This window comes from Scyliorhinus torazame, chromosome 9, assembly GCF_047496885.1.
Source record: "Scyliorhinus torazame isolate Kashiwa2021f chromosome 9, sScyTor2.1, whole genome shotgun sequence".
Lineage (NCBI taxonomy): Eukaryota > Metazoa > Chordata > Chondrichthyes > Carcharhiniformes > Scyliorhinidae > Scyliorhinus > Scyliorhinus torazame.
The window spans coordinates 208,125,752-208,197,840 of NC_092715.1; the positions used below are offsets into that span (position 1 = coordinate 208,125,752).

Consider the following 72,089-nt stretch of genomic DNA (forward strand, 5'->3'; position numbering starts at 1 on the left):
GGAACGTTGGAAAAGCTCAACAGGCCTAGCAGCACCTGTGGAGAGAGAAACTGAGTTCATGTTGAATGCGTGTCTTCTTCGGAACTCAGTTCTGAGATTCGACTTGAAACGTGCTCCTCCCTCCGCAGGTGCCTCCAGACCTGCTGAGTTTTTCCAGCAATGTCTTTTTATTAATGTTGTGGTTACGAGTTTGGGTTCACAGGTTTTGACACTGCCTGCTGCTATTGTGAAATTGTGGCTAGTGCCCAGTAGCTATCCTCTCAGGCAGAGGCACACGGCCCAGTTGATTGTCCTCTGTGACCGTAACGTAAATTAATGAATGGAATGGAGAGGGGTTGACATGAAAGGCGATGATGGTCTCCATCCCTTGTCCTCTTTGAGGTGGTGCTGTCTGATGCAGTGCATTCACCAGCAGTCACAAGGAATATTTGGGAATCCCTTGTGTCCAGTGTTTCCAGCGAGCTTTTTGAGAGGATACAGGGGGGAGGAGCTGAGGGGGAAGCTGGACAGGTTCAGATTTAATCAATCAATCCATTGCAGAACACTTAATGTGTCGTAGGGAAACTGCTGAATAATTGAAACTTGGTAGCATTTCCATTTTAATTGCATGTATCCAGGTTTTCCCCATATCCCTCGCCTAATAAAAGTAAGGGTGGGATTCTCCGATCCTGGGGCTAAGTGTTGATGCCGTCGTAAACGCCGGAGCGTTTTACAACAGCGTCATCTGGCCCCTAAGATCAGCGATCCTGCGCCGCACAGGGGGCTGGCACGGCACTGGAACGCTTCACACCGCTCCAGCTGCCAAAACGGGCGCCGCACAGGGGGCTGGCACGGCACTGGAACGCTTCACACCGCTCCAGCTGCCAATACGGGCGCCGCACAGGGGGCTGGCACGGCACTGGAACGCTTCACACCGCTCCAGCTGCCAATACGGGCGCCGCACAGGGGGCTGGCACGGCACTGGAACACTTCACACCGCTCCAGCTGCCAATACGGGCGCCGCACAGGGGGCTGGCACGGCACTGGAACGCTTCACACCGCTCCAGCTGCCAATACGGGTGCCGCACAGGGGGCTGGCACGGCACTGGAACGCTTCACACCGCTCCAGCTGCCAATACGGGCACCGCACAGGGGGCTGGCACGGCACTGGAACGCTTCACACCGCTCCAGCTGCCAATACGGGTACCGCACAGGGGGCTGGCACGGCACTGGAACGCTTCACACCGCTCCAGCTGCCAATACGGGCACCGCACAGGGGGCTGGCACGGCACTAGAACGCTTCACACAGCTCCAGCTGCCAATACGGGCACCGCACAGGGGGCTGGCATGGCACTGGAACGCTTCACACCGCTCCAGCTGCCAATACGGGCGCCGCACAGGGGGCACGGCACTGGAACGCTTCACACCGCTCCAGCTGCCAATACGGGCACCGCACAGGGGGCACGGCACTGGAACGCTTCACACGGCTCCAGCTGCCAATACGGGCACCGCACAGGGGGCTGGCACAGCACTGGAACATTTCACACCGCTCCAGCTGCCAATACGGGCGCCGCACAGGGGGCTGGCACGGCACTGGAACGCTTCACACCGCTCCAGCTGCCAATACGGGCACCACACAGGGGGCTGGCACGGCACTGGAACGCTTCACACCGCTCCAGCTGCCAATACGGGCACCGCACAGGGGGCTGGCACGGCACTGGAACGCTTCACACCGCTCCAGCTGCCAATACGGGCACCGCACAGGGGGCTGGCACGGCACTGGAACGCTTCACACCGCTCCAGATGCCAATACGGGCACCGCACAGGGGGCTGGCACGGCACTGGAACGCTTCACACCGCTCCAGCTGCCAATACGGTTGCCGCACAGGGGGCTGGCACGGCACTGGAACACTTCATACCGCTCCAGCTGCCAATACGGGCGCCGCACAGGGGGCTGGCACGGCACTGGAATGCTTCACACCGCTCCAGCTGCCAATACGGGCACCGGACAGGGGGCTGGCACGGCACTGGAATGCTTCACACCGCTCCAGCTGCCAATACGGGCGCCGCACAGGGGGCTGGCACGGCACTAGAATGCTTCACACCGCTCCAGCTGCCAATACGGGCACCGCACAGGGGGCACGGCACTGGAACGCTTCACACCGCTCCAGCTGCCAATACGGGCACCGCACAGGGAGCACGGCACTGGAACGCTTCACACCGCTCCAGCTGCCAATACGGGTGCCGCACAGGGGGCTGGCACGGCACTGGAACGCTTCACACCGCTCCAGCTGCCAATACGGTTGCCGCACAGGGGGCTGGCACGGCACTGGAACGCTTCACACCGCTCCAGCTGCCAATACGGGCACCGCACAGGGGGCACGGCACTGGAACGCTTCACACCGCTCCAGCTGCCAATACGGGCACCGCAGAGGGGGCTGGCACTGGAACGCTTCACACCGCTCCAGCTGCCAATACGGGTGCCGCACAGGGGGCTGGCACGGCACTGGAACGCTTCACACCGCTCCAGCTGCCAATACGGGCACCGCACAGGGGGCTGGCACGGCACTGGAACGCTTCACACCGCTCCAGCTGCCAATACGGGCGCCGCACAGGGGGCTGGCACGGCACTGGAACGCTTCACACCGCTCCAGCTGCCAATACGGGCGCCGCACAGGGGGCTGGCACGGCACTGGAACGCTTCACACCGCTCCAGCTGCCAATAAGGGCGCCGCACAGGGGGCACGGCACTGGAACGCTTCACACCGCTCCAGCTGCCAATACGGGCACCGCAGAGGGGGCTGGCACTGGAACGCTTCACACCGCTCCAGCTGCCAATACGGGCACCGCACAGGGGGCTGGCACGGCACTGGAACGCTTCACACCGCTCCAGCTGCCAATATGGGCGCCGCACAGGGGGCACGGCACTGGAACGCTTCACACCGCTCCAGCTGCCAATACGGGCACCGCAGAGGGGGCTGGCACTGGAACGCTTCACACCGCTCCAGCTGCCAATACGGGCGCCGCACAGGGGGCTGGCACGGCACTGGAACGCTTCACACCGCTCCAGCTGCCAATACGGGCGCCGCACAGGGGGCTGGCACGGCACTGGAACGCTTCACACCGCTCCAGCTGCCAATACGGGCGCCGCACAGGGGGCTGGCACGGCACTGGAACGCTTCACACCGCTCCAGCTGCCAATACGGGCGCCGCACAGGGGGCTGGCACGGCACTGGAACGCTTCACACTGCTCCAGCTGCCAATACGGGCACCGCACAGGGGGCTGGCACGGCACTGGAACGCTTCACACCGCTCCAGCTGCCAATACGGGCGCCGCACAGGGGGCTGGCACGGCACTGGAACGCTTCACACCGCTCCAGCTGCCAATACGGGCACCGCACAGGGGGCTGGCACGGCACTGGAACGCTTCACACCGCTCCAGCTGCCAATACGGGCGCCGCACAGGGGGCTGGCACGGCACTGGAACGCTTCACACCGCTCCAGCTGCCAATACGGGCGCCGCACAGGGGGCTGGCACGGCACTGGAACGCTTCACACTGCTCCAGCTGCCAATACGGGTGCCGCACAGGGGGCTGGCACGGCACTGGAACACTTCACACCGCTCCAGCTGCCAATACGGGCGCCGCACAGGGGGCTGGCACTGGAACGCTTCACACCGCTCCAGCTGCCAATACGGGCGCGCCACGGCCGGCGCGAGTTCACGAATGTGCGTGGGTTCCCGTCTCCGTGCCGACCCCGACGCAACATGGAGCGGCGTCGCGGGATTCACAAAGATTGGGTAGCATGGTGGTTAGCACAGTTGCTTCACAGCTCCAAGGTGCCAGGTTCGATTCCCGGCTTGGGTCACTGTCTGTGCGGAGTCTGCACGTTCTCCCCGTGTGTGCGTGGGTTTCCTCCGGGTGCTCCGGTTTCCTCCCACAGTCCAAAGATGTGCAGGTTAGCTGAGTTGGCGATGATAAATTGCCCCTTAGGGTGGAGTTGCAGGAATAGGGTGGGGGATTGGGCCTAGGCAGAGTGGTCTTTCAAAAGGTCGGTGCAGACTCAATGGGCCGAACGGCTTCCTTCTGCACTGTAGGGATTCTATGATTCTATATCCTTGGTGTGAAAAGTTGAACCCAAAGGTTGACAGATGTAACCTTCCAATCCAAACTCTAAAATAACCTCCCATTAAATTGCCAGAGCTGGGAGTTGAGTTTATTTTTCCAATGTGTTGTTCCCACACACAATGGTGATCTTCCCTCCGTGTTTTGTCTTCCAGCTACTGAATACACATTTTCTGATGAAGCCACTGAGGTGAGTTGTGACCAGTTTACTTTCTCGTGCATATGTATTTTCTTTTCCACTTTTGCTTCAGAGCTTTGTGTGACTACAAGTGACTGTGTTCTCTGTTTCAGCCCATTTGTGATCAGCTAAGAGAGCTGTTCCAAACATGCCCGAAGAGCTATATCCCCGTCTGTGGAACTGATGGGATCACCTATGATAATGAATGCCATCTCTGCAATGCAGTTCAGTAAGTTTCACCTTATGGACAAGAGATATCTGCAGCTTGGAAATGTAGAATGCTGCTTTATCTAAAAGATGGGAACTTATTTTTCAGGATGACTGAAGCATCATCCTTGCTGCCATCTTAGCTTGTGCAGATTTAGTGACCACAGAGGAATCCACAACGAGAGGCGAAAAGAAACTTGTTTTTTATTGCTAAGCAACTATTTACACCATACACATCAGGTCCCAGCCGCTGATCGGCGGGTAGGGGCTGGGGGCAATGTGGGCGGGCAGTCCGGGGAGCGCGAGCGGTTGATGCGGGGCACTATATTGCCGGTCCAGGTCCGCGGGCTGAGTCTGCCATGGAGCACACGCGGTTGCTGCAGGTCACCGCCGTGCGCATGCGCGGCCTCTGACCCGGAAGTGCTGGGGGCCGTATCGGCAGCTAGAGCTGCGAGCTCTATGACGACTGCCTGCCAGCCCCCAGTAAAATGGTGAACCTGTGGCCGTTTGATGCCAGTTTTCCTGGCGTAAAAGACCACAGTTTTCACGACGGCATGGGGACGTAGTCCCCAAAACAGAGAATCCAGTCCCATTACTCCGCTAATGGGCCCCCGTCCCTCAATGGGGAAGCTTGTATTCAACGAGACTTACGGGGAGGATAATTGGACCATCCCTGTAGGTCTCTGCAGGTTAGAACAGTAGAGTAGTTCAACTAGGTAATGAAAATAGCGATCAGTAACTTTACTTATCACATGTAATGAGCTACACAGGATGACAGGGCCGTAAGTACAAAAGATAGACATTACCACAATCCTTTGGGGAGAAGGGGACTATGTATTCAGGATTCCTAATCCTTTGTTCTGTTTTTGCTACTCCTGGAGTATGACGTGGAGGGATTTGAACACAAAAGTACTGCCCTTCCCCATTAGAACAGTTTTTTGTATACACCTAGCTCCACCTTGCATTTCAATGACCAGTGTATAATTTACGCTGGCCAATCTGTGCACTGTGATCAATTTCTACCCTCATATGGACACCATTTTAGTTTGTTTCTTCCAGATTGTTCAACAGTTTCAGCCACTACGGTGTCTTCAAGCTGCAGTGAAACAATTTAATATTACACACCCTGCAATTGAATGTTTTCCCAACTCTGGGAAATCCTCTCCCCTCACCAGAAGGCAGTTGTGCCTTTAACCACCTGGGTCCCACACCCTGAAAGTTCCTCCCTACCTCCTTCTCTTCCCTTAAAACCGGAGACAGTGACCATGGGCGGGATTCTCCTACCCCCCGCCGGGTCGGAGAATTGCCGGGGACCGGCGTGAATCGCGCCCCCGCTGGCCGCCGAATTCTCCGGCACCGGATATTCGGCGAGGGCGGGAATCGCGCCGCGCCAGTCGGCGGGGTCCCCCCCCCGGTGATTCGCCGACCCTCGATGGGCCGACGTCCCGCTGCTTCTATGCCGGCCCCGCCGGCGTGGATTCAACCAGGTCCCTTACCGGCGGGATCTGGTGGCGCGGGCGGGCTCCGGGGTCCTGTTCTCGCCCCGGGAGGTGCCCCCACAGTGGCCTGGCCCGCGATCGGGGCCCACCGATCCGCGGGCGGGCCTGTGCCGTGGGGGCACTTTTTTCCTACGTGCGGCCGTCAGCTTCCGCCATGGCCGACGTGTCGGTGACCCCCCCCCCTGTGCATGCGCAGTTTGACATCAGCAGCCACTGACACTCCCGCACATGCGCGGACTCCCGGCCGACGGAGTCCCTTTGGCCCCGGCTGGCGTAGCGCCAAAGGCCTTCCACACCAGCTAGTGGGGCGCCAACCACTCCGGGGCGGGCCTAGCCCCGAAAGGTGCCGAGGTTTCCGCACCTTTGTGGCAGCCCGACGACGGAGTGGTTCACGCGACTCCGTCCTGCCGGGACCCCCCGCCCCACCGTGTTGGGGAGAATCCCACCCCATATTTCAAAGTTTACTTCATTGCACCAACGAGCTTTGAGGCACCTTGAGATGGGGAAAGACAATTTTTTTTCTCCTTTAAAACCTACCTCTTTCACTTAACCTTCAGTAAGATTGCAATGACTTGGTAATGCTTTCATTTTTTCCAAACACGCTATGAATTATATCTCAGATAAGGTGTCGTACCTACAATGGGGCTTTCTGCAATTTTTGAGGAGAGGTCCAGGAATGTTTGAGGTGTTAATACTAATGGTTGGGTGAAAGCTGAACAAGTGGTTGGAACTGGAAGGACACACGGTTCTTGAAGGGCTATAGGGCTGAAGAAGCTGGCAGAGATAAGGAAGTGCGAGGCTTTGGAAGAATGGGAACATGAGGATGAGAATTTTAAAATGGCGGCATTGCTGGGCCAGGGGCCAATGTATGTAGGCCAATGAGCAGAAGAGTGATGGGCGAACAGAATTCTGTGCGATTTAGGATACTTGTAACTATTGTCATGCAAGAGTACCTTTAAGAACTGGATGTTTAAACAATGTACCTTTAAGAAAACAGTGATGTCATAGAGTGGGTGGAGCTCAGCTTAGGTCAGCCATTTTGCAGTTTTGGTTTTGCAGTTTGAAAAGAGCTGTGTGTGTGTCTGTGTTTTGCAGTGAGCTGGACCTCTGCAATGAAAGACTATCTCTGGATCATTTGGGTGGTTTAAACTTATAATAGTGAAGCCTTTAACCTGATGTGATTTTGTTTAAAGGTGTTAAGTCTCTTGGAAGTTTGAAGGAACATTTTAAGGAATTATTTACTGTTGCAATATTTTCTGAGTTATCTCTGAAGTAAGGGGTGTTAAGAGATCCAATATTTATTTAAGATGTTCAGTTGAGTTCATGGAATAAACAGTGTTTTGTGTTTAAATACCCATGTGTCCATAATTGTAATCTCACACCAAAGGGAAAAAGCCGTGTGCTAGGAAAAGCAACAAATCCATTAAAGGGAGAGGTTGGTTGAACTCCATGATACATTTGGGGTTCTAAAAAGCCTCGCCCACAACACTATCTACTTCCATATCATTAGTGTCAGACTCGAGCATTATACATTACCAACAATAATCCTGTTTAAGATTTTGATCTCATCCTAACCTTTGCTTTCTATATGTTTCAGAAAAGGTAAACCTGATATCATGATTCAGAAGTTTGGACCGTGTGGAAATCTACGCCGAGATGACTGATGAGGCACCGATGAACCATATTGAAAGTCATTACTGTCACTGTAATTAGTCACTTGTAATTAAGAGCTGGAGACGATCAAACCATTTGACTGTTGGGATTACTATCTTTAGGATTGTTAAATCCATTAAAAGCTTTTTTGTATGTAAACATAGACACCATGAATTATTTACCTTAGTGACATAAACTTCAGCCATTTCATCAACAAGCATTTCTAGCACTTCAACTTTGAAGCTCAATTAGATGTTTTATTCAAAGGCAAATAAATTGACAGTGAGTTGAATCTGGGTGCGTTAGCATTGTTGGTCAAAGAGATAGATTATAAAGAGCATTTTAAAGGAAACAAGCGAGTTGGAGAAGCAGAGAGATTTAAGGAGGATGCTACAGAGTTGGTGTTCAGACGGTTGAAGACATTGCCAAAAATAGTGAAATCAGAAAATGAGCGATGCACAAGAGGCGAGAGCAGGAGGAATGTAGAGTTCCTGGACGGCTGAAGGACTAGAGGAGATTACAAAAGTGGGGAGAAGTGAAGTCACGGAAGGATTTGAACACAAGAATGAGAATTTAAATTCCAAGGTGTTGGTAGACCAGGTGGCAATGTAAATTAACAAGCACAGATGAAATGGGTGAGTGGAGTTGCTGCAAGTTAGTATATGGGCAGCAGGGCTTTTGAATGAACTCAAGTTTAAGGACGTGAGAAGGGAGAATTGCCAGGGGAGTTCTGGGATAGTCAAGTCTGGATGAGGGTCTCGGCAGTTGATGGGCTGATGCAGGGCAGAAATGGGCTATATTTTGGAGGTGGAAATAGACAGACTTATTGATGGAGAGGACAGGAGATGAGAAATTCAAGCTCCATCACAAACTATTTGTATAATTAAAAGTCCTGAAACCAGAACACAGTGTCATGCCTCATCTTTCATAGAATCGATAATGACTAGAAAATCAAAAGCATGCTGGGATAGCCGGAGCACATGGAAGTCCCACGAGGTTGGAAAGAAGCTAAAACTGGAATGATCTCTCAATCAAAAGAAATGGATGCAGAGCTACAGATATTAGATGGGGTGATTAAAAGCCTGTCCATACAGATGGGTATTAGAGGGGAAGGGGGAGGTGAGGTGAGGGTGTGTGGAGAGGGTATTTCAAATCATGGGACCTGGATGACTGAAGGCACAGCTGACAAAGATGGAGTGAAAGGAAGGAGGATGCAAAGTCAGAGAATTCAGGAATTGTAAGATCTAAAGGAGATGCCAGGATGAGGCTGATGCGTGAGTGGATTTGATGTGGGTTGTGGCAGCACAGGTTTAGATGAGTTGAAGTTTATGAGGGATGGAGGAGGGGAGATATGTGCAAACTGTGCAAATCTTCTCCCCATACGTTAGTTCAATTCAGTATCCTACAATAACTGGCACCTATACAGCACCTTTAACTTAGAAAAACATCCCATGATATTTTGAAGGACTATTATGAAGCAATGTTTGGCACAACGCCACATAATAGGTCACACATTAGGACAGGTCACGAAAGATTTGGTCATGGAGGTAGATGTGATGATTGGGCAGCACTCTGAATAATCCGAGTGTGCTGAGAATTACACTAACATCTAATTTAAGATCATCAGATGGGCTTGCAATGTAATTCACTTATGCTTGCTACAAGGTACATATATTCATATGCAGGAACATGACCTCCGCAGGGACAAGAACACGTCCAGACATTGCGCCTTTTTTGAATAAACAAAAGCATGTGGGGGGGGGGGGGGGGTGAAGAAATAGCTCCCTGGTGCACATACCATGACAATACGTCCAGCAATCAGAGCCAACTTGACAACCAGTCAGCACACCTTTTCTCATGTGGCATAAATTGTTCTCTTTGAAATAAGAGCATAAGAAATTGGAGCAGCAGTACACCTCAGGGCCCATCGAGCCTGCTCCACCATTCACTATGATCATGGCGGATCTTGGGCTTCAACTCCACTTTCTCACCCTTTCCCCAGATCCCACATTCCCTCATGACCAACAATCAGTCTCTCCCAGCCTGAAATGAATTCAATAACAGAGCAGTACAACCCTTTAGGGTGGAGAATTCTGAAGGTTTTCAACCCTTTAAGTATAGGGGGCTGGATTCTTTGGCCTCCCCCGCCGCGTGTTCCTCGACGGCGCGCCATTCGCTGGCGGTGGGATTCTCTCCTCCTGCCACTTGTCAGTTGGATTTCCCATGGAAGCCGCCACACGCTGCCGGGAAACCCACGGGCGGGGGTGCGCTGCTGGCAGGAACAGAGCATCCCGACGACTGGAGAAGTCAGCCAAGAAATTTCTCCTCAACTCAGTCCTAAATATTTGGCCTCTTATCCTGACACTGCGCCCCGTGTTTTAAATTCCCGACCAATGGGAACAATCCTTTAATATCCACCCTATTAAGCCCCTTCAGAATTTTGTAGGTTTCAATGCGATCACCTGTCATTGCTCCAAAACCCAGAGGATATAAGCCCAACTTACTCAGCCTCTCATCATAGGACAACCCCTTCATGCCAGGCACCTATTTGGTGAAATTTGCTGCACCGCCTCCAATGCAAATGTATCCTTTCTTAACTGTGTTGACCAAAGCTGTACAACAGTAATCCGGATGCGGCCTCACCAAAACCCTTTACAATTCGGCCAAAACTTCTTTGTTCTAGTACTCCAATCTCCTTGCAATAAAGGCCAACATACCAGGTGGAATTCAACAAAATAATTACAAGTGTTATTTTGGGCTTGGTGGCATGTTTCCCGCCAGTTTTATGGGTGAGATCCACGTTGGTATTCCCCCACATTTCTTGGGGCCTTGGGGAGTTTGTCTCCGGTCTAGGGCACACTTAGAAATTTGTTCAGCAGTGGGGAGCTGAACTCGCCGGCAAGACCAGCTCCTCAGAGATCGGGGCGCCATTTTGAAAGGTTGCGCCGATCTCTAAGTGAGCTTCAGGGCACCCCACACCTCTCACCCACAGACAATATCACCCCAGGCACACATGGCCATTACGAGTGAGGATACCTTGCTGTGGGGTCACTGAGGGCCTCCCCTTTTCAGGCATCCCCACCCATCCTTTCAGGACCCCCTCCTTCAACCTCCCCAACCTTTATGAGGCCCCTTCATACCCACCCTTAACAGCACCACATCCTTCATATCCCCCTTACCCCCCCTCCTTCAATGGACATGGCCCCCCTCAGATCTGACCTTTGGCAGCGCCACACAGGCCCCTGGCAGTGCCAGGGTGGCAGTGTCAAGGTGCCAGACTGGTGGTGCCAGGAGTGCCAGGGCACCATACTGCCCTGTCCCCAACCACCCAAGGGTCGCCAGAGGGCTGGGAGATCCCTCCAGGTGCAGTTATGCCTGGTCCATGTTTGTGTGGATCAGTACTGTCGTGTTGGGAGTTCCGATACACAAACGAACCAACACGGTTGTAGATGGTACAACTCTGTTTTATTATTCTGTACAATAATAACTATTAACTTCTGGCTGTGGTTCGTACTTCACCAGCTAGCCTGTGGACCCAGCCCTTTCACTATCTTAGTGAGGCACTCAGCACATGGTGTATGTCTGAGTGGCACGCTGTGAGCTCTGTGCTCTGAGCTATCTCCTGGTGGAATAAGCGGGAACTGTGGTGTTCCCTGTTTTATAGTGCATGTGCTCTCACTGGTGATTGGCTGCGATGTTGTGTGTGTGTTGGTTGGTCCAACTACCTGTCCATCAGTGTGTGTGTGTGATTGCACCATGATATGTTAATGTGGATATCATGACAAGTACTAAACAGCATCTTGGCAAGGCCTGTCGGGCAAGGCCGTTAGGGCCCTAGCACCAGGGGAATCCAGTGCATGCAGTGAGGGTGAGATCCAGATTGCGATATTTCACGAGGTTCGGTTGAATCTCACGAGATGTTGCGAGTGTTGCTCATCTTGCAAGAGGCTTCTCACGAGATTCAACAGCCTCACAAGGCCGGGCACAAGGAGGCCATTAAATCCCACCCACCATTTGTCTTCTTATTTTAATCAGACCATGCTTTTCTAAGTGCCTTGTGAAGTCTTCCTTCATAATAATTTCCAGTATTCCCCCAACAATTGATGTTAGGCTAACTGCGCTGTAGTTTACTGCTTTCTCTCTCCCTCCTTTATTGAAAACCAATGTAACATTTGACAACTGTCAATCGAGTGGTGCCATTCCTGAATCGAAGGAATTTTGGAAAATAATTGTTTGCACATCCACCACCTCTGCAGCAATCTCTTTGATAATCCAGGGTGTGGGCCATCAGGTCGTGGGATTTGTTGGATTTTAGTTCCTTAAGTGTCTCCAATACTTTATCTCTGCCAATACTAATTTCCATCATTTCTTCACTCATTTTAACCTTTAGGTTATCATTTGTTTCTTCTAGTACGGAAATTTGCCATTCTTGCATCTGGTCTGATGAGTGCAAGATGAAAAGCTTTCACAGCATGTCTCTTTCTTCAGCAATACTCAAGTTACTACCAAACGACTGATTTGGAATTGTGAAATCTAGAAGTAACTGTGGTAGTACCAGGTATTGCGGTACCTAAGAGGCTGATGACCATTGGTTAGACCCAGGAGTCTACCATTGGCTGTTGTACGTAGCTCCTTCTACAGGCGGAGTATAAGAAACGGTGCCGTCCCAGCAGCCTTCAGTTTCTGTATTGAAGCTGCTCGGGAAAGAGTTCTAGTATGTTAAAGCCTTCAGTTATGAAATCACTTTGTCTTGAGTGTAATTGATTGCACATCAATTTAATCTACTACAACTTAAGCTGGAAGGATGGATCTCCGAATCAAACCGGAGTGCCTTCAGCTCAGCCCCCACGCGGAGAACTCTGCTGCAATTTTTAAACACTGGCTGGCGTGCTTTAAAGGCTACCTCGAGACGACCGGAGGCAACCCCTCAGAAGGACAGAAAATGCATCTCCTGTGCTCAAGGGTCAGCCCTGGGATCTACCCCCTTACCGAGGAGGCGGAGAACTATGCAGCCGCGATCGAACTGCTAGAAGGACATTATATCCGCCCTGTAAACCAGGTCTACGCTCTTCACCTGCTTGCGACTAGACAGCAAAACCCCGGGGAAACGTTGGAAGATTTCTACCGGGCGCTACTGGTGCTGGGCCGAAACTGTGGCTGCCCGCAAGTTTCGGGGAGCGAGCACACGGAACTTTTAATCAGGGATGCTTTCGTAGCAGGTATGAGCTCTCCAGATATCCGCCAAAGACTCCTAGAAAGGGACACTCTGGGACTTAGAGAGGCACGGGCCCTGGCAGGGTCCATGGATGTTGGCTACAAAAACACTCAGTCCTTTGCGCCCGACCGCGCGGCGGCCCCCTGGGCTGTGTGGCACCCCGCAGTCCCACAGACTTTCCCCCTGACCCCGCAGGCCTGCACTACGAGACGGCCCGCTAACGCCGCCGGGCCCCGCTGTTTCTTCTCCGGGCAGGCGAATCATCCCTGCCCGCGCTGCCCGGCCTGCACCGCCGCCTACAAAGGGTGCGGCAGGAAGGGCCACTTTGTGGGGGTCTGCCGGGCCCGCGCCGTGGCCGCGGTCTCCAGCGACTATGGACCGCCGCGGCAACCCCCCTGGATGGGTGGGCGCCGCCATTTTGTCCATCAACGCCGCCATCTTGTTCATCCCCGGTCACCATGTGCGACCCATGGGTGACGCCATCTTGGATGGGGCCCCAGGCCTCCAGCACGGCCGACTACACGCTGTCCGATCAGAACTTGCAATTGCTTCATCTGGCCTCGGTGACACTGGACCAAAGTCAACCCCGGACACTCGCAACAGCTACAACGACGGTCTTCATCAACGGCCACGAGACGTCTTGCCTGATTGACTCTGGGAGCACGGAAAGCTTTGTTCACCCCGACACGGTAAGGCGCTGTTCACTTGTCACCCACCCTGTAAATCAAAGGATCTCCCTGGCCTCCGGGTCACACTCGGTGGAGATAAAGGGGTTCTGCCTAGCGAACCTCACTGTCCAAAGCAGGAAATTCGACAATTTCCGCCTGTATGTCCTGCCGCACCTCTGCGCGGCTACCCTCCTGGGGCTGGATTTCCAATGCTATTTGCAAAGCCTGACCTTTAAATTCAGCGGCCCTATACCTCCCCATACTGTCTGCGGCCTCGCGACCCTTAAGGTCGACCCGCCTTCCCTGTTTGCGAACCTCACCCCGGATTGCAAACCCGTCGCCACCAGGAGCAGGCGGTACAGTGCCCAGGACCGGACCTTCATTAGGTCAGAGGTCCAAAGGCTGCTGGGGGAAGGGGTCATCGAAGTGAGCAACAGTCCCTGGAGAGCTCAAGTAGTGGTGGTAAAGACCGGGGAGAAGCATAGGATAGTCATTGACTACAGCCAGACCATCAACAGGTTTACGCAGCTGGACGCGTACCCTCTCCCCCGTATAGCCGACCTGGTAAACAGGATCGCACAATACAAGGTCTTCTCCACGGTGGATCTCAAGTCCGCCTACCACCAGCTACCCTTCCGCACTAGTGACCACAAGTACACTGCCTTCGAAGCAGATGGGCGGCTCTATCAATTTTTTAGAGTTCCCTTTGGTGTCACTAATAGGGTCTCGGTCTTCCAGCGAGAGATGGACCGAATGGTTGACTGGTACGGCTTACGCGCAACGTTCCCGTATATGGATAACGTCACCATCTGCGGCCATGACCAGCAGGACCACGACACCAACCTCCGCAAATTTCTCCAGACCGTGAAAATCCTTAATCTGACATACAATAAGGATAAATGCTTGTTTAGCACCGACTGTCTAGCCATTCTAGGCTACGTAGTGCGAAGTGGAGTTATAGGCCCCGACCCTGAGCGCATGCGCCCCCTTATGAAGTTCCCCCTTCCTCACTGCCCCAAGGCCCTGAAGCACTGCCTCGGGTTCTTCAGCTATTATGCACAGTGGGTCCCCAACTACGCAGACAAAGCCAGTCCACAACCTTCCCCCTGTCGGCGGAGGCCCGCCAGGCCTTCAGCCGGATCAAAGCAGATATTGCAAAGGCCACGATGTGCGCCATCGACGAGTCCCTCCCCTTCCAGGTCGAGAGCGATGCGTCCGACGTCGCTCTGGCGGCCACCCTCAACCAAGAAAGCAGGCCCGTGGCTTTCTTCTCCCGTACCCTCCATGCTTCTGAAATTCGCCATTCCTCGGTCGGAAAAGAGGCACAAGCCATAGTAGAAGCTGCGCGACACTGGAGGCATTACCTGGCTGGCAGGAGATTCACTTTCCTCACGGACCAACGGTCGGTTGCCTTCATGTTCGATAATGCACAGCGGTGCAAGATTAAAATCGACAAGATCTTGCGGTGGAGGATAGAACTCTCCACCTCCAACTACGAGATCTTGTACCGTCTGGGGAAGCTAAACGAGCCTCCTGATGCCCTGTCTCGCGGCACTTGTGCCACTGCACAAGTGGACCGCCTCCGATCCCTCCACGAGGACCTCTGCCACCCGGGGGTCACTCGCTTTTTATTTTATCAAGACCCGCAACCTGCCCTAGTCCATCGAGGAGGTCAGGTCAGTCAACAAGAACTGCCAAATCTGCGCAGAGTGTAAACCGCACTTCTACCGACCAGAGAGGGCGCACCTGATAAAGGCTTCCCATCCCTTTGAACGCCTCAGCATGGATTTCAAAGGCCCCCTCCCCTCCACCGACCGCAACATGTATTTCCTGAACGTGATTGGCGAGTACTCCCGGTTCCCATTCGCCATCCCCTGCCCAGACATGACCACAACCACCGTCATCAAGGCCCTCCAGGGAGACTTCCGGGTGCGGCGATGACCAGCTGAGTCGCACGTTTCGGCAGCTCCCGGTGTAACGGACTTTTGGGCTCTTAATAAGAGCCCCAACGGCAATTTTAACGGCTAAAAGTACTGTGCGGTGAACCAGAAGGGAATCCCCCCTGGGTACGGATGGAAAAAGGAGAGGAAGGTGGCCGGATTGCGGTGGATCCTTTAGAGCAGCGGCAAGGAAGGCAAGCAAAAACCAAGATGGTGTCGGAAGGTGGCAGTTTAATATGGGGCCCTGAACAACACGAGTTTTTGAAACGCTGCGTGGAAGAACTCAAAAAGGAAATGAAGAAGGAGCTGTTGGCCCCGATATTACAGGCGATCGAAGGGCTAAAGGAGGAGCAAAAGACCCAGGAGCGGGAGCTTCGGGTCATGAAGGCAAAGGCTGCCGAGAATGAGGACGACATACAGGGCCTGGTGGTGAAGACGGAGATGCACGAGGCACACCATAAACGATGTGTGGAAAGGCTGGAGGCTCTGGAGAACAATGCGAGGAGGAACAACCTAAGGATTCTTGGCCTTCCTGAAGGTGCGGAGGGAGCGGACGTCGGGGCATATGTGAGCACGATGCTGCACTCGTTAATGGGAGCGGAGGCCCCGGCGGGTCCGCTGGAGGTGGAGGGAGCATACCGAGTGATGGCGCGAGGACCGAGAGCAGGAGAAATTCCTAGAGCCATAGTGGTGAGATTCCTCCGTTTTAAGGACAGAGAGATGGTCCTTAGATGGGCAAAGAAAACTCGGAGCAGTAAGTGGGAGAATGCGGTGATCCGCGTATACCAAGACTGGAGTGCGGAGGTGGCGAGAAGGAGGGCGAGCTTTAATCGGGCCAAGGCGGTGCTTCACAAAAAGAAGATAAAATTCGGAATGCTGCAACCGGCAAGACTGTGGGTCACATATCAAGGGAGGCACCACTACTTTGAGACGGCGGATGAGGCGTGGACTTTTATCGTGGAAGAAAAATTGGAATGAGCGGGTTATTAAAAAAAGAACGTTTGAAACAAAGTGGTGGGGCGAGTATGGGGGGCGAAGAAGGGGGGAAAGAGGAGTTTTATGTTATTAATCCTGCGATGTGGTAACTTTTCTCTCTTCCACAGGAGGTGGTGGGGGGAGGAAAGGAGGTGGAAGAGATGGGGCGTTGGCCATTGGGGGCGGGGCCAAGGGGGAAGCGCGGGCTCGGTTCCCGCGCTATGATAATCATGGCGGGAATAGGGAAGCAGGAAGGAGGGGGCATCGCACGGTGCGAGCCGAGGTCACGGGGGGAAGCCGAGGTCGGCCAGAGTTTGCTGACTTCTGGGAGCAACATGGGGGGTGTAACTACGCTAGTGGGAGATCTAGCGGGGGGGTGGGAGGGGGGAATTATTGGGCTGCTGCTGCTGGGGAGAGGGGGGAGCTGGTATGGGGTGGGATGGGCGGGGGGGGGGCACCGCCTGGGGGGGACACAGCTGCGTGGGAACCGGGTGAGGAGCTGGAAAAAGGGGATGGCTAATCGACAAGGGGGGGGGGTAAAAAGCCCCCCAACCCAGCTGATCACGTGGAACGTGAGAGGGCTGAACGGGCCGATAAAGAGGGCACGGGTACTCGCACACCTTAAGAAACTTAAGGCAGACGTGGTTATGTTACAGGAAACGCACTTGAAACTGATAGACCAGGTGAGACTACGCAAAGGTTGGGTGGGGCAGGTGTTCCATTCGGGGCTAGATGCGAAAAACAGGGGGGTGGCTATATTAGTGGGGAAGCGGGTAATGTTTGAGGCAAAGACTATAGTGGCGGATAGCGGGGGCAGATACGTGATGGTGAGTGGCAAACTACAGGGGGAGACGGTGGTTTTGGTAAACGTATATGCCCCGAACTGGGATGATGCCAATTTTATGAGGCGTATGCTAGGACACATCCCGGACCTAGAGGTGGGAAAGGTGGTAATGGGGGAGATTTCAATACGGTGTTGGAACCAGGGCTGGACAGGTCGAGGTCCAGGACAGGAAGGAGGCCGGCAGCAGCCAAGGTGCTTAAAGATTTTATGGAGCAGATGGGAGGAGTAGACCTGTGGAGATTTAGCAGACCTAGGAGTAAGGAGTTTTCGTTTTTCTCCTATGTCCACAAAGTCTATTCGCGAATAGACTTTTTTGTTTTGGGAAGGGCGTTGATCCCGAAGGTGAGGGGAACGGAGTATACGGCTATAGCCATTTCGGATCACACTCCACATTGGGTGGACTTAGAGATAGGGGAGGAAACAGAAGGGCGCCCACCCTGGAGAATGGACATGGGACTAATGGCAGATGAGGGGGTGTGTCTAAGGGTGAGGGGGTGCATTGAAAAGTACTTGGAACTCAATGACAATGGGGAGGTCCAGGTGGGAGTGGTCTGGGAGGCGCTGAAGGCAGTGGTTAGAGGGGAGCTGATATCAATAAGGGCACATAAAGGAAAGCAGGAGAGTAGGGAACGAGAGCGGTTGCTGCAAGAACTTCTGAGGGTGGACAGGCAATATGCGGAGGCACCGGAGGAGGGACTGTACAGGGAAAGGCAAAGGCTACACGTAGAATTTGACTTGCTGACAACGGGTACTGCAGAGGCACAGTGGAGGAAGGCACAGGGTGTACAGTACGAATATGGGGAGAAGGCGAGCAGGTTGCTGGCCCACCAATTGAGGAAAAGGGGAGCAGCGAGGGAAATAGGGGGAGTGAGGGATGAGGAAGGAGAGATGGATTGTGGAGCGGAGAGAGTGAATGGAGTGTTCAAGGCATTTTATAAAAAATTATACGAAGCTCAACCCCCGGATGGGAGGGAGAGAATGATGGGCTTTCTGGACCGGCTGGAATTTCCCAAGGTGGAGGAGCAGGAAAGGGTGGGACTGGGAGCACAGATTGAAATAGAGGAAGTAGTGAAAGGAATTAGGAGCATGCAGGCGGGGAAGGCTCCGGGACCGGATGGATTCCCAGTTGAATTTTACAGGAAATATGTGGACTTGCTCGCCCCGCTACTGATGAGGACCTTTAATGAGGCAAAGGAAAGGGGACAGCTGCCCCCGACTATGTCTGAGGCAACAATATCGCTTCTCCTAAAGAAGGAAAAGGACCCGCTGCAATGCGGGTCCTATAGACCTATTTCCCTCCTAAATGTAGACGCGAAGATTCTGGCCAAGGTAATGGCAATGAGGATAGAGGATTGTGTCCCGAGGGTGGTCCATGAGGACCAAACTGGGTTTGTGAAGGGGAGACAGCTGAATACGAATATACGGAGGCTGCTAGGGGTAATGATGATGCCCCCACCAGAGGGGGAAGCGGAGATAGTGGTGGCGATGGATGCCGAGAAAGCATTTGATAGAGTGGAGTGGGATTATTTGTGGGAGGTGCTGAGGAGATTTGGTTTTGGAGATGAGTATGTTGGATGGGTGCAGCTGTTGTATAGGGCCCCAATGGCGAGTGTGGTCACGAATGGACGGGGATCGGCATACTTTCGGCTCCATAGAAGGACAAGGCAGGGATGCCCTCTGTCCCCATTACTGTTTGCACTGGCGATTGAGCCCCTGGCAATAGCATTGAGGGGTTCCAAGAAGTGGAGGAGAGTACTTAGAGGAGGAGAAGAACACCGGGTATCTCTGTATGCGGATGATTTGTTGTTATATGTAGCGGACCCGGCGGAGGGGATGCCAGAGATAATGCGGACACTTCGGGAGTTTGGAGAATTCTCAGGATATATACTGAACATGGGGAAAAGTGAGTTGTTTGTGGTGCATCCAGGGGAGCAGAGCAGAGAAATAGAGGACTTTCCGCTGAGGAAGGTAACAAGGGACTTTCGTTACTTGGGGATCCAGATAGCCAAGAATTGGGGTACATTGCATAGGTTAAATTTAACGCGATTGGTGGAACAAATGGAGGAGGACTTCAAGAGATGGGACATGGTATCCCTGTCACTGGCAGGGAGGGTGCAGGCAGTTAAAATGGTAGTCCTCCCGAGATTCCTCTTTGTGTTTCAGTGCCTCCCGGTGGTGATCACGAAGGCTTTTTTCAAAAGGATCGAAAAGAGTATCATAAGTTTTGTGTGGGCCGGGAAGACCCCGAGAGTGAGGAAGGGATTCTTACAGCGTAGTAGGGATAGGGGGGGGGGCTGGCACTACCGAGCCTAAGTGAGTACTACTGGGCCGCCAATATCTCAATGGTGAGTAAATGGATGGGGGAAGAGGAGGGAGCGGCGTGGAAGAGATTGGAGAGGGCGTCCTGTAGGGGGACTAGCCTACAAGCTATGGTGACGGCCCCATTGCCGTTCTCACCGAAGAAATACACCACAAGCCCGGTGGTGGTGGCGACTTTGAAAATTTGGGGACAGTGGAGACGGCATAGGGGAAAGACGGGAGCCTTGGTGGGGTCCCCGATAAGAAACAACCATAGGTTTGCCCTGGGGAGAATGGATGGGGGATTTGGAATATGGCAAAGAGCAGGAGTAACGCAACTGAAAGATCTGTTTGTGGATGGGAAGTTCGCAAGTCTGGGAGCGCTGACCGAGAAATATGGGTTGCCCCAAGGGAATGCATTCCGGTATATGCAACTGAGGGCTTTTGCGAGGCAGCAGGTGAGGGAATTCCCGCAGCTCCCGACGCATGAGGTGCAGGACAGAGTAATCTCAAAGACATGGGTGGGGGACGGTAAGGTGTCAGATATATATAGGGAAATGAGGGACGAAGGGGAGACTATGGTAGATGAGCTGAAAGGGAAATGGGAAGAAGAGCTGGGGGAGGAGATTGAGGAGGGGCCGTGGGCGGATGCCCTAAGTAGGGTAAACTCATCATCCTTGTGTGCCAGGCTAAGCCTGATTCAATTTAAGGTGTTACACAAGGCGCATATGACTGGAGCACGGCTCAGTAAATTTTTGGGGGTAGAGGATAGGTGTGCGAGATGCTCGAGAAGCCCAGCGAATCACACCCACATATTCTGGTCATGTCCGGCACTACAAGGGTTCTGGGTGGGGGTGACAAAGGTGCTTTCGAAAGTGGTGGGGGTCCAGGTCGAACCAAGCTGGGGGTTGGCTATATTTGGGGTTGCACAAGAGCCGGGAGTGCAGGAGGCGAGAGAGGCCGATGTTTTGGCCTTTGCGTCCCTAGTAGCCCGGCACAGGATATTGTTAATGTGGAAGGAAGCCAAGCCCCCGGGGGTGGAGAGCTGGATAAATGACATGGCAGGGTTTATAAAGCTGGAACGGATTAAGTTCGTCCTAAGGGGATCGGCTCAAGGGTTCACCAGGCGGTGGCAACCGTTCGTCGAATACCTCACAGAAAGATAGAGGGAATGGAAAAGAAGAAGGCAGCAGCAGCAGCCCAGGGGGAAGGGGGGGGGAGGAACCAGAAGGAGTCTCAGGGTTATTAATATATATGTATAATATGTATAGGTCGTTGCTATAAATAATTGTATATTGGATTGTTAAACCATATTTTTGGAGAGTGTTTATCTGAGACAAGGCAGTTGCCATTTAGTTTTAGTTTTAGTTTTTGTTATATATTATTTATTCTTTGTTTATAAAACAGGTCATTGTTATTTATACTGTTATATTATTGTGTAAAGGATACACAATGTACTGTGATGGTTGACCAAAAATTTTCAATAAAATATTCTTAAAAAAAAAAATCAAGGCCCTCCAGGGTATCTTTACGCTGTTCAGTTTCCCCGCATACATACACAGTGATGGGGGTCTTCCTTTATGAGCGACGAACTGCGTCAATTCCTGCTCAGCAAGGGCATCGCCTCGAGCAGGACGACCAGTTACAACCCCCGGGGAAACGGGCAGGTAGAGAGGGAGAACGGAACGGTCTGGAAGACCGTTCTACTGGCCCTACGATCCAGGAATCTCCCAGTCTCCCGCTGGCAGGAAGTCTTCCCGATGGCCCTGCACGCCATCCGGTCGCTGCTCTGTACAACCACAAATCAGGCACCTCATGAACGTCTCCTTGTTTTCCCCAGGAAGTCCTCCTCCGGGACCTCGCTCCCAACCTGGCTAGCGACACCCGGACCCATCCTGCTTTGGAAGCACGTGCGGGCGCACAAGTCGGACCCGTTGGTCGAGAGGGTCCACCTGCTGCACGCTAACCCCCAGTACGCCTACGTAGTGTTCCCTGATGGCCGGCAAGACACAGTCTCCCTTCAGGACCTGGCGCCCGCCGGAACCCCACGCGCACCCGAACCATTGCCCCACTGACCACTGAGGGTCAGTGCTCCCGCCGCTCCTGCCTAGGCCCGACCACCCACCGACGCCCCCTACAGGCGTCCCCCCACCCGTGTCAACATTTTGCCCCCACAGCGCCGCCGAGGGGGGAACGAAGCTGCCAGGGAGGACAAAACCACGCTCCCGGAGTCGCAACTGCCGGGACCCCCATCAGAATCACCGCCGAAACCCAGACGCTCCAGGAGGACGACCAGGCCACCCGATCGACTGATTGCTGCACTGTGAACACTTTGTAAATATCCTCGACATCACGGTACCTCCATACCTGGTCATACCATGCTAAAGGCGACTATTAACGCTGGCCACCACCCCCGCCGGGCTCTTTTTTAACAGGGGGTGAATGTGGTAGTACCAGGTATTGTGGTACCTAAGAGGCTGATGACCATTGGTTAGACCCAGGCGCCTACCATTGGCTGTTGTACGTAGCTCCGCCCTGACAGGCGGAGTATAAGAAACGGTGCCATCCCAGCAGCCTTCACTTTCTGGCGTCAACGGCCCCCCAAGGTGAGGAATTCTCACCTTTCGAGGGGGCTAGGTTGCTTCCGGAGTCATCCTGCTCCAGCCGGCGCCGAAGGGCCGGCGCGAGTTCGCACATGCGCAGACCGGCTGGTGTATTTTCGTGCATTTGCTGAGGTTCCCTTCTCCGCGCCGGCCCCCGGGCAATATGGCGGAGAGCTACAGGGGCCCGTCACAAAGGAAGGAAGGCCTTGGGAACAGCCCGCCCGCAGGATCGGCAGGCCCTGATCGCGGACCAGGCCACCGTGCCACCCCCCCCCCCCCCCCCCCCGGTGTCGGATCCCTCTGCGTCCCCCCCTAGGACGGTCCCCGCGTACTTACCTGCCAGGTCCCGCCGTGCGTGAGGTGAGTAATTCACACCGGCGGGACTGGCCAAAACTGGACAGCCACTCAGCCCATCGGGACCCGGAGAATCGGCGGGGGGGGGGGGGGGGGGGGGGGGGGGGGGGGGTGGCGCTGTCAACAGCCCCCGACCGGCGTGGCGGGAATCCCGCTGCCTCCCAAAAAACGGCGCCGGAGAATAGAGAAGCCGGTGTCGGGGCGGCGGGGCAGGATTCGGCGGAGAATCCCGGCCCTGATGTTTGGCAGAATGGGTGTTGGCGGGTGGTGCCGGGATGGGGGTGAGGTTAAAATATTGGTTCAGCCCTTTACAGGATCTGTGGGCTTCAGGGATGTAGCTAAACCCCTGCGGTGAGTTGGGCCTGCATGGGGTCTCAATTACATTCTGGGCCTCATTTATATTTGTCAGCCTGAACTTGAGGTGAATCACTTTGGGGTTAGTGGATGGGAATGATAACTTGGCTGGGAGCCCTGTCAAATAATAAAGGTGTCAGTGCTTGAGGCTTCAACATATTACCCAACAAGCCCATGAATAACTGTGGGCTGTGCCGAGAGAAGAAGTTTGTCTTCAGCCTTTTTTTAATTAAAATTGCTGACCTGTGGTAAAATCGATAGGAAGGAACAAAGAAAATTCCATTTAAAGGAGATTTCTGCCCAAAATAATGAGGGAACAGACCTTGACGTTCTGGTGGAGAGGATAACACAGAACATAATGGCCTGTTTAGCTTTTCTATCTCAGTAAGTTCTGTTATACCAATACAACCAGATGTGAAAATTGCAACAAAATGCAAAAGAGGAATTATTGAATCATAGAATCTACAGTGCAGAAGGAGGCCACTCAGCCCATCGAGTAAGCACCAGGCCTTGGAAAGAGCACTGTACCTAAGCACACCCTTCCACCCTATTCCTGTAACCCTACCTAACCTTTTTGGACTGCTTAGAGACAGTGGACTGGTCCATATTTAAGAACTCAGCGACCAACTTAATGAGTCTGCCACCACCGTCACAGACTTCATCAGCAAATGTGTGGACGACTGCGTGCCAAGGAAAGCAGTACGTGCGTTCCCCAACCGGAAACCATGGCTCAATCACGAGATTGACTCCCTACTGAAGGACAGATCTGAGGCGTTCGAGACAGACGACCCTGACCTATACAAGAAATCCAGGTACGACCTCCGCAAAGCCATCCGAGATGCCAAGAGAGAATATCAAACTAAGCTAGAGTCACAGACAGACTCTCGGCGGTTGTGGCAAGGACTAAACAACATAATGGGCTACAAAGCGAAGCCGAGCAGTATCTCTGGCAGCAGTGCACCCCTCCCCGATGAACTCAATGCATTCTATGCTCGGTTCGAGCAGGTAACCAACAATCCGCTGTCGAGTGCCCCAGCAGCTCATAATTCACCCATACCCACCATCACAGCTTCCGAAGTCAGATTGGCCTTCCTGAAAGTGAACCCTCGGAAGGCGACGGGCCCAGACGGGATCCCTGGTCGTGCACTCAGAGCCTGAGCGGACCAGATGGCAGAGGTATTCACGGACATCTTTAACCTGTCCCTACTCCACTCCGAGGTCCCCACCTACTTTAAGACCACTATCATAGCGGTACCAAAGAAGAACCAGGCAACGTGCCTCAATGACTACCGTCCAGTGGCCCTGACTTCAGTCGTAATGAAGTGCTTCGAGAGATTGATCATGAAGCGCCTCACCTCCATACTCTCAGAACGCCTTGATCCACTGCAATTCGCATACCGCTGCAACCGGTCCACATCAGACACCATTTACCTGGCCCTACACTCATCCCTAGAGCATCTCGAAAACAAGGACTCCTACATCAGACTCCTATTTATTGACTACAGGTCCGCCTTCAACACCATAATCCCCCAGCCAAGCTCATATCAAAGCTCCAAAACCTAGGACTTGGCTCCCCACTCTGCAACTGGATCCTCGATTTTCTGACCAACAGACCACAATCAGTAAGAATGAACAACAACACCTCCTCCACAATAGTCCTCAACACTAGGACCCTGAAAGGCTGGGTATTTAGGCCCCTACTCTACTCCCTGTACACATACGACTGCGTGGCAAAATTTGGTTCCAACTCCATCTACAAGTTTGCTGACGATACAACCATAGTGGGCCAGATCTCGAATAACGACGAGTCCGAATACAGGAGGGAGATAGAGAATCTAGTGGAGTGGTGTAGTGACAACAATCTCTCCCTCAATGCCAGCAAAACTAAAGAGCTGGTCATTAACTTCAGGAAGCAAAGTACTGTACACACCCCTGTCAGCACCAACGGGGCCGAGGTGGAGATGGTTAGCAGTTTCAAATTCCTAAGGGTGCACATCTCCAAAAATCTGTCCTGGTCCACCCACATCGACGCTACCACCAAGAAAGCACAACAGTGCCTAACTCAGGAAACGAAGAAAATTTGGCATTTAACCCTTACCAACTTTTACAGATGCACCATAGAAAGCATCCTATTGGGCTGCATCACAGCCTGGTTTGGCAACTGCTCGGCTCAGGACCGCAAGAAACTTCAGAGAGTCGTGAACACCGCCCAGTCCATCACACGAACCTGCCTCCCATCCATTGACTCCATCTACACCTCCCGCTGCCTGGGGAAAGCGGGCAGCATAATCAAAGATCCCTCCCACCCAGCTTACTTGCTCTTCCAACTTCTTCCATCGGGCAGGAGATACAGAAGTCTGAGAACACGCACGAACAGACTCAAAAACAGCTTCTTCCCCACAGTCACCAGACTCCTAAATGACCCTCTTATGGACTGACCTCATTAACACTACACCCTGTATGCTTCATCCGATGCCAGTGCTTATGTAGTTACATTGTATATGTTGTTTTGCCCTATTATGTATTTTCTTTTATTCCTTTTCTTCCCATGTACTTAATGATCTGTTGAGCTGCTCGCAGAAAAATACTTTTCACTGTACCTCCCGGGATAATAAACAAATCCAATCCAATCCAATCCAAGGGCAATTTATCATGGCCAATCCACCTAACCTGCACATCTTTGGACTGTGGGAGGAAATTGGAGCACCCGGAGGAAACCCACACAGACACGGGGAGGACATGCAGACTCCGCACAGAGAGTGACCCAAGCCGGGAATTGAACCTGCGACCCTGGAACTGTGAGGCAACTGTGCTAACCACTGTGCTAACGTGGTTTACCTGTGAATCCTTTGCATCCAGCCTTGGGATAAGGGGTTGGTTGGTTTCTCTGATGCAATTTATGGAAGAGCTGAGCATCCCAGCAGTGTTCTAAATAGTTCAGAGTATTAAAACCCCACAAAACACCAGGGAGACAGCCTGGACTCAAGGCACACCCACAGTGCTCAGTACAGGTCATCTTACTTAAGGAAAGTCATACTTGCATTGGTTGTAGTTCAGAGAAAGTTCACTGTGCTTTTTTCCTGGGGTGATGGGCTTGTCTTATGAGGAACGGTTGGGCCCATATGCATGGGAGTTTAGGAGAATGAGAGGTGATCTCATTGACAAATCTGAGTCTGAGGGAACTGGACAGGAAACTGAGACGGTGCTTCGCCTAGTGGGGGAATCCAGAACTGCAGGGGGCACAGTTTTAACAGCAACGCCCCCATTGGGTTATTCACGGCTGTGAGACATATTTTGATTGACAAGGGGGCCAAGGGTTATGGAAGCAGACAGAAAAGTAGAGTTATGGCCACAATCAGATCAGCCATAATGGTGGAGCAGGCTCGAGGATCCGAATGGCCTAGTCCTTCCCCTATTTGTTATGCCTTTAAATAAGTGTGAAGGGATGGGGATGGACGTCGAAGGCTCATCTGCCAAAGCTCCACCACATGGGTGGCACAGTAGTACAGTGGTTAGCACTGTCGCTTCACAGCGCCAGGGACCCAGATTTAATTCCTGCTTGGGTCACTGCCTGTGTGGAGTCTGCACGTTCTCCCCGTGTCTGCATGGGTTTCCTCTGGGTGCTCCGGTTTCCTCCCACAAGTCCCGAAAGACGTGTTGTTAGGTAATTTGGACATCCCTCTGTGTACTAGAACAGGCGGCAGACTGTGGTGACTAGGGGCTTTCCACAGTAACTTCATTGCAGTGTTAATGTAAGCCTACTTGTGACACTAATAAAGATTGTTATCTATTGTTATTATTATCCATTGTGACTGCTCTTGTTAGAACAGGGGAAATTATGGGTTTAATTGATAGATAGGCCACTATTTGTACATGTGTGGACCAATCAAAGCCAGTTTCCACACTGTAATTTATTGAGGCAGACAGAAAAGGAGCCACATGATCCAAAAGGTCACTCAGCAACTTTATTAGGTCTTTATCTCAAGAAAGATAATTGTACATAATCAAACTTGATAAAAAGAAACTATTGGTGATTTTGGATCACAACAAAATTAGCCAAAGTATTTTATTTAACAGTTCAAACTTTCAAAAGGCGAATCAGCTTTACATTGAAGACTAGATGGTTTTCCAAATGACCGACTGGAACGTTTAGTCAGTTTGCTTGACTGTAATGCCGACTCTCGTGATGTTGAATTCAACATTCGCCATTGTGACGAATCCTGATGTTTATCATGGACTTCCTGAAGGGCAAAAGAAATCAGTTACACTGGACACACAGTCAGAAATCAAGAGCAGTGACCTTTGCAGAGGTTTGAGAAACTGAATCAAATTAAAACACGCAATGACCAGAGGAGATCTAAAATAAAATGGCCACCCTGACCTCAGACATGGTTGGACTTTTCAACCAATTTGCTGTCTGCTATCCAAAGACAATGACAATCATTTCATTTATAACACTAAATAAAAGGAATAAGGAATAGCCAACAAGCTTATGGATGATATTGAGTAGAAGGCAACGATAGCTAAGGTATGGGGGTAGTGAAGGCTCTTAAGTATCAGGTTAGCGCAGTCACAGTGCATTTGAGCATAGACGATTGTGAATCAAATCCAACTCCCAGACTGATGAAGAACTCTGCGAAGAGCAAGGGAGCCATTCTGAGACAGCATCCTCCTCACACCTGATTATTTGCTGTTTGAGAGACATTGATGTTTCTGTTTGCCTACCAATGAAGGCTTGATTAACAAGGGGATCAGGGGTTATGGGGAGAAGGCAGGAGATTGGGGATGAGAAAAATATCAGCCATGATTGAATGGCGGAGCAGACTCGATGGGCCGAGTGGCCTAATTCTGCTCCTATGTCTTATGGTCTTATGGTCTGTAAAACTCTTTGGGAGGTCCTGCAGCTGTGAAGGGTTCTGTATAAATGCTAGCCTTCATTTGTATGAGTTTCAACTCAAGAAAATTACTAGGGCCGATTCCGACTGAGGACTCACATCTTTGGAGAATGTTGGCCATACCTACAATTTCCTTTAAAGCAATTACCTTCAACTATGTATTAGAGTTAAAGTTTGTGACAATATGTGATTAGTTATAAGAGTACATTTCTTTATCTCTTTATTATTCAAAACTATGTACAAACTAAATGTATAAGGAGACTGGTTTAGAATGTCACATTTTAAACAGTGACTATTGCCATACGGTTATGTTATCTACTCACTCTGTTTAACATTAAGTACAACTTGCATTATAACTCTCTGTATTTTTTTTAATTCATTTTTACGGGATTTGGGTTTCGTTGGCTAAGCCTAATTAATGGTTGCCCATCCCTAATTGCCCTTGAGAAGGTGGTGATGAGCTCCATTCTTGAACCGCTGCAGCCCATGTGGTATGGGTACACCTACTGCTGTTAAGGAGGGAGTTCCAGGATTTTGACCCAGCAACAGGAAGGGGCAGCGATATATTTTCCATGCCAGGATGCTGAGTGAGCTGGAGGGGAACCTCCATGTGATGGGGTTCCCATGTATCTGCTGCCCTTGTCCTTCTAGATGGTAGTGCTCATGGGGTTGGAAGGTGCTGTCTAAGGGGCCTTGGCGAATTCCTGCAGTGCATCTTGTAGGTGGTACACATAGCTGCCACTGTGCGTCGGTGATGGAGGGAGTGAATGTTTATAGAAGGGGTGCCAACCAAGCGTGTTGCTTTGTCCTGGATGGTATCGAGCTTCTTGAAGTGTTGTTGGAACTGCACTCACCCTGGCAAGTGGGGATTATTTTGTCACACTCCTGACTTGTGCCTTGTAGATGGTGGACAGGCTTTGGGGAGTCAGGAGGCAAGTTATTCACTGCAGGATTACTAGTCTCTGACCTGTTCTCGTAGCCACAGTATTTCTATGGCTAGTCCATTTCACATTGTGGTCAATGGTAACCCCCAGGGTGTTGATAGTGGGGGATTCAGTGATGGTAATGCCATTGAAAGTCAAGGGGCATCACAGCTTGGTATGGCAACTGCTCGGCCCAAGATGGCAAGAAACTACAGAGTGTGGTGAACTCAGCCCAACGCATAACACAAGCTTGCCGCCCTCCCATTGATTCTGTCTACACCGCCCGCTGCCTCAGAAAGGCAGACAGCATTGTCAGAGACCCCTCACACCCAAGCTTTGCCCTCTTCCAGACCCTTCCATCAGGCAGAAGATACAGGCATCTGAAGACCCGCATAGACATAGGAACAGCTTCTTCCCCACAGCTACAAGACTCCTCAATGACTCCCCCTCGGACTGATCTGTTCCCTGTAAGAACACTATTCACGACGCCCTATCACGACGCTCTTGCTCGTGTATTTGCTTTGTTTGGCCCTTGTTCCGCACTGTAACCAATCACTGTTTGTTGATGTACTTTGTCGATTATTATTTTTGTCTACTGTGCACATTCCCTTGACCGCAGAAAAATACTTTTCACTGTACTTCAGGACATGTGACAATAAATCAATCAATCAAATCAATCAATCAATCTTATTGGAGATGGTCATTGCCTGGCACTTGTGTTGCATGAATATAACATGCCACTTGTCAGCCTAATCCTGGATATTGCTGCATTTGCATGTGCACTGTTTCAGTGTCTGAGGAACAAAGAACAAAGAAAAGTACAGCACAGGAACAGGCCCTTAGACTCTCCAACCCTGCGCCGACCATGCTGCCCGTCAAAACTAAAATCTTCCACACTTCTAGGGTCCGTATCCCTCTATTCCCATCCTATTCATGTATTTGTCAAGATGCCCCTTAAACGTCATTATCGTCCCTGCTTCCACCACCTCCTCCGGCAGCGAGTTCCAGGCACCCACTACCCTCTGTGTAAAAAAACTTGCCTCGTACATCTACTCTAAACCTTGCCCCTCTCACCTTAAACCTATGCCCCCTAGTAATTGACCCCTCTACCTTGAGAAAAAGCCTCTGACTATCCACTCTGTCTATGCCCCTCATAATTTTGTAGACCTCTATCACGTTGCCCTTCACGTCGTTCCAGTGAGAACAAACCGAGTTTATTCAACCGCTCCTCATAGCTAATGCCCTCCGTACCAGGCAACATCCTGGTAAATCTCTTCTGCACCCTCTCTAAAGCATCCACATCCTTCTGGTAGTGTGGCGACCAGAATTGAACACTATACTCCAAGTGTGGCCGAACTAAGGTTCTATACAGCTGCAACATGACTTGCCAATTCTTATACTCAATGCCTTGGCCAATGAAGGCAAGCATGCCGTATGCCTTCTTGACTTCCTTCTCTACTCAGTTGCCCCTTTCAGTGACCTGTGGACCTGTACACCTAGATTGCATTACCTCACATTTGTCCGGATTAAACTCCATCTGCCATCTCTCCGCCCAAGTCTCCAAACGATCTAAATCCTGCTGTATCCTCTGACAGTCCTCATCGCTATCTGCAATTCCACCAACCTTTGTGTCGTCTGAAAACTTACTAATCAGACCAGTTATATTTTCCTCCAAATCATTTATATATACTACAAACAGCAAAGGTCCCAGCACAGATCCCTGCGGAACACCACTAGTCACAGCCCTCCAATCAGAAAAGCACCCTTCCATTGCTACTCGCTGTAATACAGTTCTGTATCCATCTTGCCAGCTCACCTCTGATCCCGTGTGACTTCACCTTTTGCACCAATCTGCCATGAGGGACCTTGTCAAATGCCTTACTGAAGTCCATATAGACAACGTCCACTGCCCTCCCTGCATCAATTATCTTTGTGACCTCCTCAAAAACCTCGATCAAGTTAGTGAGACACGACCTCCCCTTCACAAAACCGTGCTGCCTGCCTCTCAGTAATACGTCCATTTGCTTCCAAATGGGAGTAGATCCTGTATCGAAGAATTCTCTCCAGTAATTTGCCTACCACTGACATAAGGCTCACCGGCCTGTAGTTGTCGCGAATGGTGATGAACATTTTGCAATCATCAGCGAACTTCCCTGCATCTGACCTTATGTTGGAAGGAGAGAGAGCGGGTAAATGGAGTTGAAATCAGCCCTGATTGAATGGTGGAATGAACTCGATGGGCCGAATGGCCTTACTTCCGCTCCTATGTCTTATGGTCTTATGGTCTTAAGGAAGGTCATTGATGAAGCATCTGAAGATGATTGGGCCTAGGACATTACCCTAAGGAACTCCTGCAGTGATATACTGGAGCTGAGATGATTGACCTCCAACTACCACAACCATCTTCCTTTGTGCCAGGTATGACGCCAACCAGTGTAGAGCTTTCCTCCTGATTCCCATTGACTCCAGTTTTGCCAGGGCTTCTTGATGTAATACTTGATCAAATGCTTCCTTGAGTCAAGGGTAGTCACTCTCACCTCACCTCTGGACACACAAGTGCAGGAAGAGATTGGGGCACTATTTAAAAACTTACCAATGAGGGTGTCCTCGAGTCCCTCGCACCCCACCTCATAAGGCGTCTCGCGAGATTTAACGGCCTCATCGTGTCTCGAGTCGGGCGCAACAAGGCCAATAGAGTGCGGCCCTAATTCTATATACTGGCAGAGTTCCCCATAAGTGCAAGGAGTAATTGACAGACTTTAACTGGACCGACCACATAAAAACTGTGAGCACAGGGTCAGAGACTGGGTTTCTGTGGCGAGTCACGCACTTCCTGACTCCACAAGCTTTCCCAGGTCTCTCAGCATCCGTCCTGTCAAACCCACTCAGACTCAGTAGGTTTCAATTAGACCTGCTTGCCCAATAACATGCACCCTCCACCACCCCTAGCGCCGTTGGACTTGCATTAGTGAGATTGGGCAGCACGGTAGCACAGTGGTTAGCACAGTTGCTTCACAGCTCCAGGGTCCCAGGTTCGATTCCTGGCTTGGGTCACTTTCTGTGCGGAGTCTGCACGTTTTCCCTGTGTCTGCGTGGGTTCCCTCCGGGTGCTCCGGTTTCCGCCCACAGTCCAAAGATGTGCAGGTTAGGTGGATTGGCCATGCTAAATTGCCCTTCGTGTCCAAAAAAAAGGTTAGGTGGGGTTACAGGGATAGGGTGGAGGTGTAGGGATAGGGTGGAGGTGTAGGGATAGGGTGGAGGTGTGGGCTTAGGTGGGGTGCTCTTTCCAAGGGCTGGTGCAGACTCAATGGGCCAAATGCCCTCCTTCTGCAGTGTAAATTCTATGATTCTATGGCACTTCCCATCGTATAATTAGCTCTAAATTTGAACAGACTGATTGGTTTCCGTTCAATGGAATGATGGAAGGTTTTGACTACAAGAATTCTCATCTGAGTATAAATAGGCAAAGGAATCAGTAATGCTGATTAACATAGGAACAGGGAGTAGGCCATTCAGCCCAGCGAGCCTCCTCCACCAGTTATTATGATCATGGTGGGCTGGACACTTCAATACGTTTTACATCCGCTATTTCCATAAATCCGTAGGTTATTGTTAATCAGAAATCTATCAATCTCTGCTTTAAACATGCACAATGGCTGAACTTCCACAGCCCTCTAACGTAGAGAATTCCAAAGATTCTTGAACATGGTATATTCTGGACACCATAGGATTCCTACAGGGCAGAAGGAAGCCACTCGACCCATTGTGTCTGCACCGACCCTCCGAACAAGCACCCTACCTGGGCTCACTCTCCCCACCCTATCCCCCGTAACCCCGCAACCCCACCTCACCTGCACATCTTTGGACTGTGGGAGGAAATGGAGCACCCGGAGGAAACCCACGCACACGAGGAGAAAGTGCAAACTGCACACAGTGAACCTGAGTCCGTGGTGCTGTGAGGCAGAGTGCTAGCTACTGTGCCACAGTGCTGCCCTGGTTAATATTAACTCACGTATGCATGCAGAATTACACAGCACAGAAAATAACGTCATATATATTGTGCGCGATTCCCCGGAAACATTTCCAAGTGCCGTAGCGAGTGGGAATTGCTGCAAGTTTCCCGGCGTTCGGCACTGCGAGGCCGGCAACGCTATTCAACGTTAATTGGTCCACTTAATGAGACCTTATGGGCTTACCGCTCTGAATGCCAGCTCGCCAGCTGTTTCGCCGGAACCGCGCTCGCCAGCCCCCCGCTAACAACGTCGAGCAACATTTAAGCTGCGCTTGCTCAACCAACCCAACCAGCTCGCAACAATAGCGCTGAGGAGACCGGGGCCTAGATTCAGGGATGCTAGATGCAGTGGAGGCCAGGAGGGATGTCCTGTTACCCTGAGGGTCCTGGAGGGTGAGCCACAAGGCAGCCAGTGCCGCCTGGGATGAGGTAGCGGCAACAGTCAGCTCAGGCAGTGTGACCATGAGGACTGGCCTCCAGTGTCGGAAGAAGGTCAACAACCAGTCCTCCTGGTCACACTGCCCGAGCTGACTGCTCATCAACGACCTACAATGGGCAGCACAAGTGAGTAGACACCAACATCTCACCCCCAACCCCCCAGGGAGCATCCCCTGAGGTGACCCCAATCCCCAACCCTCCTTCCATCCCCCTCCCCCTTCAGCACTCGCTCCAACCACCCCTTCAATCCTTTCTTCACACACACCCCCACCACCACTGTGAACCATGTGTGTGGCTAACGATGCCCTCTCTGTGTCCCCTCAGGAAAAGCTCTCGCATACTCGGCGGGAAACTGGCGGTGGGGTGCCGGTCTTGGGAATCTTCACCTCCTTCGAGGAGAAGGCCCTGGAGGTGACCGGTGTGGCCGAGGACAGGGCGGTCACCCACGCGGAGGCTGGCGGACGACGCAGAGGTGAGGAACCACCGAGCTCCACCGGAGGACCTGTCAAACGTGAGTAGTGATTGCCTTACTGACTGACACATCCCTCCCACTGACCCCATGTCCATTCTCCCACAGGTCCTCCAGCCTACGGCGCCGGCCCCGGGCAGCCCCCCCCCCCCTCCTAAATCCGAGGAGAACACTACGGAGGAGAGCTCCGAGGATGCAACTGTTATAGTCACGGCACAGCTGTCATCCCCACCCTCCACCAGCGCAGATACACGCACCTCGATGGGAAATGTTAGTGGTCAGGCTTCTGGGGCACAATCTGGTGAGCACCACACTGCGGCTGATGTACATCAGGTGGAGGCAGGAACCCCAGACGAGGCAACAGGCGGAGGGCTGCTGTATCCCAGGACCCAGCTGGGTCCCAGCTTGATGCTGAGCCTCTGGTACAGGACGTGGTCGGGGTGTTCAGAGGGAGATGTCAGCGTCACTCCAGCAGATCCATAGCTGATTGGAGGAGTCCCAGAGGCTACGGGCACAGGAGATGTCGCTGGCAATGTGTGGCACCGAGGCCAACACTGCTGGGGTGGCGACCACAGTGGAGAGCCTGGTGCACGACATCGGCACCATGAGTGAAGGTGTCTTCGGCAGTCTCACATACACCATGACTCTCACATAAAGCATAAAAAAGATAGCTTTTCAAGTATAAATGACCAGGGCCCAAAGTTCTATCCTAATAATGATTATAATCTTTATTCGTGCCATAAGTAGGCTTACATTTAACACTGCAATGAAGTTACTGTGAAAATCCCCTCGTCGCCACATTCTGGTGCCTGTTCGGGTACACAGAGGGAGAATTCAGAATGTCCAATTCACCTAATTGGTGAATTAGGTGAACAGGCCTTTCGGGACTTGTGGGAGGAAACCGGAGCACCCGGAGGAAACCCACGCAGACACGGGGAGAACGTGCAGACTCCGCACAGACAGTGACCCAAGCCGGGAATCGAGCCCAGAACCCTGGCGGCGTGAAGCAACAGTGCTAACCACTGTGCCACCGTGCCAGCATCTCTGACAGTGCAGCAATTGCCCTCAATACTGCGCCAAAACGTCAACCTGAATTAAATGCTGAAGTCTTTGGAGTGGGGCTTGCACTGGGATGATATGCATAAGCAACGATGTAAATAGTAATGTAAACGACCTCCAACCAGTAGGTGACAGTGTAAAACTACCATGTGACTGTACCTGGAGGAGTCTGGCGATAGTCGTGTTAGTGGATATTCATACTAGGTTCATTTATCATAATTAGTAGTTTGTAATATATTTCTCATAGTTATCTGAACCACGCATTTATTTTATAATAAATATTAACTAGTCAAGAACTAGACGTTCCATTGTGCATAATTCCTATGGGACAAGCACCTAGAAGTGAGAGTGCTACCAACTGAACCACAGTTAACACCTTCTTACTCCTTTAGAGTCATTTATTTCAGCGCGAATATTAACTCCTTTTAGCATCCTGCATGCTCATCAAACACAGCACATTTAACAACTTATTGACGAAGCTTTTCAAATTAGAATGTGACTTATACCGATGCCATAAAAATACGTCCAAAGGAACAGAAAACGCAGTGTGCATAAGGTAGGTTTTCTTTAAAATATCACAATAAAACCCAGAAAACGGGTCTTTGTTTCCCGTTGTCCCTGAAACAATGGTCGTAATTCGAAGAGACACTCTGAGCAAGCACCACAACAGGAAACTCCTGTATAAAGTTCCTTCAATTGGGAGCCATTGTTATGAGCAGAGAGTGGTTCAGGATCAACAAGCAATCAAAAAATCAAGGAGATATGTGCATTTTGTATTTACGCTTAAAACTCTACTGTCTTTGAAGAGGCATATTTGCTTGGTGGACGACTATAGGAACATTGACTGGTGATTCCAGACCATTGGTTACACTGTTATCAGTGAAAATATTTATTTTCCCACTCTCACCATTCTGCGGAATGAGCAAAAGAGCATTTGATTCGTACCAGTTAGTGACGCAGATCTGGCACTCATTCTTGTACGTTATCCCGTTTGTTCCACATATTGGCCTGCTTGGAATTATACATTCAGGAAACATGGTAATGTATCTCATGCAGTCTGGCTGGAACAGAGAAGAGAATCACTGATGTCTGTTTAAAGTCAAGGTACTCACACACGGCATGAAGCAGAAAGTGAAACACATGCTTCTTACCTTCCTCTCTTCTTGGTAAGAATAACCTGCTGATGAATGAATACAAAAGTCATTCCCAGGGCCAGTAATTTACATGATTTCCAGTAAAAGATTTTCAAAACTTTTAGTTGCACAGTTTAAAGATCAACAACACGTCCAAGACACTTCAAAGCAGTACCCACTTCGAGAGGGCTCTCTGCGAAAGGTTTAAGAAAGAATTTGTATTCATTGAGCACCTTTCAGATCTCCGGTTGCCTAAAGCGCTTGATAACCCGCACGATATTTTTGAAGTGTAGTCACTGTTGTGATGTCGGCAAAGTTGCAACCAAAACCGCACGCAGACGGGTCTCAAGAATAACATTGTGATAATGACCAGGTATCCTCAAAGCGGCTATCAGTGGTGGAGTGCCACTGCATAGTGACTTGCCTGCTCTTAAAGTGGAAAGCACCTTTCTCGCCCGACCTTCCTGACTCAGGCCGTGGGAAGCTGAAGAAGCGAAGCTTGTCCACGGCTCCAGCGGCAAAAGGAGCAGACAAAGGAGGAGACGCACCAGCTGCCATGAAGCAGATGAGTTTAAAGGCCCCATTGAAAGGGAGAAGGGAAGTTTCTAAGATGAGTGAATGGGATTTGGCGGTGGGAGTTCGGACATTGGCAATGGAGGGGGAGGGGATCTGAACATTGGTGATGTGGGAAGTCCAGACATATGGGGGAGAGGGGGGTGTCTGGACATGGGGGTGGGGTCAGGTCAGGTGGGAGGATGGGGAGCCTGTGTGGATGGGGGTGTGGAATGCCATGGGGGGGATTCTTTGTTGAGGGTTTTGTGGAGGGGTCCTCTGGGGTCATGAGAGTGGGGGGGGGGGGGGGGTGAACCGTGCAAGGCTTGGTCTTGGTCTTTTAAATAGTTAATTTGAAGTTAGAAATGCATTTATTCTTCTTAATGTTTTCAGAATAACTATGGGCGGGATTTTCCGCTAGCGCTCCTTGGCGTGTTTCATGGCGGCAGAGGTGGCATTGGCTGGCAACAGGATCTGCCAGTCCCGACACTGTCTACAGCATTTCCCATTATTTGCACTCAGCAGTGAATATCAGCCGATAAGTATAAAACTGGCTGGACATCAAACGTTAACAACTGAGATTGCTTTGTATATGGTTCCCGGCCCAGCGCACTTCTGGACAATTGTCCGGTAAACTCTTATGTTGGAACGTCCAGGAGGGATTCCCCAGCATATCTTTGGGGCACCCCCCCCAAATCCTCCACTGTGAAGCCAGGAATTTATGGCCCAAGCTTTTTTAAAGTGACGTTTGGCTGATTGTCAAATATTGCCCCGAGGAGGACTTCCCTCCTCATCTCTGAAGTAGAGGCATGGGATCTTACTATGTCCAACTGAGAGGGGAATTGGGAACTGATTTTCACATCAGCACATCACCCAGACCACTGTTATAAGCTGCCCAGAGTTAAGCCAAAAAGCATGTAGAACCCAATGGATGTTTCAGGCAACTTTTTACAATAACAGAAAGTAAAAACACATTTCCATGACGTGTATCAAGGTAGAAATCTCATATAATGATACAGCTTGGGGCCAAAATTTGATCTTCTAAGTTTTTTTCCCATTTAAGCTACATGGGAAAGTTCAGTAAATTGGAGAACTCTTGCTGCTGTCCTAATCTAGCATCAAGCCAGCATTTTGAGAGGCGTTTATAGGGTGTTTCCAGGGTGCCCTGTAAATTCCAGCAGGATGCTAAATTGACACTGCAGACTCAATAGGCTGAATGGCCTCCTTGAGCACTGTAAATTCTATGATCTAGGAACATTCTGAAAAGTCCGAGCCTCCATGCCGAAATTGAGATCGGCGCGGGGGCGGAGAACGGGTGTCAAACAAGAGATCGGGTCCGACGCCGCCGCCAATCGCGCGCGCGCACGGTCGACCGCCCCCGCCGCGATTCTCCAAGGTCAACTGGCCGAGTTCCCGCCGGTGTGGTGCTCTCACAGTTCCACCCGGCGGGTACTCGGCGTGGCAGCTGCAGACTCAGTCCGCGGCTGCCCTGGTGGGGGGGCGGGGGGATCATTCACCAGGGTGGGGCCTCCAGGATGGCCAGGCTACTGATCGGGTGCCACCGATGCATGGGCGCGCGCGATCTGGGGGTAGCCTATGTTTTCAGTGCCGGTCTGCAGTGTGGGCCGGCCATGCCGCGCAGGGCGGGTAACACAGGCCGCGCCGCGTGCATGCGCAGACCCCCGACCGGAAGTGCAGGGCCCTGTATCGGAGCCGGAGCTGCGAGGGCTACTCTAGGGCCCTGCCAGCCCCCTGCAAATCGAAGAATCACCCTGGACTTTGAAAGCAGGTACAGGTTTTATAAAGTGACCAATAAAACGCATCAGTAAACAGAAATTTAATCCAGTCGGATTTATGATGGCAGCAACTTGGCTGAGTTAGCCATGGGCCAGTAGTAGCAGGCATGCCTCCAGGTTAGAAAGTTAGGTGCTCTGGTCCCACCCCAAAGACTTGAATGAAAAACACAGACTGACTGTCTCAATGACATCTTTCAGATGACATGATAAACCACAACCCCATGTGCTCTCTCACAAAGTTGTAAAAGATCTTACATTACCATTTTACTCAATGTCCCAGTCAATGTTTGCACTTTAACTAAAACAGTGGGCGCAATTCTCCACTCCCGCGCCGAAGTGACCGCGCCGTCGTGAACGCCGTCGAGGTTCACGACGGCGCGAAACGGTCCCGGTCCCGACCGATTCAGGCCCTGACAATGGGCCAGGATCGGGGCCGCGTCATCTACAAGCACCAGGCCTTGTCGCCCGCGTAAAAGTGGTGCCGCATAGATGACGCGGCCGGCGCCGCATAACGGGCATCACCCGCGCATGCGTGGTTGCCGTCCTCTCTAAATCCGCCCCGCAAGGAAATGTCTGACGGATCTTGCGGGGCCGCGGAAGGAAGGAGGTCCTCCTTCAGAGAGGACGGCCCGACGATCGGTGGGCACCGATCGCGGGCCGCCCCACATCTGAGGTACCCCCCGGTGCAGGATCCCCCCTCGCCCCCCCCCCGCAGGCCGCCCCCCCCAGCGTTCACGCACCGCTCACGACAGCAGGGACCAGGTGTGGACGGCGCCGGGGGGGAACCCGCCGTTTTGGCCTGAGAATAGCGGGGGTGCCGGAGAATCGCCATTTTGGGTGTCTCCGGCGATTCTCCGGCCTGCGGCCCGCGAAACTCGACCGGGCCGTTCCCGCCGCTTGGGAGAATCGCGGGAGGGCGTCGGACCGGCGTCCCGGGAAATTTTGGCGGCCCAGGCGATTCTCCCAACCGGCGTGGGAGTGGAATCGCGCCCAGTATATTTGGTCACTAACTCATTATGGTTTGTGATCCTCTCTGTGCACAGATAGGCTGCTGCAATTCCAGGTTACTATAGTCGCTACTCACCGGGCACAATTAACGGAAATTAAACAGAGTCCCATGTCGGGGCCATTTAGCCGCGTTTCCCAGCGCTGGAAACTGGGACTCCACTTAATTTCTGGGCCTCAGCAAGGAAGGCCCCGCCGACGCTACACTTCATCCCATTTCCTGCACTAACAAACTATCGCTAGACCCCCCCCTCATCTGTCCTCCCGCATCACACCTCATAAGGGTACGGTCTGATCCCAGGTACAGGATAGATGTCACCTGGGCGCCTTGGTGGTGCTGCCACAGTGCCCAGGTGGCATCACCTGGGTGGCAGGATACTACCCTACATACAGCCTGACCACCCAGGGGCCCCCGATTGTCTGGAAGACCCCCAAGTGCCAGTACGCCCGGTCCACGCTTGTGGAAACCAGAGCTAAACGGCGCTCAGTCGGAGTCTCTAAGGCAAGGCTGTTTGATCCTAGGTGCTGGGTAGATTCGTCGTAGACTAACTACTCACTTGAATATGCTAATCTAGATCCCGACTTCAATGGGATCAAGATCGCTGCGCCTTGCACGTCGGGTGCGACCAGACCGATAGATGACGCCAAGCAAAAATATTTTCCTGGCTATAAAGCATGTGACTCAAGGTCATGAATGGTGCTGTATACAAATGCAAATTCTCTCTTTCATTCTTCGCCCATCAGGGGAAGTAAAATAAAACAGTTAGCAGTTTCTTCATCTCAATCCAGCCGCTGCTCCTTCTTTCAGAGTGAGAGATGGACATTCTGAATTCCTGTTGCCTTGAAGGTTGAGAATGCACTGTTATTTAGATAATGCCATCACTGAGATATGGAGTAGGGTCACCTGTCGAGCAGCAAACAGGCGGTCCACTCTGCCTCAAAGTGCTGAATATTGAATGGCATTATTTTTAATACAGTAAGCAGTCTTACAACACCAAGTTAAAGTCCAACAGGTTTGTTTCGATGTCACTAGCTTTCGGAGCGCTGCTCCTTCCTCAGGTCCACATCATTATTTTTAATAATAGTTATTATGTTTACATAGGCAGAAAATGCCCATTTGTCCACAGCATGGTCCCACAAACAGCAAACGTATGAAAGCAGTGCTTAAACTCTGCCTGCAACGAACAACCTTGCCTCAATGCTTCATTTGAAAAATGGCTCCTCCACCAATGCAGCACTCTTATAGTACTGCACTGGAATTTCAGCCCAAGTTATGAAATAGCTGATTGGCTAGATGTAAAATGAAGTGTCAGAAACTGTACTAACTGCTCCAAAACACAATGGGAATAAATTTGTCTTCAGCGGTAGCACAAATGGGCAATAGCAAATCAGTAGAAAATAAATTCAGGCAGGATTTAAAACCCCGTTTGTCACTTCTGGCTTTCTGTACAATTGCCATGGGAGTGGGTTGACTTTTGGAGGAACAAGGTGCCAATGTAGCAATTAAGAATGTAATTCAATACTTGCTATCCTTCCTCAGTCTACCCTCTACGTGACTCGTATCCCAAATTACTGTGGTTGACGCTTAACTGCTCAACAAAATAGCCTAGAAAGCCATTGAGTTCTACACCACCTTATGGCGGTAGCTACATTTTGGAGATAAATGCCATCTTCACCCACAGCAGCCACATCGCAAGAAAGAATAATAAAAAAAACAGTTCATGACACAGAACTTGAAATGAGAACTAGGATCACAGTCTTCAACAAGTCAACTGATTCAATAATGCCAGCCCTAACGGCACTGTACTTGCTGTGCTCCACAGGACATTTCTGCTCCTGCTGTGACAGCTGATCTCACTAGATCCATACATGTGATTAGAATATGATTCCTGCTGCACCTTTTTCATGGCATGTTGACTGCTATAATAATTGGAAGCAGAGGGAGAGTAGTGCTGATGGTGGTGGTGGGGGGGGGGGGGGTGGATGCTTGGGAGGGGTATCTGGAAACGGTTGTTTTTAAAAAAATATTTTTATTAGGGTATTTGCAAGTTTTTATAACAATATCAATGACATAAACATGGTACAATAAACATTTCCACCCCCATCCCAATCTTCACACACCCCAACCATAAAACAACAATCCGGCCCTCCCCCCCACCATCCCTTTGGAATACTGCATCTGCTGACATTTTAATTTTCCCCGTGAACCCTAACATTGACCCTCTTAAGGCGAACTGTATTTTCTCGAGACTGAGAAACCCAGCCATGTCACTAACCCAGGTCTCTACACTCGGGGGCTTCGAGTCCCTCCACATTAATAAGATCCGTCTCCGGGCTACCAGGAAGGCAGAGGCCAAGACGTCGGCCTCTTTCGCCCCCTAAACTTTCGGCTCTTCCGACACTCCAAAGATCGCCACCTCCGGACCCGGCACCACCCGTGTTTTGAGTACTGTGGACATTGCCTTCAGCTTCGGGCATGTGGACATGGTTTGCTGGGCTTCCCGTGTACCTCGCACACCTGTCCTCTACCCTGAAAAACTTGCTCTTCCGAGTGAGCGGTTGTTTTTTAATGAGACTCTTTTACGCGCAAAATTAAATTGGCAGTTCATCAGTGGAAGCTGGGCATTGAATCTGGCCACAGCTAACCCCTCTCGATGAAGACAACTTGGATTTTTTTTCTGGAAGAGATGGAGAAGGGGACGAAAATTTTTATATGAGGCTGAAAAGAAATAAAGATGGTAGGAGGTTGCTCACCGAGCCACCAGCAACTCCCTGCCTGTGAGCTGTGGGAGTCAACGTGGGAAAGATGCCCTGGTCCGAGGAAGAGTATCAATTAAAATGAAGCCTCTGGTAATATCACACATGCTACAAAACATTGTGATCCATATTATATTACTACTTCTGATAGCAATGTTATATTGCTTTGTGCAGTTTACGTTGCTCATTTACTTCTTGCCAGGATGATCTTTAACTCGATGCTGATTTACACTCGTAGTCTTCCAGAGCAAATACTTTATTCAGCGATGTTGACAAACTAACTGTGAGTTTGTTGTCTCTCCAATGCTTAAACTAGATTAAATAAGAAGCACTTATGATTGACTACACCTGCGCTGAGCTGTCTTTGTCTACCTGTGCTCACTAGTCCCTGTCCTTGCGAAGGGGCGGATCTTGGCTTCAGTCTGTCTCTTATACCCGTCTCTTGTGCTGCCTTTTGTGATTACTTAGCTGTTATGTCTATACATTAACCCCTTGTGTACATACAGATATGCAAATCACTACAATCCAGACATAATGTATCAATGAAGGAAGAATGAATGGTCTTTATTTTGGCCCCCTCATGAAGATACCACAATCACAGGCACTAATTCAAGTTTTTTTTATTATTCATTTACGGAATGTGGGTGTCACTGGTTATGCCAGCATTTATCCCCATCCCTACTTGCCCTTCAGAAGGTAGTGGTAAGTTGCCTCCTTGAACCGCTGCAGTCCTTGAGCTGTAAGTACACCCACTGTGCTGTTAGGGAGGGAGATCCAGAATGTTGCCCCAGCGACAGTGAAGGAATGCGATCTATTTCCAAGTCAGGTTGGTGAGTGGCTTGGAAGGGAACCTCCAGGTGGTGGGATTCCCAGGTATCTGCTGCTCTTGTCCTTCTAGATGGTAGCGGCCACGTGTTTGGAAGGTGCTGCCTAAGGAATCTTGGTGAGTTCCTGCAGTGCATCTTGTAGATGGTACACACGGCTGCCACTGTTCATCGGAGGGTTTGAATGATTGTAGAAGGTGGTGGTGGTGGTGGGGGACGGGGGGCAATCAAGCGGGCTGCTTTGTCTTGGATGGTGTTGAGCTTCTTGAGTGTTGTTGGAGCTGCACCCATCCAGGCAAGTGGAGAGTATTCCATTACACTCCTGACTTGTGCCTTGTAGATGGTGGACAGGCTTTGGGGGGGGGGGGGGGGGGGGTCAAGAGGTGAGCTACTCGCCGTATGATTCCTTGCCTTTGACCTGACCTGGTAGCCACAGTATTAATGTGGCTAATCCAGTTCAGTTTCTGATCAATGGTAACCCCAAAAATGTAACTCCACAAGACATCAAGAACAGTTGAGTGCACTGGCCATCGCAACGGTTATGGATCCTGATGATATTCTGGCTGCTGTACTAAAGACAGGTGTTTCAGAACTAACCAGGCCTCTAGTTAAGATGTTCCAATACACCCAGTGGTGGAGAAGATTATCCTGATTTGTCCTGTCTAAAAAAAAAAGCAGGTCAAATCAAATTTGGAGAATTACTGCCCTATCAGCCTACCCTCAATCATCAGCACAGAGATGGAAGAAATGTTAACAGTGCTATTAAACACTACTTATTCACCAATAACCTGCTCACAGATACTCAATTTGGGTTCCACTAGATCTATTTGACTTCAAAATGGTTACAACCTTGGGTCAAACATGGGTCGAAGAATGAAATTCCCCAGTTGAGGGAAGAGTGACTTGCCCTAGGCATCAAGGTGGCATTTGATCAGTTATGGCATCATCATTAAAACTGAAATTGGTTTGAATTCAGAAGCAAAACATTCTGGTTTCTGGAGCTGCAACTAACGCGAGGAAAGGTGGTTACGGTGACTGGGGACGATAGTCTCAAAACATTGCTGCAGAGATGCCTCAGGATAACATCCTAGACGCTAAAATGTTCCGCTACTTCATCCATCCCTCCTTCATAAGGTTCAGAGTGTTTGCTGTTGATTACGCAGAGTTCAGTTCCATTCATGATTCCCCAGATGATGAAGCAGTTCATGACCATGTGCAGCAAGAATCTGGACAACAGCCACGCTCAGGCTGGTAAGTGACAATTTTCACCAGGAAATGATCATTTCTAACCACCTCACGTTGATTTTCACTGGCATACCATTAATCAATCCCCCAGCAAGTCAAGTCATTTGGCAAGTCAACTGTTTAAGGGAATCTGGATGGACATGTGACGGAGAAAGGAATATAACGTGAGTGAGCAGGGCAGCAGGTGCGTGAGAATACCATCACATCTAAGTCATGCACCATCTTCACTTATATATTACCATCTTTTGACTGAGCTAAAATCCTGGACATCCCGATCTAATAGCTCCGTGAAAGCATCTTCACCATGCAGACTATTGCTGTTCATGAAGGTCCACCACCGCTTTCTCAGCTGGACTTGCCCAGATGTGCAAACATCCCAAGAATGAATCATTGAACAGCAGGTTGAAAGCAGGCTTATGACTGGTACAGTTAGAGTTGTAAAGAGCATCGCCTGTTCCTTTTGCAGCTTCAACAACCTTGTAGGTAAGCTGATATGTGGTAACATTATGACCACAAGTGCAAATGAGTGAAGGTTATGGAACTCGCCCATTCATAGCTGTGAGATAGTGAGCACATGGGATGCTGAGCTGACCTAAGTTTACATAAACTGGCAGTAAAGGCAACGGAATGCTGGACAGCAGTGCTGCTGAGGGTTAAAAACCCAGACTTGTAACATGAAGTTAGGGAAGACCAGGGCTCTGTGGTATTATCATACATGAAGGCAATACAAGGGTCAATGAAATGTATACAGACAGCCACTAGAGGGAGCTAGTCCTATCATTTGTTTATTTATTTATTTAAGTATACAAGGGATGATGCAACGCCTGGTGGGTCAGATGATAGAAAAGATGGTAACAGAAGCTTAGAGACGATGATGAGGTATGAGAGAGAGCAGTTGTGTATTTGAGAGTTCTGCAGTTAGAGATAGCATAGTTTAATGTAGAAACCTTCTACTTTAGGAATGTGAACAAATCTTAGTTAGTAGTGTAATAAATAAGTTTTGCTTGTTAACAAAGCTTTGTGTTCTTTATTCAACACTGTGCATCCGAACCATCCAGGTAAAGCAAAGCAGAGAACAACACAGGCTCATCACCGGAGCCTCTGCTGAGCTTAGCAACTGTAATGTGAGGTTTCCCCGCAGTCCAGGCGCCTGTAACAATCATTCTCTGGAACAAATACGTGAGATAAAGACACTGCACCCAAAATCCTCTTTCCTGGCAGCATATAAGGCAACAATTCCAAGCTTATCTCTTCAGCAGCATATCCAACAGAACATCTCACCGCATCTAATAAAGTCCCATAGAACAATGGGCGATCTGCGAAGTTTGAAACTGCAGTGGGAGATAGAATGTGCCGGAGTCATGGTTCTATTGCATAGGCAACATCCAGATCCATTCAAATTATTGCCAGCACAAGATTATTGCTTTGAAAACGGATAACCAAATAAAACAGCCCAAGGTATTTTCCAAGAGCATTATTAAACAAAACGTTACACTGAGCTCCTTAGGGAGGTGTTCGGCTGAAAGCGTGAGGAAAGAGGTCCATTTTAAGAAGTATCTAAAAGGACGACATGTGTGAAGGTGGAGCTGAAGTTTAGTGAAGGAATTCCAGAGCTTAGGTCTTTGTGACCTGAAGGCAGGGCTGGCCATGGGTGCAACGCTGACAATAAGGGATGTATGTGCAAGATGGCAGAATTGGAGCAGGGCAGAGATTCTAAGGGGTGCAATGATTGAATGAGATTGGAGATAAAGAATAGTGATGCCATGAGCGTCCATTCAAATGTAAATTAATTCCAGGTCAGAGGGTATAATGTTAGGAATGGGTTAACAGACCTTCCAATGAAATACTAATTTGATGTCAATTATCCAATAGAAGTCACTGATATATAAAGGGGTTACAGGTGGCATGGTGGAGTTTGTATGTGAGGAAGGAAGGAAAGGAAAGGATTGGATTGGATTGGATTGGATTGGATTGGATTGGATTGGATTGGGGCCCAGAGGGCGACTGTCCATATCAGCTGCCCAGTGTCGGGAGCGCAGGGTGCACGAGGCGCTCTGTAGCGGGTTGCGGGGCTCACTCGCGTATGTCGCCCCTCACCCCCTCTGGGGGCTGCCGGAATCAGTCACATCATAATTGAAGGTTCTTTTGTTTTTCTGGCTTCGTAGATAGTTCAGGCAGTGCCCTATTGGGCCCCCTCTTCACCAACCCTCCGACTCCCTCCCTCCCACCATCCTCCTTCCTTTCCCCTCGGTTGGTACAGAGGTGAGGGTATCTGGTCTCTCCAGCGCAAGGTTTAGTGCTTGTACCATTTTGGTTTTTTTGTAGCAACGTGTTGTGAACTGTTTGAATAATCAGAGTATCCACCCCCCTCCCCGTACATTGGTACTGAGGGGAGGGTACCCTGTTTCTCCAACACAAAATGTGTGTTTGTACCGTTTGGCCTTGTATATATTTTTTACTGTTTTAATAAAATGATATGGCTAATCCACCTAACCCACACACCTTTGGACTGTGGGAGGAAACTGGAGCACCCGGAGGAAACCCATGGGGAGAACGTGCAGACTCTGCTCAGACAGTGACCCAAGCTGGGAATCGAACCTAGGACCCTGAAGCTGTGAAGCAACAGTGCTAACCATTGTACTACTGTGCTGCCCACTTTGACTCCAGCTTAATAATAGTGCAGCTATTCTTTCATCAAGAAAACAAAATGGTAACATATCGAAGGGGATGAGAGAAATTGAAATCTATAACCAGCTCAATGAAAAGGAACTTACCCATGATACAGGACAAGAACAGGGAGAGAAGAGTAAAAGCAGAGAATGGTTTCATTCCCCTGCAGCGGACGCACTGGGTCAGTTGCAGGCAATCGTCTTCTTGTATCGACACTTGTCTCTCAGTGTTACACTGCACATGGTGGAGCTGCTTTATATAAAGGGGCGGATGGTCACTGACTCATTCAGCAATGTGAAACACAGGAGGAAAACATGGACTAAGGATGGCCAAGTGTATGTGTGAGGCAACAGTCATTGGTACTAAACTGGGACAAGTGCTACAATGTTGAACAATGCACAGGTCCAGGACAGGAAGAACCTACAAGGATACAATCACTTGAAGGCCACCCAGAGTTGCCATCCTTTTACTGACGTACACAAGCCCTTTCTCTCACTCCCCTCCTCCCTGAGGCTGAATGTAACAAATACTGGCAACTAGTCACATCCTTTTGTATAAAGGTTCGGTGAAGTTCTCCTGCCTCCCCACAGCACACTGTGTACTGGGAGGGAATGGCAACAGTCATGACACGAGAGCTGTGACTATCTTGTAGTTTGCTCCAGGAATCTTACAGTGGCTAACTGTACATAAACTCTAGAAAGAACTTGAATTAATAAACTAGGTTACAGAATGTACACCCATTTTCCCCTGACGGCCGAGGCACAGCAGGCCTTCGCCCGTATCAGAGCAGATATCGCCACGGCCGGGATGCACGCAGTGGACAAGACACTGCCCTTTCAAATAGGACGTCGCCCTAGCCGTCACATGAAGGCTACCGACCGTTGGTCAGTGAGGACAGTCACCCTCGTCACCCTAGCCGTCACCCTCAATCAGGCAGGCAGACCCGTGGCATTCTTTTCCCGCGCCCTTCATGCCTCTGAAATTCGGCACTCATCCGTCGAAAAAGAGGCCCAAGCTATCGTTGAAGGCATTGGAGGCATTACCTGGCCGGGAGGAGATTCACTCTCCTCACTGACCAACGGTCGGTTGCCTTCATGTTCAATAACACACGGCGGGGCAAGATCAAAAACGATAAAATCTTGCGGTGGAGAATCGAGCTCTCCACCTATAATTTCGAGATTTTGTATCGCCCTGGCAAACTCAACGAGCCCCCAGGCTCCCTATCCCGAGGTACATGTAGACAGACTCCGGACCCTGAACGACAGCCTTTGTCACCCGGGAGTCACATGGTTGTCCCATTTCATAAAGGCCCGCAACCTGCCCCACTCCGTCGAGGAAGTAAGGACAGTCACCAGGGACTGCCAGGTCTGTGCGGAGAGCAAGCCTCACTTCTACCAGCCGGACCGTGCGCGCCTGGTGAAGGCCTCCCACCCTTTGAACGCCTCAGCGTGGATTTCAAAGGGCCCCTCCCCTCCACCGACCGAAACACGTATATTCTCAGTGTGGTTGATGAGTACTCCAGATTCCCCTTCGCCATTCCATGCCCCGATATGACGTCTGCCAACGTCATCAAAGCCCTAAACACTATCTTTACTCTGTTCGGTTTCCCCGCCTACATCCACAGTGACAGGGGATCCTCATTCATGAGCGATGAGCTGCGTCAGTTCTTGCTCAGCAAGGGTATAGCCTCCAGCAGGACGACCAGCTACAACCCCCGGGGAAACGGGCAGGTAGAGAGGGAGAACGGGACAGTACGTAGGGCCATCCAACTGGCCCTACGGTTCAGGAACATCCCAGCCTCTCGCTGGCAGGAGGTCCTCCCTGATGCACTCCACTCCATTCGGTCACTGCTGTGCACCTCTACCAACAACATGCCCCATGAACGTCTTTTTGCCTTCCCCAGGAAGTCCACATCGGGAGTGTCACTCCCGACTTCCAGCTCCAGGATCAGTCCTGCTCCACAAGGCGGACCCGTTGGTGGAAAGGGTGCAGTTGCTCCATGCCAACCCCCAGTATGCCTACGTGGCGTACCCCGACTGTCTCCCTCAGGGACCTGGCACCAGCAGGTTCCACACACGCACACCCTTCCGGCCCGGCGCAACCCTCCCCTCCCCCGGCGCTCCCAGCATTAACCCCACCAGGACCATCTGTCCTTCCCCTGCCCACGCCCGAGGATGAAGAGGATTTCGGCACGCTCCCGGAGTCACCGAACATCAGGCCAGCATCGACATCGCCGCCACCGCTACGTCGCTCCCAGCGGAACATCAAGGCACCAGACCGGTTAAATCTCTAACTGGCACCGGACTTCAAAAGACATGTTTTTTCTGATCAAGTACTGTAAATATAAACTCATTGCTGTATATAGTTCTCCACCACCCCCACTGGACTCAATTTTAACAGGGGGTGAATGTGGTAAACCACTGTTGCACCTGTAAGGTAGGACCTGTATTACAGGTTCGCCGGTAGGCCCTGCCTGCTGGCTCCGCCCAGTAGGCAGAGTATAAATATGCGTGTCCTCCATTCAGCAGCCGTTTCGCCAGCTGCTGTGGGAGGCCACACATCTTAGAGCAATAAAGCCTCAGTTGTATCCAACTCTGGTCTTTGTTGAATTGATCGTGCCTCACCCGATAGCATGTTTCCTGATCCGGCGGAGAGTGTAGCATCAGTCAAAACCTGGGTTCGGCACCGGGTGCCTTTCCTGTTCCGATGCTCCGGTCCCCCACTGGCGGTGGTAACATGCTAAACGCCATGGATGCAAATGGGCTGGAAACCTGAGTCTTCACCACCCCTGTTGTGCACCGATCCCCACAAGGGATCTCCTCCCAGTGAGAATTGGTGCAAGGTTTCCCATGCTTGGCCCTGTCACAGTACTGTGGTGTGTCAAGGGGGTCTGTGCATAACTGAGGTGCCCCCCCCCCCCACACCCTGAGGCAGCAGATGTAAGAGAAGGGTAGGTGAAAATGCAGTGATATTTTACTATACTGCCTGGACTGCTCTTCGGCTTTCAGGAAGGGTCTCTGATGGGGGGGGGGGGGTCTGATCGGGGTTCCCTGATGGGGGAGACTGGTGGGGGTCTCTGTTGGAGGATCTCTGGATGAGGAGCTGGGGGGGGGGGGGGGGGGGTCAGTGGAGGGGGGGTCGGGTCACCCTCATTCATGTATGCTGTCGGAAGGGGGGGTAACCCCAACATGTCAGTGGAGGGGGCAGGATGTGCATTGTGGGGGTGAGGGGGACTACTGCTGGACCTCGATATCGGGTCACCCACTCAAAATAGTGGCTCAATACTGGGATTACAACGCAATCAAGTGAGCTCTCCTCAATGCATGAATTAGTATGGTAAAGGAGAGAGACTTACACCTAAGCGCTGCTCCTAGCACTAGCGGAGACCAGGGGCGAGGCTGCACTTAGTCTCCAGAACGGAGAGTCCAGCCCACTATCTCACAGAAGCCTGCAGCTTTGTGGCTGCCAGTCATTGACAGGAATTGATCTGAGGGAAAAGCCCGTGCTTGCTCGGGTGAACCCTCACCCTTGTCCCCAGATTGTTTTTTCCAGGTCTTGTGACCCTATCGTCCAATCGCCCCTTAAACACCATGCAAACCATTGATTACTGGTTCTTTAGTAATAGGGAGCTGTAATCACTGATAATACGTGCAAGGGCAAAAGTTAGTCCACCCAAAGAAATCTAGCTATAAATATATTTTTAATTAGGCTTTCTGGGGAAGAGGGCATTAGCTGCTGTTGAATGATAAGAGTCAAAGTCACACTTCTAATTAAAAGCTTCACTTGGTGGAATAGCCGCATGCATGAAATCTGTAACAAGGGGCAGGATTCTCCCCTACCCGGCGGGGCGGGGGGTTCCGGCGTAATGGAGTGGCGGGAACCACTCCGGCGTCGGGCCTCTCCGCACCTTTAGGGGCCAAGCCCTCACCTTGAGGGGCTAGGCCCGCGCCGGAGTGCTTTCCGCCCCGCCGGCTGGCAGGAAAGGCCTTTGGCGCCACGCCAGCCGGGGCCGAAAGGACTTCGCCGGGCAACGCATGCGCAGGAGCGTCAGCGACCGCTCACGGCATCCCACGCATACGCAGCGGAGGGGTTCTGTTCCGCCTCCGCCATGGTGAAGACCGTGGCGAAGGCGGAAGAAAAAGAGTGCACCCACGGCACAGACCTGCCCATGGATCGGTGGGCCCCGATCGCGGGCCAGGCCACCGTGGGGGCACCTCCCAGGGCCAGATCGGCCCGCGCCCCCCCCCCCCCCCCCAGGACCCCGGAAGCCCCCCGCGTCGCCTGCTCCCGCCATTCAAAAGGTGGTTGAATCCACGCCGGCGGGAGAGGGTTGGCAGCGGCGGGTCTTTGGCTCATCGCGGGCCGGATGAATCACCGGGGGTGGGCCCGTCGACCGGCGCGATTCCCGCCCCCGCCAATTCTCTGGTGGCGGAGAATTCGGGACACGGCGGGGACAGGATTCACGCCAGCCCCCGGCGATTCTCCGACCCAGTGGGGGGGTCGGAGAATCGTGCCCAAGATAACAAAGTAACACTGATCCTGTTAGCCTAACTGAAAAAGAACTTGCCAACTGCAGCTATTTGAAAAATAAAAGTCCAGTTAGATTGCCCTTGTATGGATAAAAGCAAATTACTGCGGATGCTGGAATCTGAAACGAAAGAGAAAATGCTGGAAAATCTCATCAGGTCTGGCAGCATCTGTAGGGAGAGAAAAGAGCAAACGTTTCGAGTCCAGATGACCCTTTGTCAAAGCTAACAGAGTGTGGTAGTATGACTAGGGGTATTACGGTACCTTCAGAGGTGAGCTGCCATTGGTGCAGAGGACTCGCTGCCCATTGGCCCAGGTAAGTCATGTGCCTCCTCGTGTTCCCCGGCAGTCGGCCATTCTTCTGTACGTCTGCTGTCGGGCACACATCTTGTGTATTAAAGCCTTTTGTTTGGATCGCGTCTTCGCCTCGTGTCCAATTGATGGTGCATCAATTGAATACAAAAGTTTTAAAAGATGGAGCTTCGTATCAAGCTGGAGTGCCTTCGGCTCAGCACGCACGCAGCAAACGCAACAGCTGAATTTAAACACTGGCTGGCGTGTTTTAACAGTTATTTAAGCACAGCCGAAAGCCGCCCATCGAGGGAACAAACTTCATACCCTCCACTAATGCCTGGGCACTGCCGTGTACACACTCATAGAGGACAAACCAGACTTTGACGCAGCTATGGACTTACTAAAAGGACATTTCATTTGGCCGGTTAACCAGGTCTGCGCATGGCACTTGCTGGCCACGAGACAGCAGTTCCCCGGTGAGTCCTTAGATGAATTCTACCAGACCCTCCTTGTTCTGGGGAGGAACTGCCCCTGTCCACAAGTTTCTGCGGCAGAGCACACCGAACTTTTAATTCGAGACGCTTTCGTAGCGGGTATTCAATCTACCCAGATCCGCCAGAGACTCTTGGAGAAGGAAACTTTAAGCCTCGCTGAGGCGCGGGCACTCGCCTCCTCTCTCGATATCGCAAACCGCAACGCCCGCGCCTACGCTCCCGACCACGTGGCAGCCCCCTGGGCGGCATGGAACGCCACCCCCCCACCTCCGCAGACTCTGACCCCCCCCCCCAGGCCTGCGCTGTTGGGCACCCCGATAAACCCAAGGGGCCTCGCTGCCACTTTTGCGGCCAGGCCAAGCACCCCCGCCAACGCTGCCCAGCCCGCGCAGCAACCTGTAAAGGCTGCGGCAAAAAGGGCCATTACGCGACTGTTTGCCAGTCCAAGGCGGTCGCTGCAGTCCCGAGCAGCGACCACGGGTCTCTCTCTCCCCCCCGGGCTCCTCACACGCCCCGTGCGGCCCGCGGACCTCGCTCCCCCCACCGCCATGAGTGACCACTGGGCACCGCCATTTTGGGCCCCCGACCCCACATGCAATCCCAGGGTGCTGCCATTTTGTTCACCCCCCCCACCATGTGCAGCCGACGGGCGCCGCCATCTTGGATCGGCACCGAGGACCCCGCAAGTGACCACTCGCTGCCGGATGACGACTCGGAGTTCCTGCCTCGACTCGCCTCAGTAACGTTGGATCAGTTGGATCAGCAAGCTTTCCACGGCGACCACAAATTTTCCTCAACGGTCACGAAACAAGCTGCCTGTTGGACTCAGGGAGCACGGAAAGTTTTGTCTACCCCGCCACGGTAAGACGCTGCGCACTTCCCGTTCATCCGGTTAGACAAAGAATCGCTCTGGCCTCCGGTTCGCACTCGGTCCAGATCACAGGATGCTGCATAGCAGACCTCACGGTCCAGGGGAGGGTGTTTAAAAATTATAAGCTCTTCGTCCTTCCCCACCTCTGTGCGTCAGCACTCCTGGGGTTAGATTTCCAGTGCAACCTCCAGAGCTTAACTTTCAAATTCGGCGGCCCTATGCCCCCCCCCCCCCCCCTTACTGTCTGCAGCCTCGCGTCCCTCAAGGTCGATCCCCCATCCTTGTTTGCAAACCTCATCCCGGATTGCAAACCCGTCGCCACCAGGAGCAGACGGTACAGTGCCCAGGACCGGATCTTCATCCGGTCTGAAGTCTAAAGGCTAGCAACAGCCCCTGGCGAGCACAAGTGCTGGTGGTTAAGACAGGGGAGAAAAATCGGATGGTCATAGACTACAGTCAGACCATCAACCGGTTTACGCAGCTGGACGCGTATCCTCTCCCACGTATCTCCGACCTGGTTAACAGGATCGCGCAGTACAAGGTTTTTTCCACAGTGGACCTTAAGTCCGCCTACCACCAGCTCCCCATCCGCACGAGTGACCGAATGTACACTGCGTTCGAAGCGGATGGGCGACTCTACCACTTTTTAAGGGTTCCTTTCGGTGTCACGAATGGGGCCTCGGTCTTCCAAAGGGAGATGGACCGAATGGTCGACCAACACGGTTTACGGGCAACCTTCCCGCATCTCGATAATGTCACCATCTGTGGCCACAACCAGCAGGACCACGACGCCAACCTCCGCAAATTCCTCCGTACCGCAAAACTCCTTAACCTGACCTACAATAAGGATAAGTGCATGTTTAGCACCGACTGTCTAGCCATCCTAGGCTACGTAGTGCGTAACGGAGTGATCGGACCCGACCCCGAATGCATGCGTCCCCAATTGCACAGACAAAGCCCATCCCCTCATCCAATCAGCCACGTTCCCCCTGTCGATGGAGGCCCGCCAGGCCTTTAACCGCATCAAAGCAGACATTGCAAAGGCCACGATGCGCGCTATCGACGAGTCCCTCCCTTTTCAGGTCGAGAGCGACGCGTCTGATGTTGCTCTGGCGGCCACCCTCAACCAAGCGGGCAAACCCGTGGCCTTCTTCTCCCGGACCCTCCACGCCTCCGAAATCCGACATTCCTCGGTCGAGGAGGAAGCACAGGCCATAGTTGAAGCTGTGCGACATTGGAGGCACTATCTGGCCGGCAGGAGGTTTACCCTCCTCACAGACCAATGGTCAGTAGCTTTCATGTTTGATAATGCACAGAGGGGCAAGATAAAGAACGATAAAATCTTGCGGTGGAGGATTGAGTTGTCCACGTACAACTACGACATCTTGTATCGTCCTGGGACGCTGAACGAGCCTCCTGATGCCCTGTCCCACGGCACCTGTGCGAACGCACATGTAGACCGCCTCCGAACCCTCCACGCGGACCTCTGCCACCCGGGGGTCACCCGCTTTTTCCATTTCATAAAGACCCGCAACCTGCCCTACTCCATCGAGGAGGTCAGGACAGTCACCAGGGACTGCCACATCTGCACGGAGTGCAAGCCGCACTTCTACCGCCCTGAATGAGCGCACCTGATAAAGGTTTCCCGCCCCTTTGAATGCCTCAGCGTGGACTTCAAGGGTCCCCTCCCATCCAACAACCGCAACACGTACTTCCTCAACATGATTGACGAGTACTCCCGCTTCCCGTTCGCCATACCCTGCCCCGACATGACCACAACTACAATCATCAAAGCCCTGCATACCATCTTCGCCCTGTTCGGTTATCCCGCATACATTCATAGCGATCGGGGGTCCTCCTTTATGAGCGACAAGCTGCGTCAATTCCTGCTCAGCAGGGGCATCGCCTCCAGCAGGCCGACCAGTTACAACCCCCGGGGTAACTGGCAGGTCGAGAGGGAGAACGGTACGCTCTGGAAGACCATCCTGCTGGCGCTACGGTCCAGAAATCTCCCAGTCTCCCACTGGCAAGAGGTCCTCCCAGACACCCTCCACTCCATCCGGTCACTTCTCTGAACCGCCACTAACCCAAACGCCTCACGAACGTCTTCTTGTTTTCCCCAGGAAGTCTTCCTCAGGGACCCAGCTCCCGACCTGGCTGGCTACGCCCGGGCCCATTCTGCTCCGGAAACACGTGCTGGTGCATAAGTCGGAACCGTTGGTCGAAAGAGTCCAGCTACTCCACGCGAACCCGCAGTACACGCATGTGGAGTATCCCGACGGCCGACAGGACACGGTCTCCCTCCGGGACCTGGCACCCGCCGGATCAAGGCCACACACCCCCAGCACCAGCCACTCCCCCCCCCCCAACCCCCCAACACCCACTGCCCCCAGCAACGACGCACCCACAGCTCAGCGGACAGGGACCCCCTCCCCCGGCCTGGCCCCCGCTAGCTCCAACTAGGGGTACGGACACAGAAACAAGATCATCGCTCCCGGAGTCACGGACGACCACCGCTCCGACGTCACCTACCACTCCGACGTCACCGGCACCACTATGCAGGTCAAGCAGGACATCACGGGCGCCCACTCGACTGATTGAATCAATGTGACCTACGGGTGGTCTTGGGGTGGACTTCTGGCTGCGGGTGGACTCTTGTGATTTTTTTGTTCTTTAACTATTCACCCATTTTTCCCCCCCCTGATTATTGCACACTGTACATAGTTATTGTTCTGTTCTCCACTTGAATAGTGGTTACGGGTCAGTGGGCAGCCATTGATGCAACGGAACGGTGTAAACATCTCTAGTCATACTACCAGCCTCACGTACTCACGCCCCCCCCCCCCCCCCCCCCACCCGCCCGATGCATTTTATTTTCTCTCTCCCCCCTCGGCTTCCTTTTCAACAAGGGGTGAATGTGGTAGTATGACTAGGGGTATTACGGTACCTTCAGAGGTGAGCTGCCATTGGTGCAGAGGACTCGCTGCCCATTGGCCCAGGTAAGTCATGTGCCTCCGCGTGTTCCCCGGCAGTCGGCCATTCTTCTGTACTTCTGCTGTCAGGCACACATCTTGTGTATTAAAGCCTTTTGTTTGGATCGCGTCTTCGCCTCGTGTCCAATTGATGGTGCATCACAGAGAAAGTGGGAAATATTTATACTGTGGAATGAGAATGAAAGATGAGTCATAGCCACAGAAACCTAGGGAAATGGGGTGCTAATGGCCACAGAAACCAAGGGGAAAGAATACCTATGGCAGTCCCCAGAGAGAACAAAATATGTGAAAGGCCAAACAGCAGAGAAACGAACATCAAAGGGTGAACTGTAGATGTGGGAAGTCTTACAACACCAGGTTAAAGTCCAACAGGTATGTTTCAAATCACTAGCTTTCAGAGCACTGCTCCTTCCTCAGGTGACCTGGAGGTGAGGAAGGAGCAGTGCTCCGAAAGTTAGTGATTTGAAACAAACCTGTTGAACTTACTGTGCTCACCGCAGTCCCAACGCCGGCATCTCCACATCATGTAGATGTGGGGGGAGAGGAAGGGGGAAGCAAAGGGGAGAAAGGGTAAGGAAAGGTGGATAAGATGGTGGGGAGGGAGGGGGGGGGGGGTTAATATACATTAAGAAAGAAAGAAATGGTAAAAGACAGTTAAAATGAAATGGGATGAAAACAAATGGGTCGAGGTGGGGTAGAGCTAATCATCTGAAGTTGTTGAATTCGATGTTGAGGCTGGAAGGCTGTAGCGTGCCTAACCGGAAGATGAGATGCTGTTCCTCCAGTTTGCGTTGAGCTTCATTGGAACATTGCAGCAGGCCCAGGACAGACATGTGGGCATGGGGGCAGGGTCTTTTGGTAAAATGGCAAGCAACGGAAGGTCAGGGTCCTGAATGCGCAACCTTGTATGTCCTTATATGTCCTTATATTAACATATAGTACCATTATGTAATCCAGAAACATACACATTATCAAAGACAGGATGAAAAAAATGTATTAAATGTGGCAGATTGCAATCAGTATTTGAGTTTGTAATGGTTTGATTTGAAGTGCTGAACTCAACTTGAATGCATTTCTTTTGTTGGGGTAACAAAAAATGTGGGAGTCTCACATACCAAACTTAAAGCAAGAACATACATTTATATTCTCATCAACCCAAAATATTAACTGCTTCTCTCTCCGCACCTGCTGCCAGACTTGCTGAGTGCTTCCAGCTTTTTCTGGTTTAATAATAATAATAATCTTTATTGTCACAAGTAAATGAAGTTGCTGTGAAAAGCCCCTAGTCACCACATTCCGGCGCCTGTTCGGGTACACAAAGGATGAATTCAAAATGTCCAAATTATCAAACAGCACGTCTTTCGGGGCTTGTGGGAGGGAACCGGAGCACCCGGAGGAAACCCACGCAGACACAGGGAGAACGTGCAGACTCCGCACAGACAGTGACCCAAGCTGGGAATCGAACCGGGTACCCTGGAGCTGTGAAGCAACAGTGCTAACCACTGTGCTACTGTGCTGCTCCTTTCATTCATAAATTCTAGATTCAGGAAAGGCTGACATCTGATTTGATTTGACTTATTGCCACGTGTACCGAGGTACAGTGAAAAGGATTGTTCTGCGTATGGGCCAGGCAGATCCTTCCATACATGAAAAACATAGGGCTTACGATAAATACACAATGTAAATACATAGACACAGTCATCGGGTAAAGTATACAAGAGTGTAGTGCTACTCAGTAGAGAAGATGTGTGAAGAGATCAGTTCAGTTCATAAGAGGGTCATTCAGGAGTCTGGTAACGGCGGGGAAGAAGCTGTTTATCGACAGGGCCATTTATACTGACATCTGTTGTTAGCAAATTGCTCGAACCTCGAATTCAGGATTACAAATGTGTATCTTTGTTTACAGAATTGCATGGATAAATTCAGCAACTACAGACCAAACAGTTTAACCTTGGTGGTGGGTAAACTTATAGAAAGAATAATCTGTGACAAAATTAAAAAATTTGACAGTGTGGCTCAGTTGAGGAAAGTCAGCACAAATTTGTTACTGCAAATTTTGTTTAACTAACTTGATGAGTTTTTTTGATAAGGTTTACAGAGAGTTGATGAGGGTAATGTGGTTTAAATGGAGCACATGCATTTGTGTTTAATGAAGTGCTGCATAATGGGCTTGCCAGCAAAGTTGAAAGCCCTGGAATAAAACGGGCAGTAGCAGCATGAATACAAAGTTGACTAAGTGACAACAAATAGTGATATTTCTGGAAAATATTTTTTAGACTGGGGGGGAAAATACAGAGGGGTTCCTTAGGGGTCAGTACTAGGACCACACTTTTCTTATATTCACGTCTTGGACTTGGATGAAAAGGGCATAATTTCAAAATTTGCAGATGACAAAACCTAGAAATATTTTGAATTGTGAGGAAGTTAGTGATGGACCACACGGCCATTAATCCTTCATTCACCCAGCGCCCGGGATGGGTGGCCAAAAGAATGGCCGCCGTAATGGGGCTCCCCGACTGCACGGCCTGTTCCCCCCCCCCTCCCCCACCTTCCACTCCCCTCTGCTGACCCTGGCAGACCGCACCTCCCCCCCCCCACACCTCCCCAGCCTTCCCACTCAACTGGCGATACCCACGGGGGGGGGGGGGGGGGGGGGGGGGGGGGGAGGAAACACCCAGGACCACACCAATAGCAGGCCCTGGTGGCCCTGGCAGCAGGGATGACTGCCAGGAGCGGGGGCACCGGCGGGGTGGGGGGCATGTGTGGCTGGGCTGTGCGATGCCAACCGGGGCAACCATGTAGCCCATGACACCTGGTTGTGCACAGGGGCATGGCCATGATAACTTTTTCTCCCCTCACCCCCTGCAGATTATCACGTTTGGGAACCAACCAGCGATGTTCACCGCTGTGGCGGGGGCTGCTGCATGCAGCCCTGTGGCAGCGTCAGCGGAGGCAGCGCAGAGAGGAGGTGGAGGCAGCAGCAGAGGCCCTGTCGAAATCACTGGGGATGGGGTGATGGGGATGGTTGCGGAATGGGGTGGGGCTGCATGAGAGGGGGAGTCCGAGGTGCGGCCCTGTTCCGGAATCTCACCTGCAGGAGTCACCGGCAAGGGTCCCAGCTCCTCCTCCTCCTCCCTCGGGGTGTCCGATGGCCCCCGGGCTACTCCATGGGACTGGGGTGTGAGTGGAGACAAACCGTGAGGCCCACGCCTGCCGCTTCCAATCCTAGAAGCCCGCTCTGGTATCGACCAGGGTCTGTATGTTTGGGGCCATGGAGCACAGGGAGTGGCCCATCCCTGTCTGGGACTGGGCCACCTCCTTCTGGGTCTGTGAGACGCTGGCCAGCATCTTGGCAATGGCGCCGATGCTCTCAGCAATGGCCTGCTGTGACTGGGCCACACTGAGGAGCGCCGCTGAAATCTGCAGCTGGCTCTGGCTCATGGCTGCCTGTGAGAGGGCAGCCCTGTCCTGGGCCATGGCCCCCGCCTCCACAGAATGACCCAGGCCTTGCAAAACTTGACCCATGTCCGACATCATCGCCCCCACTGCCTCCACCGCGGACGCCACCCGTGCGGTTTTGACCTGGATGGCACGCATGACCGGTACCACTCCCTGCTCCCACAGGCAGTTGGACTCCTCCACCTGCGTCTGCAGGTGCTTGAAGCTGGGCATCATCCCCTCCTCTGGTCCCTGGGTCCCTGACTGTACCTGAACTATGGGTGGGAATGGATATTCTTGAAACCCGGGACCCACCTGGGCGGCAGCTGGTTGCTGGGGCTGGGCTGCCCTCCGAGCGTCCGGCCCCTCGGCTGCTCCTACCTCCACCTGCTGTACCGGGACGGCTGTGCGGTGTTCACCAGTGAGTGTCCCAGAAGCCTCCTCACTAAATAGCCCAACCGAGGTGATAGTCTCGGAGATGGTGGATGGTGTTGGAGACAGCTGAGATGGAAAGTCCATGTCTTCATCGGACCCGAAGTCCGAGGTCTTTTGTGTCGTGGTGTGCTGTGTATCTGTCCCCTATGTCATGGTGTCCTGTGTGTCTGTCCCCTGTGTGAGGGGTGTGGGGGGGGGCACACGTGTCATGCAGAGCCCAAACAGGCAAGGGGGTCTCAGTTCGTGGCGCGCCTCCGACCTCCGCATTGGCAACCTCCCGCTCCTCCGGCCCGCCAACAATGTCTAGTGCCCTCTGCTCGGGCCCAGTGAGGGGACGCAGTTCTGGTGGTCCCCCTCTGGTCTTCTCCCGCACCCGGCGGTTATGCATTGACTATCCTTGGGGGGTGAGGGGGGGGGGGGGGGGGGGGGGGGGGTGGCAAACACAAACAACAACAATGTTAGACGGTCTGCCGCATGCAGCCCAAGGGTTTGATCTCTGATGGCATTGGTGCACAAGGCACACGGCCATTGCGGCTGGCATGGGTGGGTGCAGCCATGTGGGCCAGGGTCGGGGTGGGAGCGTCCCATGGGGGAGGGGGGGGGAGGGGGGGTAGGGAGAGCGGGCCACATACGTGTGGGGGTAGGGTGTAGGGTGGTTTGTGCCAGGGGCACAGTGCTGGGTACTCACCCTGGCCACTCTGAGGTTGTGCAGCTTCTTTCGGCACTGGTCTGCGGTCCTGGCCACTGCCCCGACGCCACTGACAGTGTCTGCCACCTCCACTCAGGCACGCCGACCTCCATCCTGGCGCGGGGTACAGTATCTGCCTCCTCCCCTCCACGGCATCCAGGAGGGTGTCCAACTTGCTGTCCCTAGCGACGCTGAGTGTGTGTGTGGGGTGGGGGAGAATGGTTATGAGCAGCCGCAGCGTCGCATCAATGACGGACCCGGTGAATCGGCTGCCGCTCCTTCACATTCCGCCAGTGCTAGGCCCTTGTGGCCCATTGAATAGCTCCACCTGGGGGCCCAATGATGCCGTCGTGAAACTCCACGGTTTTCACGATGGTGTCAACATCTAGCCTCATTTTGGAGAATCCAGCCCCAGATTTAACTTCAAATCGTGATTCCATACAATGCCAGGATGCACTCAAGCTGTATCATTGATGTATCAACACATGCTTTTGTGTGTGTGACAATGTGTGGAAACAGATGGACATAGATAAGGAAGTGACCCTCGGAGTCGTGAAGACTACTATTCTTGCCCTGTTAGCAGTTTTCAGAATGCACTACAATTATGGCCAAGTATCCCATCATGCCTTGGTTATAGTTAGCCAGAAATCTACATTTCTACACTAGTAAGTCACATATCCAAACTTGCCAATGGCACAAAGATACACAGCATTACAAACAGTGTAGACAGAAAAGACTGACAGGCAAAATAAAGGGGAATCCCAAAGTCTTCTATAGACATATAAATGATAAAAGGGTGGTAAAAGGAAGATTAGGGCCGATTGTTCAGAAACCAGCCTCTGTTTGGACATGACAAACGCCCTGGATTCCACGGATTACAGTTTAGGAACCCCTGGCTTATGGAATAAAAGGGGCAGTAGCAATGTGGATACAAATTTGGCTGGAAAATAGGAAACAGTAATGGCCAATACATATTTTCCATGCTGAGGGGAAGTTTGTCATGGTGTTCCCCAGGGGTCGATATTGGCACCCTTGCTTTCCTGATATATATATTAATCTAGATCTTGATGTGCAGGGAACAATTTCAAAGTTTGTGGATGATACAAAAATTGGAATATTGTAAACTGTGAAGAGGACAGTGTAGAACTTCAAAAAGGACATAGGCAAGTTGGCGGAATGGGTAGATTAGTGGCAGATGAAATTCAATGAGGAGAAGTGTGAGGTGATGTATTTTGGTAGGAAGAACAGGGAGAGACAATATAAAAAAGGGGCAAAATTCTTAAAGGGGTGCAGAAGCAGGGAGACCTGGCTGTATATGTGCATAGATCATTGAAGGTGACAGGACAGATCGAGAGAACAATTAATAAAACATACAGTACCCTGGGCTTTATTAATAGGGGCAGAGAGTAAACGGCAAGGAGTACTTAATGCTGAACTAGTACAAGACACGGGTTAGACCTCAGCTGACCTAGTGCGCGTTAGGAAAACAAAGGTAGTTTTAAGGAATTTATATTAGTAAACAGTAGAACGAGATCGCAAGAAACTGCAGAGTGTGGTGAACTCAGCCCAATGCATCACACAAGCTTGCCAACCTCCCGTTGATTATGTCTACACCTCCCGCTGCCTCAGGAAGGCAGACAGCATTATCAGAGACCCCTCTCATCCAGGCTTTGCCCTCTTCCAGAACCTTCCATCAGGCTGAAGGTACAGAAGTCTCAAGACCCGCACATCCAGACATAGGAACAGCTTCTTCCCCACAGCTACCAGACTCCTCAACGACTCCCCCTCGGACTGATCTGTTCCCTGTAAGAACACTATTCACAACGCCCTATGCTGCTCTTGTTTGGCCCTTGTTTCGCACTGTAACCAATCACTATTTGTTGATGTGCCATTGTCAATGTACTCTGTCGATTATTCTTTTGTCTACTATAATAATAATAATCACTTATTGTCACACGTAGGCTTCAATGAAGTTACTGTGTAAAGCCCCTAGTCGCCACATTCCGGTGCCTGTTCAGGGAGGCCGGTACGGGAATTGAACCCACGCTGCTGGCATTGTTCTGCATTACAAGCCAGCTGTTTAGCCCACTGTGCTAAACCAGCCCCTATACGTACTGTGTACATTCCCTTGGCCGCAGAAAAATACTTTTCACTGTACTTTGATACATGTGACAATAAATAAATATCAATAGAAATAATGTATAGTTTTAAGTGGGTTTAATTTAATGTTGAGATGGTTATTTGAATAGAAGCATTGTGCAGGGGGAGGGGGGAAAGGCAGGGGAATGGCACTAAGCCATGATGCTGTTTGGAGGGCCAGTGGAGACATAATGGGCCAAATAGCCTCCATCTGCTCCGCAACAGTTCTGTTATGGGACAAACGAGCTGATTTCCAAAGGTGATGTGAGAGTGACAGTTCTTGACATCAAGACAGCATTTGACTAATGTGGCAACAAGGAACCTAAGCAAAAATGAAGTCAATAGGAAAGAGGGTGAAAACTCTCCATTAGTTGGAGTTAGTTTAAGGGCAGCGCGGTAGCATTGTGGATAGCACAATTGCTTCACAGCTCCAGGGTCCCAGGTTCGATTCCGGCTTGGGTCACTGTCTGTGCGGAGTCTGCACATCCTCCCAGTGTCTGCGTGGGTATCCTCCGGGTGCTCCGGTTTCCTCCCACAGCCCAAAGATGTGCAGGTTAGGTGAATTGGCCATGATAAATTGCCCTTAGTGTCCAAAATTGCCCTTAGTGTTGGGTGGGGTTACTGGGTTATGGGGATAGGGTGGAGGTGTTGACCTTGGGAAGGGTGCTCTTTCCAAGAGCCGGTGCAGACTCGACGGGCCGAATAGCCTCCTTCTGCACTGTAAATTCTATGAGTTGGAGACATAGCTAGCACTAAGGAAGATGGTTGTGGTTCTTGGAATTCAATCGTTTCAGTTCTGGGACATCGCTACAAGACTTCCTCAGGGTAGTGTCCCGGACACAACAATCTGCAGCTGCTTGATTAATGATCTTCCCCCTTCATAAGTTGAGAAGTCGGAATGTTTGCTGATGATTGCACAATGTTCAGTTCCATTCGCGACTCCTTCGATACTGAAGCAGTCTGTGTCCACATGCAAGACCTGGACAACATTGGGCTTGGGCTGATAAATGACAAGTAACATTCATGTCACACAAGTACTAGGCAATGACCATCTCCAACAAGAGAGAACCGCTTTGACATTCAATGGCATTACCATCGCTGAATCCCTCTCAAATTAATATCCTGGGGGTTTCCATTGACCTGAAACTGAAACAGCTTTATACATACATGACTATAGCAGCAGGTCAGAGACTGGGAATTCTGCTGCAAGTAACTCACTTTTTGACTCCTCAAAGCCTGTCCACAATCTACAAGGCTCAGGTCAGGGGTGTGATAGAACACTCTCCACTTGTCTGGATGAGTGCTGCTACATCACTTACGAAGCTTGACACATCCAAGACAAAACCATCTGTTTGATTGGCACTCCAACCACCACCTTAAATATTTGGGCCCTCCACCATTGATGCACAGTGGTAGCAATGTGGACCATACAAAATGCACTGCAACAACTCGACAAAGCTTTTGACTCAAAAATAATTTTATTACAAAATAACTTTTCATTATTACAAAATAAATTCACAATAACAGCTTAATATATAAAAATAACATACATGAATATTACATTCCAACCATTTTCAACCTTACTAACACCCCCCTATCCCCACGCCCAACTGCTGACGGTGACTAACTCTTTGAAAAAGGAAATGAATGACTGCCACCTCAAGTAAAGCCCTTCCACCAGCTCTCTAATGGTGTACTTGATCGTCTCAAGATGTAGGAAATCCATTAGATCATCCAACTGTGCCGAGGTGCTGGGCGGAATGGGAGAACGCCACCCCGGCAGAATGCGTCTCTGGGCTATCAATGGGGCGAGGACATCCGCCTTCACCCCTGTCTGCTGCACCGTCAAGTCCCGAGACCCCGAAAATGGGCACCAGCGGACAAGGCTGCAGTTTGATTTCAAGAAACGCTGTCATGGTGTTAAAGAAGGAGACCAAAAGCCAACAGGTTTAGGACACAACCAGAACATACGGGTATAATTTGTCGGTTCCCTGAGGGCACTGTTCGCACCTGTCTTCCACCTGAATAAAAAAAAACACATTCTAGTAAGGAAGGAAAACGGCAACAACACCACCATTTGCAAGTTTTGCCCTAAAACACATACAGTCCTGACTTGGAACTGTTTCTTTATTGTCGCTGGATCAACATCCTGGAACTCACTTCCTAACAGCACTGTGGGTGTACCTAAACCACATGGGCTGCAGAAGTTCAAGAAGGTGCAAGGACAATAGATGTTGCCGTAGCCAGTGATGCCCGCGTCCTATGAATGAATAAGAAAGAAGATTGATATTGGTAAGATTACCCCCTCAATCTTCTATATTGAAGGGTATAAATTCTCAGGACCATCCGCTGAACTGTGTTGTCATTGTTTGAGGGATTAAAAGGAAGAAAGATTTGTATTTTCTCATCAATTAAAATGTTGCAAACTTTTTTCGAATCACTTGTGGTCAATTGTTCAGTCAATTTGTGTACAGAAAAGTCTCTCAAAGAGCATTATTTTTTGCTGTTGTTGTTTGGAAAATGAGTAGCTCTTGGTGACCTTCAAGTAGATGTGACCTTCTCAGTTCATTCTGTACCTGGATCTACACTTCGTTCCAGTGATCTGTTCCTTCACATACCCTTGGCCAGTGTGCGATTCACATTGTCTAGTGAGTCACTAGGCAGCCATCCCCTTGAATCCCAAGATGGCGCCGGAGTGTGGCAGCTTTCTCACACAGATCCTCTTCCTACATCTTTTCTAACTGTACCATCCCTTTAAAATGTTATTCTAACATTAACTCTATCTCTAACCTTTCTCTTTTATATTCCCTTGCAGGTCTGAAGATCGTCCGACATCCGTGGGTCTACCCACATGATCGAACCTGACCCGGCAGGACTCCTCCAACGACCCAACCCTGGCCTTGACCTGGAAGCGGATGAGGCCCGACTGGGAAATCCAACCCCGACCTCGCGTAGGACCTAACCCAGCTCCTTGGAGCGCCCGACCCGGACTGGGAAGTGAGGGAAATGCGGTGATCTTCAGGTGAGACTGAAGTAACACAGTTTCAAGTCTCCTCTACCCAGCATGCTCCTGACAAACGTCCCAGCTAGCGAAAAAAAGCTTACCTCTCAGAGGGAAATAAGAGATGGCCGTGTGCTTTGTTTCACGGAGACATGGCTCACCCCTGCCTCACCGGACTATGCCATACAACTGGATCCACCTAATGGACTGCACGGCGTCATCGGGCAAGGCGAAGGATGGAGGGGTTTGCCTCCTCATCAACTCCTCCTGGTGCTCGGACGTGGAAACCCTGGTGAACTGCTGCTCCATGAACCTGGAACACCTGACTGAGAAGTGAACCCATACTACCCTCCACGGGAGTTCACTTCTGTCATTATCACGGCAGTCTACATCCCACCCCAGGCGGAAGTGAAGAAGGTGCTTGATAAATTGTACACTGCTGTAAATAACAATGAAACAGAACACCCGGAGGCTTTGTTCATCATGGCTAGGGACTTCAACCAGGCCAACCTCAAGAGTGTACTGCCAAACTTCCACCAACACATATCCTGTCCCACCAGGGGCCCCAACACCCATGACCACTGCTACTCAAACATTAAGGGCGCCTACCAATCCATCCCCTGGTTGCACTTCAAACAATCGGACCAGAAGACGGTGCTCCTTCTCCCGGGATACAAGCAGAAGCTTAAGCAGGAGAATCCGGTTAAGATGGTCGTGCAGTGCTGGTCCAAGGCAACAGAAGAGCTCCTATTAGACTGCTTAGAGTCAATGGACTTGTCCATATTCAAGAACTCAACGGCCAACCTATGCCACCACCATCACAGACTTCATCAGCAAGTGTGTAGAAGATTGCGTGCCGAAGAAGGTAATAGGTACGTTCCCTAACCAGAAACCATGGTTTAATCGGGAGATCCACTCCCTACTGAAGGCCAGCTCTGAAGCATTCAAGGCAGTTGACCCTGACCTATACAAGAAATCCAGGTACGACCTCTGCAAAGCCATCAGGGACGCCAAGACACAATACCAGACTAAGCTAGTCACAGACTAACGACATGGACTTTCGTCAGTTGCGGCAACTTATAGGGCAGCACGGTGGCACATTGGTTAGCACTGGGTCACTGTATGTGTGGAGTTTGTATGTTCTCCCTGTGTCTGCGTGTTTCCTCCGGGTGCTCCAGTTTCCTCCCACAATCCAAAGAAGTGTGGGCTAGGTAGATTGACCATGCTAAATTGCCCCTTAGTGTCCAGAAATGTGCAGGGTTACAGGGATAGGGCAGGGTGGACAGGGGAGTGTAAATGGGTAGCTCATTCAAAGGTCGGTGCAGACTCGATGGGCCTAATGGCCTACTTCTGCACTGTAGAAATTCTATGATTACATGGTGACTATTACCTGATGCTTTATCATGGCACAAGAGAGAATTGGGTGCAATTATTCATTGTTCAGAATGCAGTTGGTGTAAATTTGTCAAGAAGATGGAGCACTTGGTGAATGATCATGATTATGGCATAAAACCTGCATGGCAGAGCTCATTTAGGAGGCTATGTTTAGAATGCTTCCAAAGGTTTCCCTGCTGCTGCTGCTCCCATCTTCCAACTTCTTTTTAATCACCCTATTTCACCCATTTATTTATCCTGTTCTCCCCCTCATGCTGATTGATCACAGTCAAACTGCAGGAAAGAGTTATATTTTTGGCCAAGTTCCTGACTCCCTAAATCTTTTCTTCATCTACAAGGCACAAGTCAGGGCGGTAATGGGATATTTTTCACTTGCTTGAATAAGTGCAGCTCCAACAACACAAAAACCTCAACAGCATCCAGGAAAAAGCAGCCTGCTGGACTAGCACCAAATTTCACCTTCAACATCCAATCCTTCCATCACTGATGATCATAGCTGATCTCTTCCTGGTCTCAAAGCCTCCCTACCTGTTCCACATATTCCTTGCGCCTGTTTTTTAAAACAATCAAAATATATCTATCTCCCTCTTGAAACCATTTAATGATTCGAACTTCACCAGCAAGTTCCACAAGTTCACCACCCTCTATGAGAGGTATTCCTCCTCGTCTCAGTTTTAAATCTACCACCTCTCACTCTATATCTCTGACCTCTTGTTCTAGATTGCCCCACAAGGGGGAACATTTGGTTTACGTTTACGTTATTGTGTTATGCTTCTTCACGTAGCATAAGCTGCTTCCTTGATGTATACTCTGACAAAGGAAGGTTCAGACTTGGAGATAGATTTAACACATTTATTGAACAGTTAACAATTCTCCTACTTGGGTTCGACTCTCCTGCTAATCTATCTATAGTAACTCAATCTAACTAACCAGTCTGCTCTAATCCATGCAGTGGGTGTGATGCTTCCCTGATCTGCCCCTGTCTCTCCGAGTGTCGCCTATGGAAAGGGAAAGAGCATGTGTGCCCTGTCCTTTTATATGGGGAGCCCCCTTGTGGTAGTGTCACCTCTGGGTGTGTCTTGACTGCCCATTGGTCGTGTCCTGTCTTACTGACCTATTGGTTGAATGTCTGTGTGTCATGATGTCTCTGGTGCTCCCTCCAGTGTTTATTTAGTTCTAGTGTATTTACATTAATACATGTCCTTCACAGTTACTCGTGTCAGCGTCCTTTGTGGCATCTGCTCTTTCCTTGAGCGTGCCGTCATTGAGTCCGCAGCGCTCCCCGTCTGGAGTCATGTCCGGCTGACTTGAATCAGCTTTGGCTTGTCGATGCTCCCCGTCTGGAGCCCTTTCTGGTTCAGCTGTGTCCGCTGAGGTTTCTTGACGCTCCCCATCCGGAGTCATTTCAGGCTCACTTGAGTCAGCTGTTTTTTGATGCACCCCGTCCGGGGTCAAAATGTTCAGAAATGCATTTGCTTGTGGAGAGGCTCGGGCGGATGAGGTTTGAATTAACGTGCTGTCACCAGTAGTCTCACTGTGATTGTCAAGTGCCTCTGTACACACTAGCTGAGGTCTGTCACGTTACACATCTGGTATGGGAAGTGGGATGCTGTCGTCACTTGTCGTACATACAGTGGGTAGAGCCTCAGTGTCTTCTTGTCGTTCACTTGAGCTGGGTAGACTGTCCAAGTCTTCTTCAGGTGACTCAAATAATCTGGGTGGACTGTCATAATCTTCTTGCTGTGCACTTGAGCGTGGTAGACTGTCATAGTCTTCGTGCTGTGCACTGGAGAGTGGCAGGCTTGCATCATCTGCTGCTGGTTGCTCAACCAAGGTTGCTAGACCTTCATGGTCTTGTTCATGCAAGGACTGCACGCTGGAGTCTTGCGTTGCTTCCATCGTGGAGTCTGTCCACGAGCTCACGGTGGAGTCTTGTGTCACTCTCTGTGGAGTCTTGCAGAATTCAGTGTGTGGAATCGTGCATTGGTCTCGCTGTGGGGGCTTGTGTCACTCTTTCTGTGGAGTATTGCAGCGTTCCGCGTGTGGAATCATGCATTGGTCTCGCTGTGGAGACTGTCATCGCTTTCTGTGTGGAGTTGGGGACTCTTCATGGTGCGTGGACACCACACTGTGCGGCAGCAGGCCGCGCTCTGTGGGCTTGTACCGCTCTCTGTCTCTTGGCGTCAGGCTGCAGCATAATCCTGCACTCACGAGTCGGGATGTCATATATGCTGGGCTGAAGATCCTCAAACCCGAAGAACTCGTCCATATATGTGTCGGATTCTTCACAGTACAACACAGCGCGTCACGGTTCGGATTTGGTACTGGGGTCGCCATTTCCAAAGATGAAATCTTCGTCTGAGTTGTAATCTTCAAGGACCATATCATCACTTTGTGTCGGAGCTGTCATTGTGCTTGCGATGTCCAAAGAAGTAATCAACGTCTGAGTCGTAGTCGTCAAGGACTAAATCATTACTTTGGGCGGTGCTAACTGCTTGTTGCAGGGTTCTGCGGAGGTTACTTTCAGCTACTGGCCGAATTCCGGGCATTATGCTGTCGTTCCAGGTGAAAGAATTGTGTTTTACGGCGTAAAGTTTTTTTTCTTCTTGATTTGGGACATTTCCCCTATAAGTGGGCGTGGTCCGATGCCTCTGACGTCATGACGCTTGTGACGTAGAGCGTAGGATGGACTGGGCATGCGCAGATCGTTGTTCCTTCACTTGGTGCCGTTTTTGCAACTGCGCTCGTGCAGCTCCTTTCCCAAGATGGCTGCAAATCAAAACTGTTGTTTTCTGCATTTGCATGCCTACCTTCACCTCGTGGTGAGTGTTGGCACCTCCTGAGCTGCTGTAGAACCGGAATCTCGAACATCTTGCCTAGGTGCTGTTGCTGGTAGTCACGGATTTGTTGAGTTGAACTATAGGGATTCAACAGGTCACTCACTGGTACCATGTTGTGTTATGCTTCTTCACGTAGCATAAGCTGCTTCCTTGATGTATACTCTGACAAAGGACGGTTCAGACTTATTTATTGAACAGTTAACAATTCTCCTACTTGGGTTCGACTCTCCTGCTAATCTATCTATAGTAACTCAATCTAACTAACCAGTCTGCTCTAATCCATGCGGTGGGTGTGATGCTTTCCTGATCTGCCACTGTCTCGGAGTGCCGCCTATGGAAAGAGAAAGAGCATGTGTGCCCTGTCCTTTTATCTGGGTAGCCCCCTTGTGGTAGTGTCACCTCTGGGTGTGTCTTGACTGCCCATTGGTTGTGTCCTATCTTACTGACCTATTGGTTGAATGTCTGTGTGTCATGATGTCTCTGGTGCTCCCTCTAGTGTTTATTTAGTTCTAGTGTATTTATATTAACGCCTTGTGTATTTACAGTGCCCTAGTGTATCTACATTAACCCAGTGTATTTACAGTGATGCATATCACCAGTTATCAATCCCTTTTAGCATTTTGTATACCTCGATCAGATTCCCGCTCATCCTTCTCAACTCTAGCGAGTACAAGCCCAAACTGTTTAATCTCTCCTCATACGTCAACCCCTTCATTCTGGAATCAATCTGATAAACATCCTCCGGCCTGTTCCAGTGCCACCACATGCTTCCTCAAATAAGGGGAGACGAAAACTGGACACAATACTCCAGATATGGTCTCACCAACACCCGATACAATTGCAACATTTCTCTCTTATACTCCAGTCCTTTTGCAATAAATGCTAACATCCATTTGCCTTTCTTAGTACATTTTGTGCCTACATACAGACGTTCTGTAAGACACCCAGATCCCTCTGCCCAGAATCTGCTTTCCATTTAGATAATAATTTGCCTATTTCTTTCAGCCAAAATGGATAACCTCACTTGTATCCACATTATACGCCATCTGCCAAATGTTGGCCCAATCTCCTCGTTTATCCATATCCGCCTGTAAAATTTGTACCTGTTCTTCACTGCCTGCTTTCCCACTTATTTTAGTATCATCTGCTATGTTACACTCTGTCTCTGCTTGCAGATCATTTATATAGATTGTAAACATTGAAGTCCAAGGACTGAACCTTGCGGCACCCTGCTAGCTACAATTCGCCAGCCAGAGAAGGGCCCATTTATCTCGACCCTCTGCTTTCTGTCAGTCAGCCAATCCTCAATCCAATCTCGTACTCTACCCCCAATCCCCTGCAATCCCGCCTTCTGGATCAGTCTTTTATGCAGCACCTTATCAAAAGCCTTCTGGCAGTCTAGATGTACCACATCCACAGATTCCCTATTATCCACCTTGCTTGTTACATCCTCAAAGAAAGTTTGTCTACCCTTCAAAAACTGTGCTGACAATGGTGGATTGAGCTTTGTCTTTCCAAATGTTCAGTCAACTACTCCTTAATGTTTGATTCCAACAACTTCCCCCAGAGGTCAAGTTAACCAGTCTAGTTTCCTACTTTTTGCCTCTCTCCCTTTTTGAATAGGGGAGTTACATTAACGCGTTTCCAATCCACCGGGACCTTTCCAGAATCCAGAGAATTTTGAAATATTATAACCAATGCATCCACTATCTCTGCTGCCACCCCCCTTAATACCCTAGGATGCAGGCTATCAGGAACTTATCCTTTGGTCCCATTAGTTTATTTAATACCTTCTCCCTAGTGATGGTTATTGCACAAAGTTCCTCTGCATTAACTGCAGTTCTTCGAAAACGTTTTATTATCTTCTACTGTGAAAACAGAAGCAAAATATTGGTTCAGTACCTCCGCCATCGGTGTTCACCATTATTACCTCCAATATTGTCCTCTGAAGGCCAATATTTACTTTAGCTATTCTCTTCATCTTTATATACTTATAGAAGCTCTTGGGATCACTAGCTTTTGCAGTATGGTATGTCCCAAGTGTTTGCCTTTATGCCCTCCTCGGCTTCCTTGTTTAGCCATGTTTTTCTCCCCTTTACAATTGTTATTCCTCTCGAGAATAGACTTTGAGAGGTGCTTAATATCTTTCTGAACATCAATCATTGTTCCTCAATTGTCTTCCCCTCAATTATTTGTGCCCAGTCTTTCTTCAGGTCTCTATAATTATCTCTGCTCAATGCTAAAACTCTAGTATGGCACTCTGTCCCCTCACTCAATCCGAATTTGAAATTCTAGCATGCTGTGA

At 51.0% G+C, this 72,089-nt stretch overlaps 1 protein-coding gene and 1 long non-coding RNA gene across 2 annotated transcripts in view; one reads left to right on the plus strand and one right to left on the minus strand.

The window, feature by feature from the left end:
• The window catches only part of LOC140430068 (trypsin inhibitor ClTI-1-like), a 14,044-nt gene extending 6,245 nt beyond the window's left edge, over positions 1 to 7,799 (plus strand). Inside the window, exons 2-4 of the mRNA XM_072517608.1 lie at positions 4,259 to 4,293; positions 4,395 to 4,510; positions 7,585 to 7,799. Of these exons, the coding sequence (XP_072373709.1) occupies positions 4,259 to 4,293; positions 4,395 to 4,510; positions 7,585 to 7,651 (218 nt within the window). The 3' untranslated portion in view covers positions 7,652 to 7,799. The remainder of the gene's footprint in view (positions 1 to 4,258; positions 4,294 to 4,394; positions 4,511 to 7,584) is intronic.
• Positions 7,800 to 26,842: 19,043 nt separating this feature from the next.
• On the minus strand, positions 26,843 to 46,890 carry LOC140430069 (uncharacterized). Its single transcript, XR_011949308.1, has 4 exons — positions 46,774 to 46,890; positions 35,839 to 35,867; positions 35,633 to 35,748; positions 26,843 to 27,132 (listed from the first exon to the last, which is right to left on the minus strand). It is a non-coding gene; the product is annotated as an uncharacterized lncRNA (long non-coding RNA).
• Between the last annotated feature and the right edge of the window lie 25,199 nt (positions 46,891 to 72,089).